This window comes from Varanus komodoensis, unplaced genomic scaffold, assembly GCF_004798865.1.
Source record: "Varanus komodoensis strain SLA01 unplaced genomic scaffold, ASM479886v1 scaffold1, whole genome shotgun sequence".
In the NCBI taxonomy this organism is placed as follows: Eukaryota; Metazoa; Chordata; class Lepidosauria; order Squamata; family Varanidae; genus Varanus; species Varanus komodoensis.
This window is the reverse complement of record NW_025335268.1, coordinates 58,757,195-58,828,827: the sequence shown is the minus strand read 5'-3', so window position 1 is coordinate 58,828,827 and position 71,633 is coordinate 58,757,195. Positions and strand designations below refer to the sequence as shown.

General features: G+C 40.4%; 3 protein-coding genes across 8 annotated transcripts; 1 reads left to right on the top strand and 2 right to left on the bottom strand.

Moving 5' to 3' along the window:
• Positions 1-14,041: 14,041 nt before the first annotated feature.
• On the top strand, positions 14,042-22,023 carry MTRES1 (mitochondrial transcription rescue factor 1). Of its 2 annotated transcripts, none has more exons than XM_044427031.1 (4): positions 14,042-14,175; positions 17,231-17,675; positions 18,556-18,628; positions 20,337-22,023. In XM_044427031.1, exons 2-4 carry the CDS (start codon positions 17,239-17,241, stop codon positions 20,511-20,513), a joined length of 687 nt encoding a protein of 228 aa, XP_044282966.1. In that variant the 5' UTR covers positions 14,042-14,175; positions 17,231-17,238; the 3' UTR covers positions 20,514-22,023. The 2 variants fall into 2 exon arrangements, with proteins under 2 accessions (XP_044282966.1, XP_044282956.1); XM_044427021.1 differs by lacking the exon at positions 14,042-14,175 and adding an exon at positions 14,461-14,556.
• Positions 22,024-23,314: 1,291 nt separating this feature from the next.
• On the bottom strand, positions 23,315-50,530 carry BEND3 (BEN domain containing 3). 3 transcript variants are annotated; one of them, XM_044426995.1, is made up of 5 exons: positions 36,746-36,909; positions 33,579-33,714; positions 31,564-31,617; positions 31,128-31,339; positions 23,315-28,753 (listed from the first exon to the last, which is right to left on the bottom strand). In XM_044426995.1, the coding sequence occupies exons 3-5, from the start codon at positions 31,604-31,606 to the stop codon at positions 26,534-26,536; spliced, it is 2,475 nt and encodes an 824-aa protein (XP_044282930.1). In that variant the 5' UTR covers positions 31,607-31,617; positions 33,579-33,714; positions 36,746-36,909; the 3' UTR covers positions 23,315-26,533. The 3 variants fall into 3 exon arrangements, with proteins under 3 accessions (XP_044282930.1, XP_044282941.1, XP_044282922.1); XM_044427006.1 differs by lacking the exons at positions 33,579-33,714; positions 36,746-36,909 and adding an exon at positions 50,065-50,530; XM_044426987.1 differs by lacking the exon at positions 33,579-33,714.
• A 3,945-nt stretch (positions 50,531-54,475) lies between these two features.
• Positions 54,476-69,154, bottom strand: PDSS2 (decaprenyl diphosphate synthase subunit 2). 3 transcript variants are annotated; one of them, XM_044426953.1, is made up of 4 exons: positions 68,470-69,140; positions 67,426-67,557; positions 65,293-65,328; positions 54,476-55,498 (listed from the first exon to the last, which is right to left on the bottom strand). In XM_044426953.1, exons 1-4 carry the CDS (start codon positions 68,545-68,547, stop codon positions 55,340-55,342), a joined length of 405 nt encoding a protein of 134 aa, XP_044282888.1. In that variant the 5' UTR covers positions 68,548-69,140; the 3' UTR covers positions 54,476-55,339. The 3 variants fall into 3 exon arrangements, with proteins under 3 accessions (XP_044282888.1, XP_044282908.1, XP_044282898.1); XM_044426973.1 differs by lacking the exon at positions 54,476-55,498 and adding an exon at positions 55,518-56,335 and having other exon boundaries at positions 68,470-69,150; XM_044426963.1 differs by lacking the exon at positions 54,476-55,498 and adding an exon at positions 64,191-64,554 and having other exon boundaries at positions 68,470-69,154.
• Between the last annotated feature and the right edge of the window lie 2,479 nt (positions 69,155-71,633).

Genomic DNA, 71,633 nt, shown 5'->3' with positions numbered 1-71,633 from the left:
AATTTGCTGGCAATACTTTTGCATGATTACTCCCCTTAGCAGGGGAATAATCCCCTTAGACTATTCCCCTTAGACCATAATAACTACCAAGATAGTTGTTGCTGATAGCACAGATATTCTGATAGTACTAACTGTTTAACATAAGGAGTGTGATTTTTTAAAAATCTTTGTTCAGGGTATTTCCAGACAAGGCTTTCATAGTACCATTACTCTGAAGAAATCTATGCTAGAACCCATTCAGTTTATAATGGAATGAAGTCCACTATTTATGCAAAACGTATTTAATGCACTTCGGGCACATGCTAATAAATACAAAACATAAGCTTGTGTCACACACAAATGCAACTGCAGGAGAAGCTGGAGGATCTGGAAAGAAGGTATGTGTAGGAAAATAGCCTTTTTGTGTTTGCTTTTCTTTTTAAAACTTTATTAGCTATGTGAAGGTGCAAATGCGCTAAGAGCAAAGGTATTTTTAGAAGGGAGAAAATGACAGTTCCATCTGCCCCTACACAAAAGTCATGGAGAAGGAAAAGGGTGCTACTGCTTGCTTCTGTCCTTCAAGCCCCCATAGAATGAATCATAGAACAGCAGAGTTGGAAGGGACCAAGACGGCCACCAAGTCCAACCCCCTGCTGTTGCAGGACACCACGTTACACCATCCCACTCAGATGGCTGTCCAGTTTGTTTCTGAATGCCTCTAGTGTGACAGAACCCGTGTCCTACATTCTGGTACCAGCAAGAAGAGATCTTGACCTTCCTCTTTGTAACAGCCTCTGAGGTTCTTATAGAAGACAATGGGACCAGCAGGCACCCATTTCCTCCACCCAAACCAAGTGGACTTTCTCACGTGTTAGCTCCCTTGAAGTCAATGTACCAGTTTGCCCCACAATTTAACTTCCCTGGGATCTTTGCCTGAAGCTGTGGCCAGGCAATGTGTGAGGGGGTGTTTCTTCCTTCCCCTCAGTCTCCCTGCATTTGCAAATCAGAGAGAGAGAAAAGCTGTGTAGAAGTGGCAAGGGAGGCAGAAAAGCAACAGAAGGATCTCCATGAATTGCTGCCAAAGCCCAGCAAGACACTTCCTCTTTCTCCCTCCTGCCAGCCTACTGAAAACACGCCTCCTGGCTGCAGAGCGGTACCACAAGTTTAGCTGACGCTGATAGGCATGTATGTATACAGCAGGTCTCCCATATCCACAGGGATAGGTTCCAACCCCCCAGTGAATGCCTGAAACTGTCAATAGTAGCAAACACAATATACAGTCAAATCCCAACTTTCATGGGTTTAACTTTTGCAGATTAGATTATTCACGAGTTTACCCTCAATAATTAAATGGGAATTATTTAGAGTGTTGCAGCTGCCTGCACTGTGGAGGGGCGCAAAGGGGCAAGCGAGCGGGAGGAGATCCGCACCGGACGTGCTGTGTCTCTTCACAGACAGCTGTGTGGAAATGCTCCACTTCCTGTCCGCCACCGTGGCTGGTGTGCAACGGCAAGGGAGGGGTGGGTAGTGGCCTTGGGACCAGGCGTGCACTAGGGTTACAACATGGCACAGGACAAGCACCCACCCCCCACACCAAGTGGGCTGTGCTGTGGTGCTTCAGGTCTTGTTTTTGGATTTCAGACAACCACAGTCACGTGAAAACATGGCAAATGAAACAGTAGATATGGTGGGGGCTACTGTATACTGGGAGAAAACTGCAACATATGGAAAAGCCATGATATAGCAGGTATGAACAAATCCAGGATATATTGTCAGAAATAGAGTGAGGCATACAGGTTGTGTTGACTATCCTGCTTTCAGTCAGGTGTTATAGTTCCAATAAAAATGCCCAGGGTAAACTGCTCCACTGTCTCTGTCATGGAATTATATTGGGTTTCTGAATGTCTTTCGACTTCTCTACATGAGGAATTTAATTGGGCACTTTACCAAGGCTTCTTCCTCTTTCTTTGTAGGGAAATTTGAGTGTTCTTCACACAAAGTTTCTTCCCTGAGGTTCTCCTCTTTGCCTTTCTATATGTTGCTATACATTCCATTACAGAACACAGGATTATGCTGTAGTGTAGAACAGAAATGCAAATTATACTAGGCCTCTGTAGCACTGCCTGTAGAAAAAAATTGCTCTAAACATTTGTGAAAATGGATGGAAAACTTGGGAGAGGCCCTGGAGCAGGGGTCCTCAAACCTTTCCACCAGGGGGCCAGTTGAAAGGTGCCGGTGCCAGGCGCAGGCCAGAAAGGTGGTGCTGGAGGGGCACGTGGGTGTGCTGAGGCGGGGGGGCAGGGCGCGCAGGCGCGGAGAGGCATGGGCGGGCAGACACATGTGGCAAGGGGAGGGGAGGCAGGGCGGGGGTGGGCATGCGCCGCGATGCAGTGGCTTGCTTGCTTGGGGATCGTTTTCTCTGAGGGAGTCCAAAATGATCTCGCAAGCAAGCGGCTGCCTCCCCGCGCGGGGGGCAAGGCGGGCACGTGTGTGGCAGGTTAAAAACCTCTGAGGCGGGCTAGATAAATGGCCATGGTGGGCTGAATCTGGTCCCCGGGCCGTAGTTTGAGGACCCATGTCCTGGGGGATGACATTGTGTAAAGGGTCCACAAACCTGTGTGAGGAATCACAATAAAAGCACAAAAATGCCTCATGTTGAGGCATTCAATCTGTAACTTGAGAGCCAATGTAACAGAGTGGTTAACATGTTGGATCCAGGAGACTTGGATTCTGGTTCCCACTTGACCACAAAGCACACCGGCTGACTTTGGACTAGTCACTGACCCTCAGTCTAACATACCTCACAGGGTCATTGTGAGGACAGGATTGAGAGGAAGTGGATTGTGCAAATTGCATTGAGATCCTTGAAGGGAGGAAGGCAGGATGCAACTATAATAAGCAACTAAACAAATGGTCTCTTACTGCAGATAATCCATTATGAAATCAAAGAATAGTTTCACAGAAACAAATGCCTACTCACTGGTAGTACTAAGAGGCTACAAGCCAGGCATGTCCTATGAATGGTAACTCAATGGTTTTATGTTGCAGTCTTCCTTTGAAGTTCCTTTGTTCAAAAACAGCACTCTTTCATCTCACTGTTGTAGAGACATCCTTCCTGGTTAGGGAACTTCAGTGGATATGCCATTTTTATGAGTGCTTCCAATTTCTCCCTTGTGGTTTCTATAATGTCATGATTTCCATCAGCTTACAGAAACTCTTCCATCAACAAGATTCATAATGCAGGGTATGTCTTTGAACCATGCAGTCTTCAAGCTACGTCCTCAGCCAGTTTTAGGACTGTTACAGCATTTTAGCACAGCCAAAGGGATGCAATTTGGCTGGAGCCCAGCATTTACTTCCCTCCTGGACTGTGTGGCTCAATATACCATCTCAAAGCTGTATTTTCCCTCAGCATGGAGGTACATCTTTGGCTTTCCAGCTCCATATGCCGTATTTAGGCTAGGGTGTTGACAACCACTATGATGTAATTACAGTGCATCACTACTATTTTTTGTCACCCTAAATAGCAAATCTTTCCTCTGAACTCTAAACTTGATCTGGCTTTGGTCTCTTCCATCTAACTAGACTTCTCCTTGTGACATTAGTGGTCCATGTTCAGAATGAGTTGCATCTTGTTTCTTTTATGTATGGTAGCATTTAAATATGTTGTTTTCTCCACAACCCGACGTGTATTCACCACACAATACTATGCATGTTTACTTGGAAGTAAGTTCCACTCTCTTCAGTGGGGCTCATTTCCTAGAGTGTTATAGATGATAACTGCTGAAAGGCAAACCTAAGCAAATCCACTAGTTCTATTTAAATCTGTAGGACTTATTTCTGATATTAGATTTCTACTTGCACCTCACTTTTCTAGGTTGTGCCTAATATAACCTGAGGGTGGTTACAATATGCTTTCAGTAGCAGTCATGAAGCTGCCTTATACCTTCAGACAAATATTCCATCTAATTCTGTATTGCATGCACCAGCGGTAGCAGAAAGTAACCTCTGCAGTCTTCAAGTCCCAGAAGCTCTTTCCAACATGGCCAATGGTCAGAAATGGTGGGGAATGAAGTCCCAAACATCTGGAGATCTGGCTTCTGCCCATGCTGGTCTATACAGAAGTGCAGCAGCTTTCCTGGGTTTCTCATAAAATGGATGAGAAACACCGGAGGGTAAGACGTAGAAGATAACATCTGAACCCCACATGGAAGTCTGTGAATGAGGCAGAGAAATGACATCATTAAAGTCTGGTTTGGAGGCACCCACAATAATACACACTCATGGCTTAAGTATGAGCTGTCATTGAATCATGGGTTGTTGTTAAAACATGGGTTATCATGTTGTCTGAACCCAGCCAGGATAACAAACCATGGTGCAAATGGGTCAACCCAACAACAAACTATGGGATCTCAACATGGTTTGTTAAAGGTTAGCAAGTTTTGGCTTGTTAGGACCAAGACTAAACAATAGCCCATGTTTCAATAGCAACCTACTGTTCAGCAACAACCCATGCTCAACCCATACTCAGCCCCTGAGTGTGGATTGTGCTTTTGCCTGAACCCAGTAACTGTCATTGCACATTATAAAACCTCCTAAATGCGTGTTCTATCTCTTTATGGTATGGTGCTGCCATCTGGTGGCCGAAATTGTTCCTGCAAATTTATTTATAAAAAAAGAGATGTGAAAAATGACTGATTTTGTTGCAAGACTGCTTGGAAAGACAAAATAAAACACACAGGCTCAATTCAAGTCAGCTCTTCTTTCATTTCTGTGCCAAATACTCTCTGTGATAGTGTCCCCCCACTTTCCTTATGGAAGCATTACCTTATATTCAGATAAGAATGGAGGAAGTACAGTTTTGCATTTTGCTGATTGCTAATGTCCTTTCCTGACAAGTTTGCATGTTTTAATCAAACAACACACCAAAGCTTTGGTGTTGGATTAGGGTTTGATTTTGGATTAACATCAATTAATGCAAATAAATATTTGTTCTGCTTTCACAAACTTGGAAGACAGACTCCTTATATCTGGGAAATCTGTTGTGTTTGGATACACCTTCACCAAAATTTTCACGGGGGGGGGGGGCATTTCAGTAATAAAAGAGCAAAAAAAAAAAAAGATGTGTGGTGATTTTGGAAAACAGTTATTGATCAAAGGAAGCTTTCATCTTCTTTAGTAAAAACAGCATGGAAAAATGTCTTACTACAGCTGCTCCAAACAGAATGCTTTTTTTAAATTGAAGAGGAAAAAGTATGTCCTCAATAAAGAAATACTTGATGAAATGCAAAGAAAAGTACTAAAATGTGCAGCTGTTTCCTCACCACTGCCTTTGGTGTTGTGTTACGGCTGCATCTCTCTCTCTCTCTCACACACACACACACACAAACACACCATCCCCCCTCCCAGTGGCATTGCATTAGCATTATTGAAACAGCAATCTGTGTTTTTATATATTCCAAAAATCTGGGCTGTGTCCCCTGCTCTCCAAATCACAAACAGTAAAAGAAAAATAGTGTCCTCAGACTGCTGGTATTCGTACATGCAAAGATCTTCACCTACATGAATAGCTGCCTGGATATCTGTTTGAGGTACAAATGTCAAGACTTTTGCACATCTGATAAGCCCTTGTGTAAATCAGCTCAGGATGTCCTAGTGCCAAACCATCACTTTTTGTAATGTGTAATTGCTGGGCAAAAAGTGGAGATTTATACGGATTGTCATGAATTGTATAGATCTGTATGAATTGACAGGTTGCTGCTGCCAGTCTATACACAATAACTCTGATCCAGAGGGAAGCAAATGTTCCCAGATGGTGCCAACTATCTGGGCAATAAAACTGCTGTGCGGGGAGAGACCCTTTCACTGCCACACTGGGCAGTCCATTTTACAGAGGGCATTTCCGCCTGGAACCTGAGGCCTGGCTGTCACAGCGTGGAATGCAGTGCTGGGATTCTAACTGGAGAAAAAAGGGAGTCCCTCACTCCAGTGGACTGGCTTGCCTACTCAGAATGGATTGACTGACAGTTCAGAAATTTAACCTGACACGTTTTGCCTTTTGTTGCCCTTTCCATTCCAGTATTAAGCACTCGGGCTTGGAGAAGGGCAAACCAAACATGCAACAAATATTTTCCGACATTCTGGAGCCCCATGTTCTACTTTATGGGTTAGGCGGACTTTTAATAATATACTGTGTACTCTTTTAATCAAATAAATTTGATTTTCTAAATATTTCTAATGTTTTCTGTTAAAACACACAAGGTTAAATACTCCAAGGTAATAACTAGTTCGCCTTTTCTTTAAAATAAATAGGCCTGTTCCATCCTGAATTGCACCTCTGACGTTCACCCAGTGCCAACTCCAGGCTTTTGAGGGCACTTGGACAAGGCAGCCTCCATGTCTACCTTCCTTTAGTGAATCCACTTGCTTGCTTGACAGGCAGAGAACCAGTGGACAAGGCAGCAGTGGGACTGTCTGCACGTCTTCCTCTTCTTCCTCACCTCCACAGGCTGCGCCTGAGCAAGTTGCAGGTGAACAAGCAGATTGCAGTGATGAAGGAGAGGAGCAACTTCAGGTGGCTTCAGTCTGTGCCCCACTGCTGGGACCTAAGCATTCATCTCCTTGGCACTGGCCCTAATTTGACCCCAAGCCCAAGTCCTGAATTTTAGATAATATACACACCCCAATCTTCTCTCCTACTGATAACCTCCCAGAGCACACAGTGTATTCTGTACTGTGAGAAATAAGTGCTGTTTTTCAGGCCATATAAAAATTATTTTAATTTCAACTCATATGTGCTAATCTGGAAGTGTGCATGTTCATTTGGAAATAACTCTCATTGTATTCAGTGAAACTTGCTTCCCAGAGATTATGCATTGCAGTACAATCTAAACAACATTTTTGGAGCATGCAAACGGTGCAGAGAACGCTAGCCTGCCTCTTCATTGAAAATGAACCATATTAGCCTAACAGAGATCTACAGAATTAGGCACTATTAATTAGGCAAAAGAACATCCTGTCCAAGTAGTAAAGCAATTAATCAGAAGCAAAACACACGAGAATACAAAAGTAAGCAAATAATTCAAACTAATTAACATTTGTGGATGGAATGTGTAGCTGTCATGGTTAATAAGGATATTAAAAATAACTTGCACTTAATTTGATTGCTATTTCCTTTTTCACTGCATTCACCACCTGCTTCATGTGAGCTAGATAAGCCCCCAGGGCAACAACCAAAGACACTGCAGATAAGGCAGACTTTCTGCAGCATTTATGGAATAGTTTAGCCTATTATTCACACAGACAAACACACAAAGATAATTTACTGAAATATTCCGAGAGTGATAGGGGAGCGGGATCGTTCTTAAAATAAGGGGGAATCAGTAAAGGCAGTCAAGCATGTGCTCATCATTTTTCAAGAATATAGGCAGAGTAATTCTCTACCCTAATTGCACTGAGGGGGGAGTAGGGAAAAGGGAACACACTGCTGCCAGATCCAATATTCATTCAGTCCAGACGGCCAGGGAAGTCTCACACTGCTTGGAAGATAGTTAGAAAGTGAAAAAAGACAGCATCTCTGGGAACACTACCCCAAACCAGAGACTATGCCAGTAATGACACCCAGATAGAGGATGAGGGCCAATAAACTGAAACTCAATCCAGACAAGACGGAGGTCCTGTTGGTTGGCGGATCGGGCTTCGGAGAGGGTGGATTTGACCTGGTCATGAATGGTGCAACACTCCCTCTTAGGGACAAGGTCCGCAGCTTAGGAGTACTCCTCGACCCAGAGCTTTCTTTGGAAGCTCAGGTGACAGCGGTGGCGAGGAGCGCCTTCCTTCAGCTTCGGCTGATTAATCAGCTGCGCCCCTACCTGGAGTATGACTGCCTGGCGACGGTGACACACGCGCTGGTGACTTCCCGCCTAGACTTCTGTAACGCGCTTTACGTGGGGCTTCCCCTGAAGATGGTCCGAACACTTCAATTGGTGCAAAATAGAGCTGCCAGGTTGCTGACGGGGACAGGGCGTTATGCTCACATGACTCCAGTCCTCCGTCAGCTTCACTGGCTTCCCATTGAAGCCCGGGCCCAATTCAAGGTGTTGGTTATGACCTATAAAGCCCTAAATGGCTTGGGTCCTGGCTACCTGAACGAGCGCTTACATCCGTATATGCCCGACCGCCGCTTGAGATCTGCGGGAGAGTCCCTTCTCCGGGAACCCTCCATGAAAGAAATTAGGAGAGTAAGTACTTGGAGGAGGGCTTTCTCTGCGGTGGCACCCAACCTATGGAATTCACTCCCCAAAGAGGTCCGCCTGGCACCGTCGTTACTGGTTTTTCGGTGCCAGGTAAAGACCTTTTTATTTAAACATCATTTTAATTGTTAAAATATATGATCTGGCCAGGGCAGCTTCTTCTTCCTTCTCTTTTATCCTCCTATATTCTTTATTTACTTATTTTATACTGTTAATTTTAATTTTATATTATTGTATCTCAGTGTATTTTTTGTATTTTTGTATTTAAGTGGTAATTTATTATGTTCTATTGTATTTGAATGTATCTTATTGTGTTGTAAGCCGCCCCGAGGCTTCGGCAAGGGGCAGCATAGAAATGTTATAATAATAATAATAATAATAATAATAATAATAATAATAATAATAAAGGTGAACGACAGACCCAACTATCCCCTAAATGTGGCCATACATGAGTTTAGGAAGGAGGCATTTCTGTGACCATGAAAGACAAGGCTATGCCAGTGCCTGATTACATTCCTGTAAAATGTGATATAAAGAGTTGTTTTTTTCCTTGGTACTCCACTTTGCCTACTTTGTGCATGGAGACCCTTTTCTGCAGAAAAAAAGCTTTTTTTACCTCACACCCCTGCAGTGCTTGATTGGTTATTACAGGACCTAATCCCACTTTTGTGGACAAGAGAGGGGGGTCCCATCTTCATGGCCCTAACATGGAAGAAACATGGAGAACCAGGCAACAGACATGGGCCTGGGCTGACACAGGAACAAACACAGAGTCACTTTTATGGGGGCATGAGCCACCATGGAAGTGAGCCCATGATACTGGGAAGCTAGACTTCACTGGTAGCACTGACTGAAGGTAAAGAGGCATGCCTCCTGCTCAGTGATGCCTGGAACATTATAGGAATGTCCCCAAAACATCCCAGGTCAATGACTGCCACTGCATGCCTCCAGGGGGGAGTGTGGCCATGCTTGCCATGGCGGACTCATCCTGTTGATGTCATTGCCTCAGATGGCCCCCTGGCAGTGGCAGGGTGAGGAATCCCTCATTAGCTTATCCGGAGGCTAACGAGGAGCTCCCATGGTGCAATGAGCCAAAGAGCCCAGACCTGCTAATCCTGAAACCCCAGGCTGGAATTAGGTCTCTGTCAAGGCAAGTGTGGGAAGGATCGATTTTCTTTTGTGTAATAATTAATTAATTATGAATTTTCTGTTGCCCAGTTCCTTCATCACCATGCATTCCAAGAAATCTGTGTCCCCCCAGGAGGGTGGGCATCAACGACACCCACTGCTGACTTGCTCTCTCCTATCAACTGGTGTTCCAGTGGGGGGGGGGGGGGGTAGGCAGGGAGGCACAGCCGCTGGGACTGGCACCATTCAGGTGAGGGATGAGGGGTAGGAAGGTACAGGGGGCAGAGTGGGTCTCTCCGCCTTTTTTCCACCTTTCCCTACATCTCTAATTGAAAATGTTGACCAGTGCCACAGCGGCAGAGGCTACCATTTGACACCCTGCTGCAGCTATGGGAGGCAAGTCCTCTCACTCAGTCCATCTGTGGCACCCACGGCATTACTTTGCTTTAGGCCCATTCCCCAGGACAAAGCGGAAGCAGTCTGGGGGAACAACAGCCAGTAAACAAGGGGCAGGTGATGGGATGCTGACACTGCTTCTAGGGTCAGGCTGCGAACAGCAAGAGTACAGCATGGACCAGGGCTGGGTTTCCATTGCGTAGGGTGGGGTAAAGTAGTGCACCGGTGGCCTCAGTTGCAACCATCCTGTGACCTTGGTCTGTCCTGCAAGTCTGCAAGTAGATTGTGGGTGGGAACAGAGATCCAGGGCCCAGTGATCAGCCAGGACCATTGCCTGATATCAGGTCCCCAGAAAAAGGCAGCTGACCACCCCATTATTCCATTTCATGGATGCAGCACTCCTCTCTCCGCCCATCCCAGGAACATCTATGCTTGCACCCTTCTCCTTTTATCTCCTGCGTCTTCCTATAGATGCATGTCCAGGCTGGCTTTCCCCATCCTTTTGGGGAAGGTGGTCTCCCTCCAGTGGACCGAACATTCTGCTTGCTAGCCGAGTTGTCGTCTTGTCCTTGGCATCTCCTTTTCCTGACTCCTGTGGGGTGTTATTATAGTCTCTAAGCTAGGATTGGAGACTACAGCTCCCAAATCCCATGAGTTTCAGTTATTGAGGCCTAAGGATGTGGACAAGGTGCTTGGATTGGTCCAGCCCACAACCTTTATGCTCGACCCTTGCCCCTATTGGCTCCTCAACCCTCTGCTGCTCAGAGCCCGCAGCAATCTATACTCATCTATATGCATCTTGCTGCAGCACATTCCAGTAACCCATTCTGTGTTATGTGAAGAAGGACCGCTTTTCACCTGTCATTTTTGAGGCCAATCTAGCTCTTTGGGAGACACCAAGTTCTAGGTTTAGGGAAAAGGAAAAGAACGTATCTCTCTCCCCCAGGTATGAGCAATTTTAGAAACTCTGTAATATTGTCTCTTGGTTGCTGATCTTCCTGAACCAAAGAACACCAACCCAAGAGGACACCCCTACCCTCATTCCACATGCAGAAACCAACCAAACTGGCAGTGGAATCTTACTTCAGACCTGGCAATGGGGCAGTGTCCTTCATTAGCCCTTCACTAGCCTGAGGGTCCAGGGCTAGTTTAGGGGGACAGGGCAGGCTATGTAATGTACACAGCTCTGTCTTCCAACTGGGAGCTCTGGAGGCTTGATAGGGGCCACTCAGGTTTTGCCTCAGTTTCTGCCACCCGAGGCTGTTTCCTTGTTCTGCCTGATGATACAGCCTGCTCAGCTCCAGACAATCTGTTCCAACCTGTTCATCCACTTCGAGCGTTCAGATCTGAAGGACAAGCTCTGAGATCTTTAAAAAAATCATATTCCAATTGTCCCATTTTTACCTGATTTTTAGTTTTTCGTTAGCTTTCATTTACTTATTTACAAATGGGTCCAAGAATGATCTGATTAGGAGAGTGCAGGGCATGTCGCACTGGGGCCTCACAGGCAAGCAGGGGAAAAAATAAAACCCAAACTCATAAACTCATTTTAAAAGCTATTTAACTATAACAACAAATGTTAAAAATCTACTAAATCTTCATGGCTGGATAATGAAGTAGGCCATAAAAATCATTTATGAGTCACAGTGGGGAAATTATTACTCCTAATTTAATTTAATGTGAACAGTTTTAATAAGCAGGATACTCAGTTTAGGCAAGCTGATCTTTGTCATTACTTCATAGTTCAGGACAAATCCAGATGACTGTTCTACAGTTTCACAGTGTCCTATTGAAATTTTTGCAAACCTGGAAGCTGACAAGGGTCCTGACAGTCTCCAACAATAATAAAATCCTGCTAGGTTTCTGCTTGGCAACAATGGCCTGACATTCACATGTAAGAACAGCCCAGGACAACTGTGAGTTCTTTCTTTGGCTTGTTAGGAGAAACACAAACCAGAATTTCTGGGACAGTTGGATACCTGTGTATTTTGCTTTGTTCATGGCAACTTGTATTTATTTTTTTAAAAACAGGTTATTGTTCAAACAGCAAAGAACACCAATACCTTAAATACTTTTTTTCTTTGGTAGACAATGTATTACCAGCATGAAATATCTATCTCCAATTGGCCAATCTATCTATCTATGCAAGGTCGTGAGAGATTTAAGCAATTATGTTAGCTGTATGCAAATTGGGTCAATGATTATTTTTTACTGAGAGACTGAGGCTGCTTGTGGCAGGTATGCTGAATTTCCAGGTGGGTGAGGCAAATGCTTTTGCTCTTGGCTATATGACACCATGGTGAAAATGAAAATGTTTCAGAATTGTTAAATGAAATGTATTTTAATTAAAGTCAGTTTCCTTAACACCCTTCTTGTTTATTTTACACAACCCTGTTAACGAACGTCTCCATTGTAGGGCATTCATTTTCAGTTGCTTTCTGTGCATTTAGTAGTTCTAGTCCTTCAGAGAATCTATTTATTTTTCATTCCCATGGCCAGGCAGAAGGTCAGAGTTCTTTCAGAGCACAGTGCTCTATTCTGTGATGTAAAAGGAATATTGAACTATGAGCGTTGCTTTGTGTAGCTGTCCTCTTTCATTTATTTCCAAGAAACACAGCTCCAAGATTGAATCAAAATGATTTTCTTAAGCTACGAAGTGACAGCACTGTGTCTCGTAAGTTGACTTTGGTGGGAAGGGGCTGTTCAGATGATATAGGGACAGATGTTTGGAAGAAACCTCTCCACCCCCAACTCGCCACACATACACTCTGCCAAGTAACATACAATGAGAAATAGAACAAGCTATTACCCGAATCTCAGCTTTTTTCAGAGCAACCTCTAAATGCAGTACACTATACCAGGGTACCCCATCTTGCTTACAAGTTTCCCATGGCCAGTTTTGTAAACAGAATGCTGGATTTGATAAACCTTTCGTGAAGCATTTCCTTACAGAAGAGTGACCCTTTCTGCTTTGTCTAGGTTCTTTCTCCCCAAAAGAACTCTGTATATCATCAGAGACACTTAATTCTGATTTGCAAATAAAATGAGGAATTTCACTGCTAGAACTTTTATTTCAGACAGTAAGTGTGCTCTAGTATTGGAATAAGATGGAGAGATCTAGGTTAAAATCCCCGGTTAGCCATGTGCTTCCTCACTAGAGGTGCTTCTTGATAAGGCCTTATCTTAATCCACTGGCAACTCACCCATGTTTTACCACCACTTCTCTGTCTTTTTTGTTCTTGCAGAAAATCTGTTGAAGAGGGTATGATGGAACAGCTGTACAATGTCTTCTAAGTGTTAGTGCCGGCAGCATTAAATGCCATTGGGTCAGTCAGTCCTCCTTTGCTTAACCCAGCCTCAAAGGGGTGTTGTGAGGATACAACAAGGAAAGTGAAACTGAGTATGTTACTTCAAGCTCTTTGAGGATGCAGGTGGGATGATAATAATAATAATATGTATCAGCCGCATCTCTTCTTTTGAGATATAGTTGCAACTTTTTATTCTTTTCTGTTGATATTTTTGTGGAGAACCCTCTTTTTTGTTGCTTTTATCTGCTATGCTTGTCTTTGTTTTACCTGTTTCAATATTGTTAACTTATTTATATATACATTTATATATATAAAAGTTGTATTTATATAACTCCCATCATCTCCAGTCAGCTTATGTAGCATGGACAGCTGTAATCAAGTACATTCAGTGGGCATCAGATTGGCTAAATCTAGTTGAGGAACTAGTATTGACAGAACAAAGGAGAGTAGGAAATACGGAGAAACATACACAGATGCATGCCACTCCGTGGGGCTGAGGACAAGTGATCGCCAAGTCTGTATGTAGGGAGCACCCACAGCATATCATGTTCTCTGTTAACCTCTGTATTTGGTGTCGATTTAGTAAATTTGGATCTAACATGCCCCAGATCTCAGGGGCAGGCAACTTGTGACCCTGCAAAGATTTTGGCCTACAACCACTATCTGCCCTGGCCAATTCAAGCCAAGGAGAGGCGTTGAAGGCCAAAAAAATCGGGAAGGCCACTCCTGGCATGAGACGAACTTCCCCAACCTGGTGCCCTCCACATGTGCTTTGGGAAGGAGGGCGGCAGGGCACCAGGCCGGGGAAGGCTGCGTTAGCTGCGTTTAACCCCGCAAGACCTACTTGGCGCCGCTGGAGCGCTGGGCTCACTTCTTCAGAAGGAAGCTCCATTCAGTTCAACAGGACGGCCGGCTAGAGGCAGCGCCTTCCTCTCCCGCAGACGGCGAGTCCTCCGAGCAGCTTCCGTCCGGCAGAGGGGGCTGCCTGCGGCGCGCCAAGCGCGGCTCCGCCGCCGCCTCCGCCGCTCCTGCTTCCACTTGACGAGGAAGACGGGGGAAGGACGGCGCGGGGCGCGTGGGAGCGCTGGGTCGGAAGCGGCGGGAGGAGACAGGTAGAGTGGCCCGCTGCGCATGGCGCGATCCCGGGGCAGCGGCGCCGCAGGAGCCGGCCCGCTGGCCGGCCGGCCGCTTGTTTCCAGGCAGGGAGCAGCCGCTTTCTGAAGGAGAGAGGCTGGAATCGGAGACAGGGCCCGGCGGTGCAGCTTGGGGTGGGTGGGGGTCGCGCAGGCGGTAGGGGCCCCACGTCCAGCAGGGCAGAGCCCACACCAGCTTTTCGAGCAGCCTGATCCTTGCCATATTTACCTGAAAGTTCTATTGGGTTGTGCCCAGTGTTAGCTCTACGTAAAGTAGACCCATTGAAATGTAAGAAACTTATGTTGAACTGACGTTAGATACAGCCCATTGACTTAAGAGAGATTTACAGACGTGCAGAGGTAATCCATGTATACTATGCTTTTTGCTACATGGATTGTGACCAATGGGTGTTTTATTAACTTATTTCCTAATTTACCTGAAGCAATGTATAGCCTGCCCTAAATTAGTACAAGAGTTTGCTTGATGTCCTGTGGATGCATCTTTAGGAATATTTCATCCTGAGCACAATTTTATACATGTTCACTCTGTAGTAGGTCACGTTGAGATCAAAGGAACTTCCAGCTACACATGCACAATATTGTAACCATAGTGAAATGTATTTTTGATTAAACATCAGTAGAATTGGGATGTATGTCTCTGCAAACTTAAGCTTGAACTCACTGAGAATGCTTCCTGATAATACTGTCTACAGTCTACAGTAATACTGTTTACAAAAGTTAAAATTAAACAAAATTAGAAATATACACAAAATAAAATTAATATAAAACAACAGAGCAACCATAATAGCAATAGCAATTGAATCAACATAGAGGTATAGCAGTAGTACAGAATAAAATACAGATTGTTTTCAGAAGCAGTTCCATGTACTGCACATTGCAGTAATCCAAACGAGAGATTACCCGAGCATGGATACTGTAGCTATGCTCTCTCTGTCATTTAGGGTCTTAGTTAGTATATCAGCTTAAGCTGATAAAAGGTGCTTCATGTCACTGAGTCTACTTGTGCTTCAAGTGACAACTCAGGGTCCAGCAGCACCCCCAAACCTCCAACCTTGTTCTTTAGACGGAATGCAACCCCATCCAGAAAAACTTGACCATCACCCAACTGGACAGGTGAACCTCCACTAACAGGACCTCCGTCTTATCTGGACTGAGTCTGTTTGTTGGCCCTCATCCAATCCATTATCATGCTGGTCACTGCCTCACCTGAGTTTGATGAAAGCGAGAGGAAGAACAGCATGATCCACATTTTGGTGGTACCTCAGCCCATACTTCTGGATAACCTCCTCCAGTATTTTCATGTAGATGTTAAATAGCATGGGTGATAAAATAGAACACTGTGGTATCCCATGGCATAACTGAATGCAATGCTGTGCCCCTACTCTTAGCACAGCCAGCCTATCCAGAAGGATACCATGGTTGATGGTATTGAAAAGCTGTTGAAAGGTCCAGGAGAATGAACGGGGTCACCCTTCTCCTGCCTTAGGTCATCTCAAAGAGTGACCAGAGCAGTTTCCATTCCAAAACCATGCCTGAAGCCTGATTGAAATGGTTCTAGAGAAGAATGCCTGGAGCTGTTCAGCTACCACCTGCTCAAGCACCTTGCTCAGGAAGGGGATGTTGGCCACTAGCTTATTAACATCTGGATGTTTAAGCTTTTTCAGGGATGGCTTAAATTAATTAAATGGTTCCATTGACATAGTCCTCTAAGGTAGGGACTTTTTCCTGATGATAAGACAGAAGCTGGTTTCCTGTAAGTTGAGCCCATTATTCCATAGATGATCAAGAAGACATAACCAGCTATCCTCAGTGTGACAACCTTTCAAGAACTTGAGGAATGCTTTCATGTCTCCCCTTAGTCTTGTCTTCTCTTCTCAAGACTTAACATGCTCAGTCTTTTCAGTCTCTCTGCATAGGACTTTTTTCCAGTCCCCTGAAAAATTTTGTGGCCCTCCTCTGAACCTTTTCCAGTTTGTCTGCATCATTGAACTGAACTGTTGTGCCCAGAACTGGACACAGTACTCATATGAGGCCTAACTACTACATAGTAGAGGAAACAAGTACTTCATGTGAATTGGAAGAGTTACTTCTGTTATTGCAGCCTAAAATAGCATTTGCTTTTTATTTTACAACCTCATCACATTATTGACTCATTTTCAGCTTCTAATCTACATCAAGTCCAAGTTCCCTGCCATCTATAATATTGTAGATATCTCCCATCTTGTAACTATGCATTGGCTTTCTTTTCTTTGGTACAAAACTGGGCATTTATTCCTATTAAATTTTATTTTGTTGATTTCAGCCCAGTGTTCCAACCTAGCAAGATTTTTGTTTCTGTCTTCCAGAGTATTAGCTATCCCACCCAATTTTGTGTCATCTGAAGATCTGATAAGCATTCCTTGCACTTTCTTATCAAAATCATTAATAAAAATATTGAAGAGCATTGAGCCTCTGCCTGAAAACTGCAATATGGCACTCATTACCTTTCCCCAGTTTGAGAAGTTGCCACTGAATAACACTTTGTCTGGTCCAGAGTGAAAGGCAGGAGAAGAAATATAAACACGCAAAAGATCACATCCTTAACTGTTTTGCTTTACAGTATTGAAATGATCTGAAATACAGAAAATAGGAGCAAACTGCTTAGACCACTGGGCATGGTAATCTGTCCATTGTAATTGCTAACATAGAAGCCTTAAGAGTGCTTAACTTCCTGGATTGAGACTTACAGTGGGTGAGTGATAGTTAAGCAATAACAGTGTGGCCCTCTGATATTAAAAAAAAGCCTTACAGTTAAGTCCTAGACATGTACTCTCTTAGAAGCTGGTCCCATGGAATTACTCCAAGGTAAGTAAATGCAGAATGTCAGCCTTAAACTCTACAATAAGTGTGTCTATGAGTTCCTACTTTTAATACTCTTCTCTAATGCACAGCATCCTAAATGATCCAGGTTTCAGTAGCCTCAGAAAATTCCTAGATTGCTGAACCCAACTGAGAGTTTCTTCTTTTGTTGCAGGGTATGCTATGACGGGCTGCAGGCTGCCTCTTGGTGCTTTTAGAAGTCTAAATGCATGGCTTGGACTCTTGGAGAAATCTCCTTATAAAATCTGCACACCTTGGAGGAGGTTTCTTAGTTTTGCAAGCCAACAGCCAGTAACAGCAATTGCCCCCAGACATCTCTGCATTTCTCCCATTAAATGTCCTGTATTTTTAATACCTTTGCCCCCAAACATGCCAAAGATTTCTATAAGACTCAAGAGCAACAAAAGCTCTCGAAAGAACATGAGAAGAGCTGTACAAGAGGACACTGAAGATGAGGAAGAGGAGGAAGAGAAAAGCGATTCAGAAGATGAGGAGGAAGAGGATTCTGCCGTACTGAAAAATTACAAAGATCTTGACAAAGTAGTACAGTCTTTCCGGTTTGATGTAATAATGAAAGCAGGTCTAGACATTGCAAGAAAGTAAGTAAAAAGACTTAAAGTGGCTTGTAAATAAAGACATTGAGAGTGCACTCCATTTTTAGTTCTCTTTAATTCTAGAACAAGTTAAGAATAGATTGTCATCTTTCTTATTTGGCCTAAATAACCCAAGGAAAATGTTATTTAGAAGTCTGTTTAGACAATACTCTAAAAACGCTTTGAGCAGCAGTTAGTTCAAAATCCTTATCAAAATAGACTGACCAGCTAAATATAACTCAGGGTTAGGAAAATAAACAGGATTATTTGTATTCACAAATATTATTTTTAAATCAAACACAAATAACATGAAGAGGCAGTGTTTGAAATTTTAACATACAGTCTAGTGACTTAGCCTCTAACCCAAAGATTACAGTCACACAGATATTTTGCATAAACAGACATTTGCATTAGTGTTAAGTATACTCTGTGGGTACAATAAAGAGTGTAACTTTCTGAGTGTAACCCAGAAAGTGTCAACTCTTTAGGGTTTAGGAGTAAGTGATACCAGCTCCATAGATATGTATGAAAATCAGTGACTGAACTGTTTTTAAAATCTTTCCTAAAAGTGGCATTCAGAGTTGTGTGCATGGACTTCCTTTTACTTTCCTCTCCTTTGCAGCCTCCTTTGCAGGTCCCTGGATTTGCCCAGCAGGTTTCTAGTCCATCTGAACCAGATTTTTGGGTGAATGCTGGACAGGTGCAGAGGGGCAAGAAATCCATTTCACAGTCTTTGTGGATGGCAGCCCTAGATACAACCAATAGTTGGTTATGTGATAATAGGTCATATGACTGGATTCCGTTGGTATCTTGATCCTAAATCGATATATTTGGATGTTTGCTGTTCAGAATGTGTGAACAATTATATCTTTCCTCTGTTTCAAAGCAAAATCGAAGATGCATTCTACAATGGTGAGCTCAGGCTGAATGGAGAGAAACTATGGAAGAAAAGCAGATCGGTAAGGCTATCTGCAAATATATTTTGTGCCTTACATTAGCAAGAGGATATCAGATGTAATGATTTTGAATGGGTAAAGGCTTAGGCACTTAATTCATTCTCTACATGTAAATAGTTATCTAATCATAGCATTGACTAAGGAGCATAGGGTTATTTTTGCCATCTGCCTCATCTTCATTGCTGCCTAGCAATGATTCTTTTAAAAATACTTTTGATACCTTTAAACATCAAAACACAAAAGGAGGATGGTTTAGAACTGGATCCCTAATTACAGTGCGTGTGCATCCTCTGTTGTCTCTCACAAAGAATCCAGGTTTGTAGTTATTTATGAAGTAGAAATTATGTTTTAAAATTAAGTCATTTTCTACACAAGCAAGTTCAAATCATGATTCACAAAACATTGGTTGAATTGAATTTATTTAAAGCTACAGTTTTGGTTCACATGTACCTAAAAAACCAGGAGTTTTTGGAAGTAAAACTAAACTCAATTGAAGTCCTAATCTTGGCTGCATAGGAAAAGAGGAAAGGAAGAGAGTGTGAGCCTGACACTGGTCAGGCTTGTTCTTGCTTGTGTGCATAGTGCTAAAGCATGGTCTTGTGTTGCTTGTGGACAACTGATGTGAGGAAGGGAAATTTAAAAAGGAAGCCATTATAGACCTAGAAGGATATAGAAAGATTTCTAGTGGTCAGGTCAAAAACGGGAGAGCTAAGTGAGTACCCATAGCACTTTCCTCATCTCCTTTTCTTTCAGTCCCTACATATCCCTTCTTTAGTCTCTGCCATCCTTGGCCCTGTCAAAAATGCACATTTTCATAACATGTTTGAACACAGCATCTAAATCATGTACTCATATGCTCAGCCTAATCGCTTAACAATTTGATTGGTTGGGTAAAACAACTTAGTTAAGCCTAAGAAATTTCAGCTGGGACCATAAAATTATGGGATAAGGTTTTATGTGCTTGAGCTTTAGGAACAACAGCTTTCTTTAACTTGCCATGGGACTTCTGGGTCACTGAAGTATTGAAATGTACATGCCTTACTTCCAACACTCGTTGGAAAAACTTACAAGGCAACATGCTTATTCCTTGATTATAGGCCTGCGTTAGAGGACTATAGCTACAGCATTCCAGTCAAAGCAAATACTATGCAGGAAGGCCTGGACCCTAAGATCATCCACATAGTTCTTTCCTTGGTGCCCCACTGAATGAGAGGAGGTGGGTGGCTACTAAGTAGAAGGACTTTTCCACGATGACGCACCAGTTATGGAATGGGTGGCACTGCAGAGCAGCTCACCAGGCCCCATTGTGGTCTTTTTGGTGCCAAGCAAAGAGCTTTGCATTTCTCCAGTCTTTTTATCCTTTCTTTATCAAAATTTGTACCTCTGTGGTTTTAGACCTTTTCAGACCATTGTTGCTACTTTGGTATTGTTCCATTTTAAATATTTGGTTTTTATATTGTATTTTACTGTGCTATTGTATTTTATAGTTTTAAACCACCCAGGGAACTTTGATTAAAGGGCAGTATAAATGTGTAATAAATAAATAAAATGAATAAAAATGTAGCCATATTGGCAGCTTTCCTCTGAGTTACAAAATGATGGGCATGAAAAGTGGGAATAAATGCACCAGCAAGCTATTTCAGTTTATTTCTGGAGAGGGGAAATAAAGCTGAAGTTTGTCTTTTTTTTTAAATTCCACATTTGTCTTCAGGTAAAAGTTGGTGACACGCTGGATTTCATCATTGGAGAGGATAAAGAAACAGAATCTGCTGTAGTTATGAGAGTTGTCTTAAGGAAAGCTTCAGAGAAGAATGACGATGATAAATACAAAGTGGTGTTGAGGCGCTGGAGAAACTTAAAAGTGCCCAAACAAGATGTCTTTAAGTGAACCGGGATTTGCACATGGTAGTTTCTTTATAAGCAATTTCATTTGTTACACAATTGATGAATTTTGCTGTAACAAAATTATTGCACTCTTTAAAAAAACAATTATTTAAATGGGTATGGGATGGCATGCCACTCTCCTTACTATAAACATCACTTTTATTTCTGTGACTGTCAGTTTGTTGCTTTTTCATACTAAGGGGAGAAACAATATTTCTATGAGAAGAACAAACAAAGGAATAAAAGGGCAGGCTAATCTTAAACTAACTCTGCTCTTTTTTGGATAGCATGGTTGAGATCCTAGAGCTGAAAAAACTCCTTGCTTTTTTATTCCTGTGTATGTGGTGATATCAGTAGCCAGTCACTTCAAAAAGCTGTCTTGTAAAGACAAAATACCTGGTAGACTGACAGTGCAGGTTTCTATTGCTAGGGATAGTGACTGAATTAACGGCAGTTTCTGGTTGTTCTCCTCTTGTAACTTGTGAGGTCCCTGTGTGAGACGTAGTTGACTCTGCTGGACACTGTGTTTGCACTTCCAAAGCAGAGTTCCTTTACTCATAGAATATGGTGGTGAAAGCAGAAGGATTTCCTGCTGTTTGAATCATTTATCTCAGGAACTCATTACAGTGTTTGGCTTAGTAGCAAGCTGTTAGAAATCTAGTCATATACATCACCCCACATGAAAGTCCTGTGTCTGCTCCTGTGGGAGCATAGAACTCTGGAATACTTAGTTTGCCCTATTCATTTCAACACAGTCGGTGGCTCTGCATAGGTATCCTTTATATGCACAGAGCAGTTGTCACCACGGAAGTAAATACAGCAATTCAGATGCACGTTGGTACAACCAAGAGTCTATGTCACGGGCTACATGTCCATGAATTTTGGTGTATATTAGTTTTGTGCTACCAAGTGCAAAATGTCTACATTTTGGTACAGGCAGCTTAAGATCTTACATTTCAGTGTTGTGAATACAGATGTTTGCTTGTGGAACACAACTCTTACTCTCTTTGACAGACTTATGTGTTGCTCCTCAAATCTGCTGTGGAGGGTTCCTCAGATCTAGAGCTGAGTTTGGGAAGGGTGCAGGAAGAATCAATCCTTTTCTGCTCCACTGATGGACGACATCCACTGGAATAGGGACATTAGTTTGCATTCACCCTTATTGTTCCCATTTATTAATTTGGACATGCAGCTTTAGTAAACATCTGTAGAAATTAGTTTACTTCCATAAACAGTGTAGGTTTAGCAACCAGTTAAGGAAGTGCTAGATCATAAGGCCAATTATGTGAAAAGATAATGGTCTTATCTCCTAAACCGGTGTGATATAGGAAAGCAAAATAAAGGCTTTTCCAAGTTAAAGGTAAGTATTGCTTTTTCACCCTGGGAATTTTTTTTCTTTAATATTATTATAACCTTTGTCAATACAATGTTGTGGATGCCTTCAAATGACATTTATCGCCATGTGAAAATTCCTGATGTTTAATACTAGCTTAATAAAGCCCAACAAAATTTAAGTGTAAATGTGTATTTGTGTCCTTAAAGATTTGGTGTTCATACAAGAAAATTCTTGATTTTTTCAAAGAATTGCTGATGCAGTGAAAAATTATTAGATTGATAAAGAATATTTACTTCTTCAAATATTCTATTAATATTTAATAACTTGTTTCACAAGGATTGGTGCTAAGGAATCCCATTGCATTTACCACTAGACCCCAGTGTGCTGCTGAGGATTCTAGGAAATGTTCTAGGGTACATCCTCAGACTGCAAGGCTAGCCCTTTTGGGCCTCACCATTCCCACATCAATTACATCCAACAAATTAAAATGCTATTTAAAAGCAGTAGAATCCTTTGTACCATTTCATTTGTCTGATAGATCATATTTGAATCATTCCCATGCCAAAAAATCTAAGCCCTTGTGATGCCATATGCTGCTTGCCCACAGTGGGACCTAATCAGCATTTCTTAAAGTGGCCTGAGAACTAGGACAGGCCAGTGAAGTCCCTGAAGAATACACATTTTTCCTGATCAAACAACAAGGGTTAGCGTCTTATCTGAAAATATAAAATAAACCTCTGTCAGGAAGGTCAGAATTCATATAGATAGGCAAATGTTTTGACACCAGATGTCTAAAAAGAAGTGTAGGTCAAGAAACCATGTACAAAAGTAACTGAATGCTTTCTGCTATGATGTTTTCTATTACTAATCATTGCAAAAAGTCAAATGTATAAATTTGCTGTGCATGATGTCCCTGCCAGCTGGCCCTAAATGGAGGTGGGCTCACTTCATATTGTTAGTGGGCACCTACAATAGTCTTTTTATATGAAATTACTTGCTGGTGTTGCCTGTCTCTCTCAGTCACACAAGGAATAAGAGGGGCTTTTTTTGTCCTCAACACCTCCATCTATGATCTGTGTACATGTGTTTGGTGCACCTCTAATAAACAGCAAGCATCCTGATGTATATATTTGCCTGAAAGAATTCCAAATGAACTGGAGTCCCTTCTTAAAAGTTATCTTAAGCAGTATACTTTCCAACCTAGACGTTATGCCCTCCATTCATAAGCATAGCCTGCACCTGCATTTGAAAAATGATTTCAAGATTTATTTTTTGCATATATATGTGGATAAGCCCTTAACCTTACTTCAGTAGCCTGACTAAAACCTGACATTCCTTAAGGTATTGGAATAGACCCCAGTGAGACTCTTCCTTGTTCACTTCGAAAACTGTTTTCTCAGTCTAGCAACCATAAGGTTCTCTGTTATGAAGATTATTTACAGTTTTCCTTTTACAGTAATGAAAGAGAATGAGATGTAACATGCCTTTAATTTGCTTCATCACTCATTAACAATGGAAACAACCAATGTTTCCTACAATAGCATGTGGTATATGTTAAGATCTGTATAAAATGTTATTAAATGAAATTTGGCAGAAGATCTACAGGAGAGGCCCCTTTGAGGACATCATCTTCAAAGATATTTGCCAGTCAGATGCTTTCTCATTTTTCAGATGTGTTGCTTCTGAAGTATTGTTATGACATATAGCAGCTCTAAGTTTACACAATTCATAGTTTACTGGTATTAAGAGAAATAGCACTCTGATGCTTCAGTACAATGTTACTAATTTCCAGTGAATCAGGCAGCCTGTATTTCCTCACCAAATCATATGGGATAAAAGTTACTCTAAACCCAATCAAGTATTTAAAATGTTATCAAAACTAGAGAGAATGAGCAATCCTATAGACATCAGAGATCATGTTCTGATGAACTCAATGGGCTAGTTCATGATTGTTACAACCACAGTGGCTTATTTGAACAATGGTGGGTTGTAGTGCTTGCTGGGGGCCAGTTTTAATATTTAAGCTGGGACGGAGCAACAGGAACTCACCCCATTGTGCAGATTTGAACTGGCAACCTTTGGATCAACCAACCCAGCAGCACAACAGTTTAAACCACCGCGCCAACTGCATCCCTAATGTTTAAGCTGCAGTGGGCAATTGCTGTGGCTTACCATGCCATCCAAATCTGGTAGGGTTGTTGGAGAGACTACCTACCTACAACCCCAAAACAGCATGTGGGTTGTTCAGTATTCAAGTATAGTCACTGGCATGTACTGCAACCCAGCACAACTTAAATAAGCCATAGTGGACTGTGCTGATCATGAGAACTGAATCAATAATGATTATTTCTGTGTACACCTGTAGGACTGCACTGTTAGTTTCATCACATCATTTTGTCAAAACCATTGATGTTAATTCAGCTTTTACAAAGAAACCCTTTCCAGTGCTCTAAAATGGACAAGACTCAAGTTACCCCTAAGGGCTGCTACTTCAGAGACACAGCAAACTACAAAAATATATATGTATACAGAGTTTGAATTACAGAACAAATATAGTTACATATTAAGACTAACTAACTTGCCATTTTCATGATATTTTGCTGTTCAAAGAAGTTGGTGTTACTAGATAGCACACAACTAAAACAATGCTCCCATAATTTGAAAGATTCATTCTGCTAAGTGTGTATTGATATAAAAGAAAATGCAAGCATTTTGATCACTATCTTTGGAAAACTGTTCTTTTGGCTCTGATTAGGATGCAGGTAGTTCATTGATGGGGCCTACACATGCGCTTTTAGGATGCTGTTGCTAACTCATAAGGGAAACTGGTTAGCAGCTGACTACCAGTAAGTAGTCTCAGTAGAGCCAGACCATTCTTGGCATTTAAAAAAGGCTATCAGTGTAATAATGGAAGCAACATAGTCTTAAAACTGGTACTAAAATATCACATTTAATTCAGCTGCTAACATATAAATTGTATTTCAATATATGATAACTTGATCTACATTAACATCACTAACATTAAGTATCAAATGAGTGTGTCAGATCAGAAATGACTAGTATTAGGTTATCATTGTTACTAGCTTCAGACAAACATCCCAGTCCAGAATACAATGCGCACATGAAGCTATTATGTGTGTAGTCCACAGAGAGGGATTGGTTTCCTTCACTGAACTGAATGCTGGAGAACTCCATGGACTTTTCAGAAATCCAACTATTTGAATGCATAATTTTGTCATCCTGAAATCAATGGGACAAGTGAATCGAATATGTTAGTCATTGCTGATTTCAACAGAATTAAATTGCAGGTAAGTTTCTCTAGAAGAAACCCAGTAAGAAAACAATGGTTTGGAGCAAGTGATTTTATTCTTCCTTGTCATGAGAACCTCATGATTACCAAAGAAAGAGGAAAATAAAGTCTTGACATGATGCAGCAAACTCCATGAAATTCAAGGCAAAAAAATTGGAGTTTGGCTGTTCTTAATGGAAACATACAATCAATGATTCTGATTACCTGAACTGAAGTTAACTGTATAAAAAGTGATTCCAAATTAACTATTAGTTAAGGTTAACTAATGAAAGAAAAGTTCATCGTCTCCATGATATTAAAATTTTCTGAGTGCTACTATACTAGGAGATATAAAATCAACATACAGTGGAAAGGGCCCTTGGTATACATAATTCCAAATAGGTACATATATTTAATATCGTAAACATTTGAAAGGCTGCAGTAATTTTACTGACAAAATGGGCTTAAATGCTCTTGTACATTCTTCAATTCAAGTATCACTTCATGTAAGACTTATGCTGCAAATAGTGAGAACAAGTAATAGCACCATGTTCTACTGATACAGAGCAGGATTCTGTTTTACAACCTCTACTCATAGCAGTAGTTTTTTCTATCAAGAGGTCACACGGAAGACAATAAAATAACTTATATGAATAAAAACTGAAGCATCACTTCTACAATCTTAACATAAACACACTTATTAAATAATGCCATGATCATAATCTTAACATTTATACACTTCAACTACAAAATGGAAAACTGTCAAAGAAAAATTCTAATTTTCCATTGATTTTGTAATAGTTTCATTCTTCTGATATTCAAACTAATACAAGGAATAGCTATGATTAGCAAAGAAGCTATCTTGATTTTCTACTCTTTTCAAAGAGTGTGGCACTTCAAAAACTACATGTTTGAAAGATTAAAAAAACTGGTTAATTTCCAAATGATTGATTAAAGGTACCTAATGAAAATTGCCTTAAAGAGCAGAAAACTACTTACTGTTAAAATCAATTACAAATTTAAAAGCTATGTAATTTGTTTCCACTGATGAATATTATATTTAAATGAGATATTACTGGATCATCTCTAATAATTTATAGTTCCTTGCTGTGTACCTAGGTAGGGAGTAAGGGCACCATCTATCAAGAACCTTGCCTATATAAAGGCATACCATTATAAAACATGTTCTCTCACATTAGGCATTCATTGCAATAGGATTGATTTGTAAGATACATTCCTACAGGACTGTACCTCCCATATGCCCAGAATAATTTTACTGGTCAACTGTCCTAGTGCTGAGTGAATATACTGAGTAGTCTCAGTCTAAAACAGAGTGACCTTTCAATCTGCTTCAAAATAATTTAAGTAGTCAACATCTTTGGAAACTCATGAGATCCCATCACTTTTTTGCTTTCTTGGCTTTTTTCAATATGTCACACTTTTTTCTATTAGGACGTCTGCATCTTTCATCAATACTTGGTATACATTCATAATGCCACACTTCGTCCATTTTCTCAACAGGATAAACAGCTTCAACATAATGACGGATTAGTCGCAGTCTGACAGGATCAAGCTGCTTTTTGTTACAAGCCCCTGAATGGTTGTATTGCAGTCTGAGGTTATCTGAAGTAAAGAGCTCTGGAAAAAGTCTAACTAGAAGCCTGGCAGCAAAGTTACCAACTGAAAGGCTCTGCTGTACTATTTCTCTTACTTCTTTATCAGACAGCAGATACAGAGAAGGCACAGGAAAGTCTGGAGGAGGAACAATAAGCTCCTCAAGTGGTATCTTGCAAAAATCTTTGTTGCTTCTTTCTGGAGGCAATGGCGGTCCTTCAAATTCTTCTTTAAATCTTTCTGAGTTTATTGCATAGGTCAGAAATTCTCTCCTTTCAGGCCCTGGCATATGGACTTTTCGTTGCAGTTGGTATGTGCGTCTCTGCTCTGTATCTCTGCGACGACATCTTTCATCAAGCTTCCCAACGAATTCTAATGTCCACACTCTATCATTCTTGGCTCTTGGGTATAACATTTGTACATAGTGTCGAATTAATTTAATTCTAATGGGATCAAGCTGTTTCTTGCCCAGAGAGCCACTACAATTATATTGCTTCCTTAAATTTTCATGAGTAAACAATTCAGGGAATAAGTGAACTAGCAACCGAGACGCAAAATTGCCTATAGACAAGCTGCTTTCATATATATTTTTAAGCTGTTCTTTGCTTAACAGGTAGTCTGAAATAGGGACTTCAAAATCAGGGGGAGGAATATCAAGCTTATCAAAGTCTATTGGGACAAGCCAAATCTTCTTTGACCTTCTCCCTGGCCTTTCATATTCAAAGTTATCTTCCACTTTTACAATAGACACATCATCGGGTAAACTTGAAGAATCATAGCAATCCTCTCTCATCTGTTCATTCTCACTGTCATCTAGATACATATTTTCGAGTTCATCATTTATTCGCTGAACACAATGCTGTAACCAGGCCTTTCTCTCCTGCATAGCAGGAAAATATATCTCTGTGTACCTGCGGATTACCTGAAGTCTCTGAGGATCAAGCTCTTGTTTCCCACATTCTCCATAACAACTGTATCTATCAGCTAACTTTCTGTGATCAAACAGTTCTGGAAACAACCTGTGTAGCAAAAAGACACAAAATTCTCCAGGAGAGGAAGCTTCATCTAAAAATTCATTTATATCCTGAGCATCAAATACCCATTCAGAGGCAACAGAACTGCTCCTCTCCATGGGTTGAGCTTCTTCATCTTCCTTATCATCAATAACCTGATCAGTCTCATAAAAACTGGAGGGCTGTATATCTGGTTGACTGTTTTCCATGTCCCTCTGAGCCCAAAAGCTGTTGAAAAAGTCATTGACCTGAGGCAAACACTCTGTCTGCCAAACAGCAGAATTCTTCACAGAAGGATAACAGACTTCCACATAATTTCGGATGAGTTGCAGATGTAATGACTCAAGTTTCTTTTTGTTAAGATAACCACATGTACTACAGGTCCTGCTTAACTCATCCTCATTGAAGAGCTCTGGGAAAAGTTGTACAAGTAATCGGCAAGCCAAATCTCCACCTGATGTACTCTGGTCCATGATCTGTTTGAGTTCTGATGCAGTGAGTTGGTATTCAGGAGGTGGTCTGAATTCTGCTACTGTATCTGTTGGGCTGACATGCTTTTTAATTCTACTGACTTCTAGTGATAGCAGGTCTACTTTGCTGTGAAGCTGAGTCATATTTGAATTTAAGGTATTCAGTGTGTAAAACATTTTTTGTATCAAGGAATATATATTTGGATCAGACTCGGAACCTGCAGCTGTAATAGCATTTGTATCTCTTTTGCGTTGCTCATTCAAAGTCCGAAGACTGGAGGGACTGCTAGGATTAATCTTTTCAAACAAATCATAGGATGAGAACTGCTCAGTTCCAGGCACTGTCTTTTTCTCTGTAATTTTGTGTGAAATGCCATACAAAGGTTTTTTATATGATGGCATGACTGTGTTAGTCAAAGCTTCTTCTTCACAAGCCCATGTTACACTCTTGCTCTTGTTTGGCTGTTCTGCATCTTCTTGAGTAGGTGATGCATCTCTGTGCTTCAGGTTTGTAATAAGTCCCTTTCAATGAACAAACATGCTATTAGTATTTTTAAACAAATCATCTGTCCTTATGGAATAGATTTTTTTTAAAAAAATCCCTAATTTTAAGCAGATTAATTGGATAAAATATTGGCAAAGGGCTGGATTTGCCCTTTGGGCACAATTTATGGCCTCCTGACATTATTTAGGAGTCCATAAACTTCTTTGGAGTCTCCATACCATTTCACTATGCAATGCACTACTTCTGATTCAATGCTTTCTAATATTATAAATCAAGGCAAGTGTACAAAAATTCCACACGGAAGTATCTTTGAAAGCAAACTGAGGCTATTATATCTGACCATGTATATAGATTTGGAATAAGTTACAAAAGAAAAGATACGGGATCTATCTAGTTAATACAAACAATTTGCATTATGTGGTTTCTTCTTTAATTCACTCTATGACAGCTGGCTATGCTGCAAACTTATTTTGCTTTGAAGCAACAACATCAACATAAATTACAGAATACAGAATTCAAAAACATGCAAGAATTCACACTTTAAAAATCTAATCATATTGATTTTGTTTTCAGTTTGCTATTGGAAAAATTCATGAACTAAAGGTATTGAATATATATTTTAAAACTATAAAGACAAAAAGTAAAGATTAAGTACTCCCATCTTAACATGATAAAAAAGGAACCTCCAAGTTATGATTCCACTAAGAACAGTGCAAACGCTCCCAATTTTCTCATGAAAATTAGAATAACTCTATTCTAATTCCCAAAGCCTCACTATATAAGAAGGATCAATCTCTGTGGGAGAGTGATTAAAAATGATGGGAACCTTTTCTATTTCTATTTTGTATTATTACTGTTATTATATATATTTGTATCCCACCTTTTTTCTTCTTGCAAAGAGCACAATGCACCTTACATGATCATCCTTCTCTCCATATTATCCTCACAATAGTCCTGTGAATTAGGTTAGGCTGAAAGGCAGTGACTAGCCCAAAGTCACGCAATGAGTTTCATGGCTGAGTGGGTAATAGAACCTGCATATCCTAGTCCCAGTTTAATGTTCTAGCCTCTATATCGCACTTGCAGTGGCAAAGTGTATACCTGAATAAATACTTGAATACATTTTGGGTAACAAGGGCAGCTATTTATGAACTACTTTTTAAAAAATTGCTTTGAGCTACCTTGTGTAGGCACTTTCAAAAGAGGTGGCATATACTCTTTAATATAAGTAATCTTTTAAAAACCTAGCTTCAGATATTTAGGCATAAACCATTCAAGTGTCACTTCAGATATAGCTACATCTACGTATAAACTATAGTCTTTTAAAATTCATGGAAACAGCAACTGACTCATGAATCGAGCCCTTGTTGAACACATCATAGATTTGTTTTTATATTTGTCATGTTTATGTTTTATTGATAATTTATTGATTTGTAAGGCACCTTGCAAAATTTTGACTTAAGAAAGTAACGCAAGATAAAAACTAACTTAAGCTTAGATCTTAAAAGTGTATGAATGGGATCCCACTGACATGGGGGGGGGCGAAGTAACAGAGAGGCAGTTTTTGCTGATTCCTGCCTTCCCATGCTGACCCCCGCACCTTTCAGATGGTCCTCCAACACACCAGGAGACATAAGCGGCTGTAAAAGGAAGAAGAAATTTGAGAAAACTGCTCCCTCCATTCTACTGGTGAGAGCATCTTGCAAGTGGAACTCCTCAAGATGCTCTTATTGGTGGGAGCAAACTTGGGATGCAAGTCTTAACAAGTAAGTAAAATTCATATGCACTCTTCATATATAATGCAATGTCTGTGAATTTTCCATCTGCTTATCAGTACTAAAGTACAAAATGTCACCTAAAAATCAGTCCTGGAAGTGTTGTTTGGAGCATAAATTTTTACAGTGCCAGAAGGAAATTTCATGGAGCACACTGGCACTTTCTAAGTATGAATAGAAACGGAATTGTAGATAATTTTAGATGAAATCCAGAAGAATAACCATATTAATCAGTACAGCAAAAATGTACAAAGCTCTATTACAGATGTAAGTCATACATTTTCACATGCAAAGTCCAGTTCACCATGTTCTCAGCTTACTGTACATACCTGATGAATTTTGCTTAATAAAAATAGCATTGTGCTGCAACCTAATTAATTAGTAAGGTATCTCTACGGGGTATTTTATATCTTTAGTTTTTTAGATAAATGTGTATATAATTGCTTTATGTGTATTATTGTGTGTATAATTGCTAGTAAAGCAATATGCCCAGTGACTATTAAACATTTCAGAGTAAGAATTAACTAGCTTTGACGAAATACATTAACAGCTGGCCAACCTGAAAGGGTTAGTTACGAATCTAAGATGCTGTTAAAATCTAATGGAAAGGAATCACCTCTTGTGTAAATCCTCTTTTTTTCACACTTGGTAGGATTTCTTGGTGGCTTCCTGACCCATCACAGCCAAATGAGGCCCGTTTTCGTTTGTTGGTATCTTGCAGACAAGTCACTAAACCATCCAATGAATTTTTTTCAGGTCTTGAAATTACAGAGCAATCTAAGACTTCATCTTCTTTGTCCATTTCTACTTTCATAATACTTTTGATAACTGAAACAGAAAAAATGATAAAAATGAGACACTGACAGGAACCTAATTACGCTATTGATTCTAGACAAATGTTCTGGTGTACGATCCTTCTCCTATACCATATTTCATATTACATACCACTCATGAAGGTATCACAATGTTTATATTAACATGTTTATTTGATATAGGTTATATTTATAAGTACTTTCATCTGCCCAGAAAATATAATAAAGGTAGAACACTACCTTCAGCATTGTCTTCATCATCAAATAATTCAGCAGAATTCATATTCTCTTCCTCTACATTAACAAACATACAAAACAGAGAAATAAGCAAGCAAGCAAACAAAAAACCTCACACAGTTTTGAAGAGATAAGTCATATGCATAATGTAAAGCCAACTACTCCAGTATCTCTGCTGCCAATCTATGGAATGAAAAGAGGACTTAGCACTGGCTTTCTTATGTGTGCAGGAAACCATTGTTAAGATTTCATGAAAGCTTCTGAAAAGATGGGTTGTTATGGATTAAGAAGATGGATCCTTCACAAATGTTGTAAAATGTTCACATAATACAAAATTATAATGCACTGATATTTGTGATATACATGAGCTTGGATCCAACAAAGTCATTCATTGAATAGAAGTTCTTCCATTTGAGCATCCACAACAGAAATGAGTGGGAGACAATGTTTTATGCTTCTCCAATCCCACTGCAGTTTTCTTCTTTTACCTGCCATGTTTTTATAGAGAATTCCCAATTGTTTGGAGCAATTTTAGGGGAGTACAGGGGCAAGGAGAATAGAGAACTGAGAGACACCTTTTCCATAAATGGAACACCAGCCACAAAACTTTGAATCCAACCTACAGCGTTTGTTCCAACCTCCTAATTATTGGCTTTAAGCAAGAAGACAAAATATTCGTTGACTTGAACAAACAAGCATCAAGTAGGCATGCAATCCCAGTTACTATTTTTTTCTCCAAATATGTAAGCTCAAAATAATTTTCTATATAAACTGAAATTCCAGTATTTCATAGTGCAATCCTATGCATGCTTATTTGGAACCAAATCCTACTGTGCTCAGGGGTCTTATCCCAGCCAGGTAAGTATACACAGGATTAAAGCCTAAAGACTTTTGGTCCAAAAAATAGTTGTCTCAGATTATGTTTCTAAAACTTATTGGACCAATGATGACAGCATATTGAAAATTATCTTTTGGTAGTATGCAATTAAGCTTTAGATCAATTGAATGCAAGTATTTTAAATAATTCTATAGACAAAGTATACTTAGGCAATTTACTGCTTTTTTTAAATATAAGAGCAGGTTCTCAAAGCAGGGTCACAGACTTGTCTTTGGAGAAGAATTGTGTGCAGAATACTGGATTCTAAAATAGCTGCTATCTCTCTGAACACACAAGAAGTAGTACCAGAAACAAATAAAGAATCCAACAGTTTCAGGAGTCAATTTAATCCAGCGGTTTAGGGTGTAAAACCCATTAAAACAAATGGGAATTAGTTCTGAGTAGACATATAAATGATTGGTCTGTTAAATTCCAGGTCAGTTTCAGAATTAGTTCATTGGGGTACTGTCAGAAAAAGAATTAGTGCAAATCTATTCCAATTACTTAGATGCCCAAGGAGCCACTAGCCTACTGACCCCCACTTTGTAGCCTCCTTTTGGAGCTACTCATCTAAATTCTATTATGTATGAATCCTTAGGTAGCTCCTGATTTCTGTTTCTTCTTGAAGGCAGATTTTGAGATAGGCAGTTTGCTTAAATTTTTAGTTCAGTACTCTAATAGTACTGAGCACCAACAGATTGGATTTTCCCTGTACATTATAAACTACTAAATCAGAGGCTTCTGGATTGTTTTGATGAAGTTCATAATGTCACTGCTTCCTAAAACCCCAAAATTAGCCTTTTTGCAAATTAATTTCCACAAGGAAATATGTATTTCTAGACATATTATGCACAGATATACAGGCAACTATGTATCTAAAATAAGTAGAAACTATTATGTCATAGATTAGTCATTGCTTATCAGTCTTTAGATATATGGGAACAGTAACTGTCATTCTTTATCCATATCTGCTTCATTAGAAAACCTTCAGAAAAAGCTTTCTTCCATAATACTTGTATTTGAAATGAGAAATCCTGATGTACTGTTCACATATCTTTGGATACCTGTCCAGTTGACCACATACAATAACTAGTGTTCCATGTTATCAAGCATTTTGCCAATGCTGTTACAGAACACTTACTTTTCTGTCAGGAAAGAATGCACATGTAACAGTTTCTTAAGCACCATCAGAGTAGATTCAAGAGATAGTAAGGCCGGGGTCAGTCAATTTCACAGGGTGGTAGTTGTTTTTCTTTTTGTCCTTGGACTTGAGAGAGCTGCAAGAAATGTAGTTTCGCACTGTACCCTTTTTAGATCACAATGCCTTTTGGCCTTATAATGAGTTAAAACTTGATTTTTACTCGTGTCTACTCAGAGGCATATTCTTGTTTAGCATTATGTCTGAAACTGGCCCTGTCGCTTGCTTCTCCACTTACAAGCCAGAGAAATAACCCATAGGGTTGTTTTTCTGGTTTATGGGGAACAAAACAGAAGCCTGGGTTCAGAAGCAACAGCATACAACCCAGGGATGTAATGTCCTTGTGTTGTTTTCACTTCCCACAAGAAAAATCAAGCAGTACTATGCCCAGTAACTATAATAATACAAAACATACTACTGTTGCTTAGCCTCAAAAGGTAAAACCTTAACTCCCCATATTTCAATGAGATGGCTTGCAAGCAAGGAAATAAGCAGAGGTGCAACGGAAGAGGAAAGTGGTTTGCCTTTATGCTCTCTGGGCACTGCAGCAGCTAGAACTGGGTACAGAATATGCAATCCTTACAGTTCTGCCACCTGCAGGAAAAGCGTAGATGAGCCTGTCACCAGCAACAGGCTCTCAATTTGAATTACCGTATTTTTCGCTCTATAAGACGCACTTTTTCCCCCCTCAAAAGTAAGGGGAAATGTCTGTGCGTCTTATAGAGCGAATGTGTGTGTGCCCGATGCCCGGGACGCTGCCGGCCACCTGCACTTCGTGGCACCACCTGGCCGGTACACAATCGGCGTGCCCTGCTCCGCCCCCCCGGCGCAGGTGAGAGCTGTGCCGCTCAGGGGGAGAGGTGCAGAGGAGCCGCTGCCGTGGGCTTTAACCCGCCAGCCGCAGAGAGAGAGACGGACTGCTCACCCCCACTGCCCGGAAACTGCTCAGCCCCACCGCCTGGGAAGACCTGCCGCCATCACGCTGCCCGGAAGACCACCGCCGGCACACTGCCGGCCCCACGTGGCACCACCTGGCCGGCATGCGCTCGGCTCCGCCTCCCTCCTCCGGCACAGGTGAGAGGGTGAGAGCTGTTAATCACAGGTCGGTGTGTGTTTTCAAATGGCAACCCGTCTTTTAATGAAGCCCATGGGGAAGTGATGGGGAATGTGCCTGTGATTCTCAGGCAGCTTTCCATGGATCAGTTATCTGTTAGTTGATCAGACACATTTTTTTTAGGATCAGTGGGTATTTGAACAGCATTACCTTCGTGCATGAAGTTTATTCTTCAAAGGCTACTTAGTCTGCTGTGTGTTTGATTTACCATACAATATCTCATTTTTTGTCAGAAGTTTTTTTTTATTATTTACTAGTAGGGCAGCGTGGACATTACAGGCTTTTTTAGATTGTTATTGAATTGTCTGCAGCAGCTCTTGTATAACTGGTGTAGATTGTGGATTCCTTCAATAATTCCACTACTAAGAAAGTGATGTCAGTGATTGTGAGCAACAGAGTTTCATAAAGTCTGACTCTAGTGATGATGAGATCTATGGGTTCAACGAAAACTAGAAGAGTACTCGAACTTTAAAGTCTCTCTTTTGTTAATGACAGTGATGATGGTTCTTAATGCCACTGTTGACTGCTGTTCACTTTACAAGGTTGAAATATGGTATTACTGTATTCGGTTATAGTTTATTAAATAGTTTAGTAAACCATTTGATTCAGAATATTTTTTTTCTTGTTTTCCTCCTCTAAAAACTAGGTGCGTCCTATGGTCAGGTGCATCTTATAGAGTGAAAAATACAGTATCTTCCCTGCCATGCTATTCAGAGAAAGAGAGTGGAAGGGCAGCAGCATCACTGCTGATTTATTTAACGATTTTTCTGTATCCAAGTAGAAGGATGATGGTAATTTGATGCAGTAGTCTAATCTATACAAGCAAGGGCTCTAAGGGGGAGCAGTTAAGTGTAGCTAGCTCCCTTTCATCTCCAGAAAGGAAGGAGTGCTTCAGGACCACTTGTTATTAACCTGTTGCCAGAAGTAACCTCCTAGATCCAGAATAACTCCAGTGGCACTTTCCCCCAAATGCAGGATGCACTGGAGTTTCAGAAGGCTCTCATCTTTCTTATCGTTATGAATGGATTAAAATCTTGCGTGGAGAAGAACGAGACGCCTGGAGATGAAGAATTAGGGATCTCTCCTGCAAGTATGTCTGATACCTCGCGGCAGGAGCAGGAGAGAGTCGTCGTGAACTGCTGTCACGCAGGGACAATGGCAGGAAGTTGGCCAATGAGGAAAGGGCAGCACGGAGCGCGCGGGAACTTGGGATCCCTTCTCCCTTGAATAGCGCGAGGCAGCAGAAAGCGCTGGTCGCCAGGTCACGTGGCCACTACTTCCCAAAATCCAATGGCTGACGAGGGAGAGGGAGGAGGCGTCATGCTTCATTCCTCTCGCAACTTGACTAGCAATGAAAGAAGCTGAAGCGCTTAAACACGAATTCCGCTATGAGGGGAGGGGATGATGCTCGCTCAAGCCCCAACACTAGTCGCAAAAGCGTCTTCTGTCGGCCATCGGGGAGCAGTATCTAGGCAACATGAGCAGGCGGGAGGTGTGCCTGAGAGCTGCTGGGGAGGAGGGAGGGAAGGCGGCGGCAGCTCGGCTCTCTCCCACCCGCTACAGCGCGCTTTGAGCCAGCCCTCTTTAGGTAGCGCGCCCCGACGGCAGCTTCCGGAACGCTCCCCACCATCATCCCGCCGCATTCCTCCTCCTGAGCTGCTCTAAGTGGCGGCAGGAAACAGGGGCGCGGAAGAAAAGGAGGCGGCATTCTGCGCCTCCCCGCCCCCCCCCTCAATCGCCGGAGATGGAGGCGCCCGGGCTGCCTGGTGGCGAGCCTTGGGGCACAGCCATCGTTGCTTCCCACAGCCGCCAAACGGCGAAAGCGGCACCGGGCGGGGGCTCGGGGGAGAGGCTGTTTCTGTTTCCTCCCCGAGACAGAGCGGCCAAAAGTAATTCGGGGTAGCAAGTGAACCATCGCTGCAACGAGGCGACACGCGCGCACCCCGTGGGGCCGACCCTCTCCGCGGAAGAAAGTTCGGAGGGGGGAGGGGCTTACCTGGGTCCTTCTTAGGCACTGTGGAAAAAGGAGGGTGGGGGGTACCCGGCCCCTTGATCTCGGGTGGGTGGTGTTTTTTAAAAGAGCGACCGTGGCAGGCTCCCGTGTCTTCCCCTCCCCCTCAGCTCTTTGTGAGTGTGTGTGTGCGTGTGTGTGCGCGCGCGAGCGAGAGAGAGGGGTCCGCTGCGCTCTCGCGTGACGTGACGGGACCATGTGTCATTTCCGCACAAGGACACTGAGCCCGGAGGATCCACTGCGGCCACCCGGGACAGAGAATATACAAGGGCGGGAGAAGGGGGAGGGGAGGGAAGCGGGCTGATTAAATCGAGGCACTGCGGCGCGCGAGAGAATACGGCGGCCCTTGTCGGTCCACAGGCATACACACCCCCTCCCCCGCCCGCGCGCCCGCCCGCGCGCGCTCGGGCGTCCCGCCCCTTCCCCGTGGCTGTGCCTGGTGGAAGGAGCCGTTAGGGACGGTCTGTCAGTCTCGGGCTCCTTCCTCCTCCGGCTCTCGCCCGGGCCCCTCCCAGTTTCCACACCAACGGTCACGCCACAAAAACAACGGGTAGTAACACCCACGTTCATAACTTGTGAGAGGCGTCCACGCTATAGAAAGTCATATTTTGGGTGGGGGAATACAAGGAGAGAAAATGAGGGCGATCGATGCCCGTTAGGTTTTAAGTACTTCTTTTAATACGGGTCTAGGTTGCGGCTAAGCAGACCTGGGACCAAGATAGGAACAATCTACCCTGAACGGAGCAACAAACATTTGGCCGCGTCGCCCTGCCCCACTACTCCTGTTCTCTGCCTGCCACCCCCAAGCCAGAGGTGGGCAGTTTGTGACCCTGCAGATCTTTTGGTTTGCAACTCCCATCAGCTATAGCCAGTATAGCCTTTGGTAAGGGATCATGGGATTGTAGGCTGAAACATCCGGAGGACCCCAAAATGCCCACACGAAGAGTTTGCCAACCCTGGGTGCTGTTTGAGCAAATATTGCCTCTTGGGTTTCTAGCTTACTGTAATTGCTTTTTATGCTTGTTTTTAAGGAATAGTGCATGGGACAGCAGTAGGATGGATGCAAAAACTTTTATGAACTTATCCTTGATTGCTCATTGAACCTCCATGGCCAGAGATTTCATGACTGCATAAGTCCCTGTCAAAAACAAAACAAAATCCTTATTTGCCCTGTCAAAAACCCTGTTTTAAAAGGAGGTCTCAATTTTGACTGCTGCTCCCACAAACGGACTTGCTTGCACTTTTCTGGTTTTCTGAATCTTGATATCTTGGAAAGTGTGGGAAAGGTAAAAGGTGTTTAGAAAAAATCAGATCTCACTGTGAGAGGGGTGCTCTACTTGCCACCCTTCTTTATTTCACTTTTCAGTGTAAAATAGGAGGCAAAGTAACAAATTGACCTATTTATACCTTTATTTTGTTAATGTCTGAGAATGATGCCTCCTGTACTTTAACAGCCAATGCTATCCTGGCATTAATAAAGCAAGGGATAATTGGAGTTGCAACTCGGAACTATTAACAACATAACCTTTAAAAATTAATAAATTTGTGTAAATCTTGAGTCCAAAAACACAACCCCCAGAACAAAAAGGCGGTGAAGTAATGACAGCAGCTCCAAAGAAGGGTGGTGGGGGGAGAAGCCATACCAGTCATAAAAATGGGCTACAATCTCCACAGATGGAAGACAACATGGATTCTTCCAGAGTCTCCTGGGTATCTGTAAGAGGACTGAGGGAGAAGTAATAAGGATAACCCTTGCTGAATCTGATGGTATTTCGGGCATATTATAGGTTGTGACATGAACATCCCACCTTGTGTACCTTATCTGCAGGGTTGGTTGTCATGTAACCTGAATGCAACCAATGAAAATTAATTTTCAGGTAAATCTGCACAGGATTGCGCTGAATGCCTAAATATGTAGAATTACATTGAGTTATGCACAACATCAATACCCTTGCTTCATTTTTATCCTCTCACCCTGTTGTCTTCCAACCAAAATTTTAGATAATGAGCAGTTTCAGAAGGGAAAGAGGAGTAACAGTATTAATTTATTACTGTTATGTTACTGTTATTTATTTATATTTCCATTTATATGCTGCCAAATACTTGAAGTTCCTACATTTGTTATGTGCCAAATGTAATAATAACATAATGGCACTCCACCTTGAGTGCCATTTTTGATAGAAAAGGAAGATCTGCATGGATCCTGGACAGCCCGCTGGTATACACCAGAGCTGAGGATGATGAAGCAGGAGGGAAGATGGCTAGAGTGCAGGTTGAGAAAAACTTGTGATGAATCTGACCTAACACAGCTTAGAGCTCATTTTCGAGCTTACTATGTGGCGGTGAGAGCAGCAAAGAGTTTATTCGTTTTCACCAGCATTGTGACGTCTCAGTGTCATCCAGTGAAGCTATTTCGAGTGGTTCATGGCCTTTTACAAACTGAGCCAGGGCTAGATAGATAAGGTGGAACTCTTGGTGGCCCACTGTGAGGAATTTGCAAAGCACATTGAGAGGAAAATTGCTTGGATTCATGATGAGTTGGACTGCACTTAGTACAACTCTGTGGACAGAGGTATCCAGACCAAACTCTGGTCCAAGTTTATTGGATGAGTTTCAGTTACTGAGGCCTGAGGATGTGGATAAGGTGCTTGGATTGGTTTGGCCTATTACTTGTATGTTTCACCCTTGCCCATCTTGGCTGGTCACACAAAGCAGGGGATATGTCTCTGGGTTCAAGAGGCTGTGAATGTCTCATTGAGAGAGGGAGTGGTCCCAGCCTCATTAAAAGAGGCTGTAATCAGACCACGTCTAAAAAAGGCTAACTTGGACCCAGAGTAACTATAAACCAGTCACTAACATCCCCTTTTTGGGCAAGCTGCTGGGCAACTCCAGGCGCACTCTTGCATGAAATGGAGCATCTTGATCCATTTCCATTTTGCTTTAGGCCTGGGTTTGGAACAGAGACTGCCTTGGTCACCCTGTTGGATGACCTTTGCCAGGAGAAAGATAGGGGAGTGTGATTCTGTTGGTTCTCCTGGGCCTCTCAGCGGCCTTTGATACCATCTACCATGATATCATTCTGGACAGGTTGGCTGGGTTGGGAATTAGAGGCACTGTTTTGCAGTGGTTTCCGCTCCTACTTGGTTGGCCAGGTACAGAAGATTGTCTGGAGGATTATTGTTCTATTGCATGGCATTTTCGCTGTGGAGTTCTGCAGAGCTCTATCAGCTCTCCCATGTATTTAACATCTGCATGAAACTGCTAGGAAAGCTCATGTGATGCTGTGGGCTAAGATGTCATCAGTACCAGTATGCTGATGACACTCAGCTCTACATCTCTTTATCATGGGTTGCAAGTGTGGCAGTGGATTTTCTGAATCATGACCTGGACCTCATAATGGATTGGATGAGGACCAATAAACTGAAGCTTAAACCAGACAAGACTGGATTAATCCAGAGATACTGTTGGTGGAGGGATCCTTAGTCCAAATGGGTGACAACATACCTGTCCTAGATGGGGTTGCACTTCCCCTGAAGTTTGGGTTCGCAGCTTGGGGGTTCTTCTGGGATTCAGCGGCCAGGAGCAGGCTGATTTACCAGTTGCAACAGGCAGAACCTTGTTAGTTGTTCATGCTCTGGTAACGTCTTGTCTGGATTATTGCAATGCTCTCTATGTTGTGTTGGGCTACTTCTGAAGATGGTCTGGAAATTTCAGTCGGTCCAGAATAGAGCAGCAAGGCTGCTGATGAAAACTGGCAGCTATGACCATATAAAGCCAGTCCTCTACACCTCCATTGGTTACCAGTTGAGGTCCAGGCCCAATTCAAGGTGCTAACATTAATGTTTAAAGCCTTTAATGGCTCAAGATCAAGATATCCAAAGGAGTGCTTCTTTCCATATGTGCCTACCTAGGCCCTTAGGTCAACTTCCGAGATTCTTAAGGAGACCCCTTTGAAGGAGATAAAGAATGAGGTAACAAGAAGAAGGGCCTTCTTGAAGTGACTCCCCAACTTTGGAATCAGCTCCCCAAAGAGTTTTGCCTGTTGTCATCTTTTCACTCTTTTCAGTGCCTAGCAAAGACCATTTTATTTATTCAATATTTTAATTGTTACAGATAATTTTGTGGATTTTATGTTACAGTGTTTATTTTTTAGTGGTATGGTACTTTTAATGATGTTTTAGTGGTTATATAGAGGTCCTTGTGAGGTTTTACTGTTAACTGTTTTTATGATGTGCTGTGGTTTTATAATTGTTAATATAATATTATTTGCTTGTTACTTTACAATGTATCTTGTAACCCACCCTGAGAGCCATTTTTGGCTGAGGGGGCACGACAGAAATTCAATAAATAAATAAAAGTCAAATTAATAAGTAAAAACTAATAGTAATAGAAACCACTCATTGTTATTCCTGGTGTTGCTGCTAATTGTGGTTGGAACTTTATTATCATTTATTTCATTTCCATAGTGCCCCATAACTGAAACTCTTTACACTAGTACAGTGCCTTTTGAATTTAGACCCAGTATACATCTGAGGAATTCCTAGGAAATGCACTTCTCTTGGTGAGCTTTTCTTTCTTTGGGACATCTGTATTCTATATATAGAGATACATGCACATACTGAAACAGCCTATCAGGGTGGTTATTTATCAAAGAGATTTCCTCCTGGTAAAATTCACACTGAAATAACATTACTAGTAGAATGTGGCTTATTATTAGGGCATTGCCAGAAGAATATTATTTTCTTCAATATATCATGCTGCTACATCATGTTATAACATGATGTTAAAATGTTTTCATGCATTTTATTACAGTACTCTGTACAATATGTATTTTTATGTGGAAAAAGACATGATGAGATTAATACATTCTGATTACTGAAGGAAGGTTTCTCTCATTGGGAAGATTGCCGAATCTGAGGCCAGTCTAAAACATTTGGATTAGCCTGTAGCATGTTGGATGCATTAACCAATTTACATTTGTTTACATTGCTTGTATTGCTTTTACAAATTAGAATAATCTTTCTGAGGCAAAAACTAGTTATGCTATGAAACATTTCTTTTCCTATTCCTCTCCCCAATCTGCATTTCTAAAATGAACCAATATGATCCAGTAGTTAAAGCATCAAATTTCATGTTTATTTCTTTTGTTTATTAAATCATTCATTACATTTCTATACCACTCAATAGCCCAAATTCTCTGGGAGGTTTACCATCTGATAAAATCATACTATAAAATCTTTAATTTCACAAATGTAAATGTTAAACAAGTTTAACCTTTACTATATGGCCGTAAGCAAACATCATGACCTTTTTCACATGTCAGCCTCTATATTTATTTGGGAGTTTGTAGCAATTACCCACAAAGAGTCCACTTCCATCGCTTTTATTATAAATACTTGTTCCCTCAGTCTTACAGGTATAATTCTCACCTATAGATACCAGCCACATTTAATAGGTGTACCTTTTTTCAGGTCAGATAGAAACATACTGTTCTTGCATGCCTTGCAAGACTTAAAGATGAGGACCCTGGCAGATAAAAAAGATAACCACCCAAATTCAGCCCAGCAAACATGGTTGAATATACAGGGCAGTATCTAGTGGGGCACTGGGCCCTACAGATTCTGTTCTGCAAGTGAACTTGCCAACAACAGAGATTCAGCACTTTGTGCAACAGAGATGGGAGCAAATTGAAACACTCCTTTCTGGACTGGGGCATTGCTTGCACATGAGAGTTCCACAGAGTTTTTCTGATCAAGAAATGAACCTTTGTGCCTGGTTTGGGTCTTCCTCTAAGAACTGTTGAAACTCTGTTATGTAAGTTGTGTATATATGTATGTACTTGCACAGTGGAATTAGTGGAGGGGGCATTAGGCAATGAGTGGATTGGGGTGCAATGCCCCATAGAGTTCTTTGGTTACGCCTCATCTGGAGTACTGTGTCCAGTTCTGGGCACCACAGTTTAAGAAAGATGCAGACAAGCTGGAAAGGGTTCAGAGGAGGGCAACAAGGATTGTTCAGGGACTAGAAATAGAGTCCTATGAGGAGAGAGTGAAAGAACTGGGCATGTTTAGCCTTGAGAGGAGAAAACTGAGGGGAGATTTATAGCAATCTTCAATTACTTGAAAGGTTGTCACAAAGACAAGGATCTTCCCAGAGTACAGGCTTGGAGTAATGGGCTCAAGTTACAGCAAGCCAGGTTCCAGCTGAACATCAGGAATAACTTCCTGACTGTTGGAGCAGTATGACAATGGAATCAATTACCTAGAGAGGTTGTGGCCTATCCCACACTAAAGGCACTCAAGATGCAAGTGGACAGCCATCTGAGAGGAATGGTTTAACTTTGAGTCCTGCACTGAGAGGAGGCTGGACCTGATAGTCCTCTGCCCCCTTCCAGCTGTACTGTGATTCTGTGATTGAACAATGAGTGCAGGTACTGAAATCCAGATTTTTAAGATCTAAGCATGGATATTGCAGATCCTTCTACTTGGATGTAAGAGTTGAATCGGTCAGTTTTGCTTTCTCCTACAATGATTTTTTTTTAAATCATAAATTCTTTCCATCCTCTTTTGAAAAAAAATGTGGGATTTGGTAAGTTCTTGTCAAGAAATTAAACAAGATTCCCATCCATACTTAGCTGGAGGCTGAGGTATGTGAATGAACAGTGGTAGTGAAAGAGGTAGAATGGTTTTCTCTTCACGTGATATGCAGATAAATCTGATGGGTGTTAAAGAGCATCTAGATTCTAGATGATATAGAAAAGTCATGTTGGATCAGACCAAAGGTCCATCTAGTTCAGCATTCTGTACATACAGTGGCAATTAGTTGCTCTCAGGATTGCTGAAGCAAGACTTTCACCTGCTCAAGCTCCTCATCAACTGATGTATGCAGGCATGCCATCTCTGGTGAAGGAGGTAGCACATAGCCAGTAATATTAGTAGCCATAGATAATCTCTGCTTTTTTGAACCTTTCCAATTCCTTTTAAAAACCTTCTAGATCTGCAGCCATCATTAATTCCTGTGGCACTGCATTCCATAATTCAAGTATTTGTTGCACTGAGTGAAGAAGTATTTTCTCTCATCTGTCAAAAGCTTTCCCCCCAGTCAGCTTCAGGAGATAACCCCAGGATTAGGTGCTGAGGGAGAGAGAGAAAGAAAGGGCTTCCTCTCCATTTTCTTCACTCCATGCATAATTTTAAGCACTTCTATCATGTCTCTTCTCACCTATTCCTAAGCTGAACAATTCAATAACAATTCAATAATTCGGGTGAGGTGACTGGAACAGACCACAATACTCTGAAGTGTGGTTGCACCAAGGATTTGTGCAGGGGGGATAATATCTTGGCAGTTCTACTTTCTATTCCATTCCTAATTATGCTTAGCATGAAGTTTGCCTTTTTTACATGCTTGACATTCTCAAAAAACTCCAATAGGTTAGTGACACAAGACTTTGCTTGCCGAAGCCATGCTGACTTTTCTTCATCAGAGACTGGCCTGATGTTTACTGATTCTGTCTTTAATTATGCTTTCAAACAATTTACCCAGAATGAAAATTAAGCTAACTGGCCTGTAATTTCCCAGATTCCCCTAGATCCCCTTAAAAACTTGGTGTTACATTGGCCATTTCCCAGTCCTCTAGTACAAGAGCTGTTTTTAGGGACATAATAAATATTTTGGTAAGAAGGACAGCATTTTCATGTTTTAGTCACTTAAGGACTCTGGGATGGATATTGTTTGAACCACGTGATTTGCTGACATTCAGATTATCAATAAGGTTGAGAACTTCCTTGGTCACTACTATCTTTTGGTTCCCTTTCTCAGCTTCTGTTTAACCACTTCCCTTAGTCTTGGGAAATTTCCTTGTTTGAAGTCAAACACATGTGTGTTCAACCTCTTAGGCAGTCTTCCACCTAACTGTATATTAAATCTGATGCCAGCATGGTTACTATTACCTAATGACTCAAGAACATTTACATCCTGTATTATGTCCTGATCAACTCCATCTATAACTAAATCTGGGATTGCCTCCCCTCTGGTTGGTTCTACAAGCAACTGCTCCAGGGCACAGTTGTTTAGGACACTGAGAAATTTAACTTGTCTGTCAGAACTGAAGCATATATTTATCCAATGTGCCAGTAGTTAAAGTCTGCCTTTATTGGAGGCTTCCCTGATTTCATTTCCCATCCCAAGATCAGTTTGAGCATTCCAGTCTGGAGGATGATAGCATACTCCCATGACTAAGTTGGTTTTGGGACCAGGAATTTTAGTGCCTCTATGGAGGAATCTTCACCATTTTGATTTTCTAGCCTGCTGATCATAGGATTGTTAGGGTTCCCAGCTCTGAGTTTGGAAACAGCACTCTGACCTTGGAACTGGGGATCTGTGCTTGGAACCTCCTTTCTTCTATAACAGAAAGAATCATATTGAGTTGGTGAAAGGGATGAGAGAGGGTTTCAGGGGATAGGTAGGGATGAAGACTGCCACTGACAAGGTATAACATGACCTGGAGGTACCTTCTTTCTTCTGAAACAACATAGTCAGCTTAGTTGATTAGTTGTTTTGCAGAGCAGAAGAAATGTATAATTTTGCCTCTTGCTCTGCATAGGAGAGTTCTGAATATCCCCATAGGACTGTGCCCCACAGCTGTCAAAATTTACAGTTATCCAGAGACCTATAAACAAGTTCTGTATGCTGGATCGATGACTCTCAGTCTATATTACCCATCTGTGCAAAAGGAAATAATAGAAGTATTTGGTACAGGAATGATCAAAATCAATATTGATCTGTTGTATATAATGAGAAATTATTTCATACCAGACAGGATTGTGTGCTACTTTGTGTTATGTACTCTTCTCCATTCATGTTTGCTTCCTACTTGTATTCTTCCTCAGTAATTGGTGTAACAGCTGCAGCTGCTGCTGCTGCTGCTGCTGCTGCTGCTGCTGCTGCTGCTAGTCTTTCATCTCCACCCTTTGCTCATTTACATATTTTGGCATCCCTTGTTTGCTAGAATCCACAAATTCTTCAGATTCCATATTTCCCTTTCACGAAAATCCATTTTCTCTTTATCTTTTTGACAGCATGTAAAGTAGATTACTCTAGTATAGACATCATTATTTGATAACTTTAGTGCAAAATCTGGTCCAAGTGTCATCTGGCTAATACTCTGTATAAATTTGGAAAAATGAGTACTATTATGAATGCATTTAAACATAACATTATACACTAGGGTGAGGTATTATGAGATTTAGATTTGGATTTAAAAACAGCTCAGTCTACTGAAAATGATTCTTCTAGAACACACTGAATTTCAGCAGCTGCTATAATTTCTCTAACCTCTGATGGGCAAACTGCATTGCTGGGATTCTTTCCTTCTCTGCACACTATTAAATGTACAGGAATACTACCTGCCTTTGCATTTGGTCCCCTATATTCATTACTCATGTAATGGGTTAAAGCATTTATACTTAATTCTGCAGAATTTTGGTCTACCTAAAACACTTTACATTTACACATACATTGGGGGGTGGGTAGGGGAGTAAAGGAAACTTGTGCAAGCCAAACTCTGCTTCACAAATGAGAAAACATTTGCCAGTCTGAGTTCCACCTTATTTTATAGGCTATAGTTTTGGCCTCAGGCACAGCTGCTATTAGGGGACCCAAGCCCAGAAGGGGCCCTGCAGGGCCTCAGCTATCCATCCAGGAGTGTGATTATATTGTCCCCTAACAGCTCTGGAACAGGAATAATAAGCAAACAAGTTGCCAGTAGACTACATTGTAAGTTTAGGCTGGCTTTCCACAAACTTTCAAAAATGCAAAGCAAAAGCATTTGGATGTGCGCTCCACAAATCATTTATTCAGGAGTGTTTTCTGCTTCCTATTTAATACCTTTGGCTAAAAAGTTACTCTTTGATACTTAAGGAAACCTATTTCATTTGGTTGCTATGTGCTTTCATACTCTATATAGTTGTTATTGAAGAGGAAAAAGTGAAGACTGAAAATGTGGGGAAGGGTCACTACTTTAAGACCATTACAAAAGTAATAGTAATCACCAAGGGAAGCGGAGAAATTGCAGCATATCTGTTTTGATGGATTCCTGCCAAATTGGAACCCTTGTTGATCTCTTGTAGGATGATGTAGAAAGATAGATGTTGCTGCCCCCTTAGGCTTCAGTTGGCCAGTTTTATTATGTTACACTTCCTAGCTCATGAGCTTACATTGAAAATATACTTAATTTTTCTAAAACTGATTTCGTTTTGCTAATGCAAGGAATGCCACATTTTCCTTCATTTCTCTCTTATGTTCTGTTTAGAAAGATTCAACTAACTGCTGGTTATGTATTTATTGCCAAGGAGAGTTTCACCATTTTATTTTCTTTCTCAATATTCTGTAGAATTTGAAATCTTTTGTGCAAGGCACAGTATAACCAAACTGCTCTGAAAAATCTTCCTCTATTACCTTCTGAAGGCTGCAGTCCTGAGCATATGTACTAACAATTGAACTTCTGAGTAGATTTGTATAGATTTGCAAAGTTAGTAATAACTCAACTGAGTTCACATTTGATGGGTCTCTAGAGAAATATTCCCTATGTGATGTCTTCCAGCTGTGCTGGGTCTATAACTCCCATAAATCCTCGCTAGAATTATTAGAATTATGGGAGTTGCAGTCTAACATACCTGGAGGGCACCAGGCTGGGGAAGACTGTTCTACAGTGTACTTTTGGTGCAGGGATCAGTAATGGGTCTATGATGTCTTGGCATGTCACAGGCAACCTCCAAGAGTTAAGTTCTTCTCTCCCGGTTCAATTCAATGATGCTACAGCAGGAATAACAGTACTGACCCGTCTGCCTCCAGATATTATTCTGTGATGTTGATGTTCATAGAGTTGGAAGAGGGGCCAGTAGAGTTGGAAGGCACCAGAGGGCCATCAGGGTCCCAGCCCCTGCTCAGTGCAGGACTCTGAATTAACCATCCCTCTCAGCTGGCTGTGCAAGGGCTTCCTGAACACCTCTAGTGTGGGAGAGCTCACAATCTCCCTCGGTCATTGGTTCCAGTGTCATACCTCTCCAACAGCCAGGGAGTTATTCCTGCTATCTAGCTGGAATCTGGCTTTCTGCAACTTGAGCCCAATATTCTGTGTCCTGCACTCTAGGGTGATCTAGAAGAGATCCTGGCCTTCCTCTTTGTGACAGCCTGTCAAGTACTTGTCAAGTGTTACCATATCTTCCCTCAGTCTTCTCTTCTCAAAGCTAAACACATCCATTTCTTTCAATCTCTCCTCAGAGCATTTTGTTTCCAGTCCCCAGATCATGCTTGTTGCCCTCCTTTGAGCCCTTTCCAGCTTATATGCATCTTTCTTAAACTGTGGTGCTCAGAAGTGGCCTAACCAGTGCTGAGTAAAGGGGAACTAGTACTTCACATGAGTTGGAAGTGATACTTCTATTAATGCAGTCTAAAATAGCATTTGACTTTTTTGCAGCTGTATCACATTGTTGATGTGTTGTCATATTTTTGTTCCAGCCAAGCTCCTTTTTCAAGCTCTTTGGTAGTCAGTTATATAACAGATGTCTTTCTGCCTAGTGTGGAAATGCTGAAATGGTTTCTTTCGTTTGCCTTGTAGATTTCAAATGCGCAGAAGCGCTTCTTGAATAAGATGATTCAGAAAGTATTCTGCTACGTTGTTCAAGCAAAACTGTTTCACACTTGTGATATTATATCTATAGCCACAGAAATATATAGTAAAATGAATTATTCATAGAATGTTTGTGGAATCAAATTCCATGACCTGACTAAAGTGGTCCAACATCCTTTGGTAGCAAAAAATTATTTGATAATTTGAGACCATGTCAAAATTTCAACAAAGCTATTGAATTCAGGATAAAATAGCCAATAAATTTAATATTTATACCTCCATATTTGTAATGTACTTTTATTTAAATATGGGATTGATAGCCATATTATTGTACTGTTTGTTTGCTTGTTTGATTTTTGCTAATCTATAGGATGGACATTGGTTAGTAGTATCAGAAAGATCAGATGGTGCTTTTTCCTGTAGCATCAGATCAACCAACTCTGTGATTTATCAAACCCAGAGTGTCCTTTGGATCTCCCAGTCCCAAAGCTACATTAGTCAGTTCTTCAACTGAGGTGCTCTGACTTCCTCCTGCACCTTAATTTGTAAGGAAATTCTAAACCCTACTAGTGATATTAGTAGCCAAATATTGCAATCTAGTGTGATCCTGTTCAGTCATGTCTTCTTCTAGGACACTCCATTCCATTGTCTCTATCCTGGTGCCATTTTGACTTCATAAGGATCCTCAGTTGGGTAATAAATTCAACTAGATTACACATTAAGCATTATGATTCTGCCACTCATGCAGTCATGCCTGATGAGTAATCCAAACTGGGCCTCTGGTTTTACATTGTTGTAATATATCTGCTGATCTACCATTGCAGGCAGATATGCTGGGCCTCAGTTTTAGGACTGGGGTGGCAATCTAACAATTTAAAGCTTAAACTACCCCAAAAGAAGTGATGAATACAGCCTATGTATTTCTGTCATCTATGACTAAACTGCTTTATTAGCTAAAATGTGAATGGAAGGGTGGACTTGCCAAGACAAAACTCCATTCTGGTAACATTCTTTGGGGCATTCGTTTTGTTATGCTGCTGTTGAGCATAATGATGCAAACAAGTAAGCAATTGTACAAAATTATTGCCACTGATTTGCATATGAAATGCACACCTTTTACTGCTGCATGCTGGCATTGTTTAACTAGGATATAAATAGTGGAGTGGAGAGTGCGTGCCTGTGTGTATGTCTATAACGGAAAATAGTCTCTGATGAGCACATGCAAAGAAGGAAGCGCTATTCAGACAATACTGAAATTGGAAGAGCTTTCAAACTAGCTGGAGGAGGTAATGGTTCATTTCTCAATCATCCTTCTGGAAAAAGAGAGCTATGTAAAATGCCTACATTTCTCTGTCTCTCTCAAAAGCAAATGAACCCTTTCAATGAGGCTGGAGAGGAGTGATGATCCTTTGGTTTGCTGCTTCTGAATTGCTGGGATGGGTCCCACTACTGTACCACAGCAGCTCTACCGCTACATGAATACATGGCAATGAATTAAAAGCACAATTCTGTGCAAGTTTGGGCAGGAAAAGGCATACAAGTCCCAGTTCTCGACCTGAAGTAAGTACAGGGAAGGATAACATGGAAGTGTTAAGTATTTCAACACTGTGAGTGTTCACAAGAAATAAACAAGGGAAGTCCCAGTTACTTTACATATCTATGAGGGTATGCTTACAGGTTCAGAATGTTCTGGTTCTGCCATTTTTCTATTTCACATTCCTGTTTAGGTAAATAATGGTTAGATCATCAAGTTTATTCCATAATGTAAAACATGTTTTTAAATGTCACCACATTTTTAATAACTGTTAGGGAATTGCTGATCACTAGAATTTTAAAAAACCCTCAAAACCTCTAAATTGTACAAACCAAAGCATTTTTGAAAGGTTAAAAAGTCTTCACGGAAAGTTCAATTCATGTGCACAGGTTTTACATTAAAACAATGCACTAAAGCATCACACTTTTTGATTTTAAAGAAATGGTTCAAATTTTAAAAAGTGGGGAAAAAAGAATGACCTCTCTCTTCCAAGCATAGTCATAAAAAAGAAAAGGAAAAAATGGCATTGATACACTATTGATACACTCTAAAAAAGCAGTCAAAATTTTATGAAGCGTAAGACTCTCTTACACATGGGGGAGCCAAAGTACTCTTCTGTCTAAGGCAGAAGGTAACAATGATTTTAAATTGTGTGTGTGCGTGCACGCGTATGTGCACAAACACTCACATAGCAAGATGGACATGGAAAATTTGAAAGGGAAAGGTACTATAATGCCTGCAAATCACAAGCAACAGTTTGAAACAAAAAACAAATCCTGAAGGTAGGGAATCAAATCCTATGTGATCACATCATTTCTTCATTTTCACTTAGATTTACTGGCATTCTATGCTTCATTAACTTATTTTAATCTTGAAGAGAAAGCTATGTACTATGTTCAAACACACCTGTAGAATAGTGTGTGGATTGTTACACTGCTAGAAGAGAGATTTCTTAACTATTCACTAGGATAAAGGGACACTAACAGAGTTAGAGAAGAATAAGTTATCCTAGTAAGGAACTCTAAGACTTTTTATATTAATGGTATCATATGTATAAGGACTGTTCACCTTCACTGACTCCTCAGAGTATAAAAATGGTCAAATAGAAAAAATAACACAGGTAGTCCAGGACACTTTCATTACTAAATATATCTGCAAATACATGAATTCTACAATACCCTACATAGAACAATATAGGTAAAGGTGTACCTGTCTGAAGGAAGCAAGCTAATTGGAAGTGAGGATCAGAGTTGAAAACATTGCTAGGTGTAAATGGGTCAATGACTAGTTTGGAGTTTTCTGGCCATTATTTTTCATCCATCAACACACATTCAGGTTGGAGGTAGTAGCCAAGAATGTACACAGTATTTACTAGCAATAAATAACTCTGCATTTTTATTAAGCTCAAAGGCATTACACAGTGAATCAGATCTCATGATTTCCCTGCACACCATGACAGTTTATTCTCAGTGCAACAGACTGAAAAATACTAGCCATGAGATTCAGTGGTTTGTCTAGTCACTCAGCAGTCTTACCAGAAGCAACTGAACTACTCAATCACGTTTCCTAAAAGAGCTCAGTATGGATTTTGCTGAAAGAGGTTAGTGTGAGTTCTGAGGGAAAATACAGATATCACTATCTACAGCTCTGTCAATGTAGAACAAAAGCATTTGCTAAAAAATTCCATGAAAAGTTATTACAGAACTGGAAGAAAACTTTTCACTAAGCACACGTAGCTTGCAATCTTCCAATCATTTCAATGGGACTTTGCACGGAGCAAGTTACTATTTATTATATTTATATCCTGCCTTTTTTCCTTTCAAGGAACTCAAGGTGGCTTATCATCACAACATTCCTGTGAGGTAGGTTGGGCTGAGTGTGTGTAACTGGCCCAAAGTCACCCAGTTAGCTGCATTGATGAGGACTAGAACCCAGATCTCCTGAATCAGACTCCTGTACTCTTAACCACTATACCGCACTAACTTTCCTTTAAAATCCTCTAAAGTCTTGTTTTCTAAGTTAATGCTCTTTAAAGAAATGCTGAACAAGGCTAAGAAGAGAAAATTGATTTCAAACTAAGAAATGCTCATATACTTTATATATATATTCCCCTTGTTGAGGTCTGTTTAGTTTTCAGTTATTTCATTCACACTTTTTGTCTCAGAAGACAAAACAGCTTGACTAGAACCAAGTTTGCAGAATCCCCATAAATGACAATTTTAACACCTAATGGCTTAAATTGCAATCTAAACAATTTTTTAAAGAAGAGCTTGGTACAGGCAGTTATGTTGATGGTTGTATTTTATACTGCTGCTATGCCTAATTCAGTTGTGACAGGGACCCACCACTAGGTAAGAGGAACCAGAGCTTCCTAAGAGAGGCCCAAGTATGAGTGGAAGCATTTTCTCTTGTGATACCATTCAAAAAAATATTTGAGTTATATAAGGCTGAAGATGAAGGTATGTGGCAGTATTCTACTACTGCTGCATGGGTAGCATAAATACTGCCCCAAATCTTCATCTTCATCCTCATTCATCTCAAACAGCAGATATTTTTGTTGAATGCATTAAACTTCCTGATACTGCAAACACACGTTGGACCATTTGGGCTGTAGTCTGTAGTCAGAAAGGTCTGCCAGAGCTCCATTCAAATGAGTAGTTCTTGCAACTGCATTAATGATAATTTAATAGACGTGCTTAATATGTGAACAGCTGTTTGCATGTATCCAGGTTTCATGGTGTATGGTAGACACACAGACACTCTTTCACTCAGTGGGAAATGGCAATTTTCTCTCTGGCTATTACATACATTGTTCTTGAGCATCTTGTGGTTATAGATTTTACCAGTGTCAAGGGCAAATATTGGATAGTACTTGTGACATCACCAATGGTGAGCCACATAATTCCATCATGAATTTGGCAAGCATGCAAAACTTCCATCAGATTCAATTGCACTGGCATAGATGGAATTCTCTGTGCTCAAATTCCCTAAATATTCAGGCTTCAGAAATGCATTTGCTGAAGATTTAAAAGTATGATACAAGTTATTATTAAGATGTCAAAATGATGTCCCTGTGAACGGGATCCCAGGTGATAGTTTTCACTATTGCATGAAAAATAATACCAGGAACAGTGGTGTTCCATATTCTCTGGAGTTATGAGATACCCTGTCTTTCTAGAAGGGCTGTTAGAATGAACAGTGCAATCCTATCCATTTCACTGGGAAGTAACTCCCTGGAGTTCAGTGGTGCCTACGCTCAGGTAGATGTTTACAGAGTGGCAGACCTAATGTATCACACAACTTTAGGTCTTTGAGTATTAGGGCAGGACATGTATAATGTACAGACAGCATGGATTCTGAGGAATATTGGCAGCTGATAGATATCTCAGTGCTGTGAGTCAACAAGTTCTACAGAGATCAAGCAGTAGGTGCAAGACCTGTTAGATTAAGTAATTAAGGAAACAAAGACAGATGCTCAGTAAAACAATACAGAGATGTTTCAAGGATCTCCATGATAACTTTTTTGGTTCTCTCTGGGGATTGACTGCAGTCTCCTTCACCAACCCCTGGCAACCCAGCTAGAATTCGAATGTACTTTCCTTTTCTCCCCACCCCCTACCTTATACCATCTTTTGTAGATATTATGGCCATTAGTAATGAGCAAAGGGAAGGTGGGACGTGGAGACTAATTTTAATAGCCATTTTATAAATTTGAGATTATGGTGTTGCATGTACTCTTAAAAAAATGATGAAACTATTAACAGCAACAAAAATAAGTTTGAAATTGAGAATAGTTTCCTCTATAATACTTGATGTGCTCTTTCTCAAGACTGAATGTTCTTGGCAAATGGGTATAATGGTTTGATAATTTAACCAGTTTTTATCTACACTTTCATCCAGTTACTAAACAATTTAACTGCACTAATGTTTTGGTATACAAGAAATATATTAAATGCTTAGCTCCATCCAGGAATATCAAGATCTTTTAAATCATACTCATATGACTCTTGAAAGTTTAACTAAGTATATAACTTTCAAAAAGTCCTTTGCAGGTAACATACTGGTCCATTGTATAGGTTTGTGACAGTTCACTTCCGTGTGTGTGTGTGCGTGAGTGTGTGTGTGTGTGAAGAAGTTAACTGAAATAACTCCACTTAGTGTTTGAGAGAGCAGTGTAATGAAATCTGTTTGCTGTGCTAGCTGTCTCCAGATTGGGCTGTAATTACACCACAGAAGGAAGAAAGGTAGCTGAGTTTCAATCTGGATCATTTATGTAAACTCAGCCTTCTTGTCAACGATGTTCTCAGATTGCAAGCATGCAAACCACAAAAATCATCTCCTATGAACAAAATAGAGACAGTGTCAGATTCCAGGCTTCTGATATACCTTGTATTCTCTCTGTAATTGGACTTTAACATTTGACACAGTAAGGTTAAAAAACTTCTCATGTAATATACATCTATTCAGGGAATGAAATGCTGTACTGACTGGGGAAGGGTGGTGCAGAAGAACTATTCCTTAGTCCTCTATGGCACAGTAATGAGACACAGCCTTATGAAGAGGCATTTATTTGGTATGAACAGAGTCCGAATGTTCAGTAAATCTAGGAAAAATGTAGTACTTATCTCTCTGCTGAGAGAAATAAAATGGTATACAAAAGTCAAATATTTCACTCTCCTGGAAGTTTAACCAAAGCATCTGCTTGAACCAAACTGAAAACTTACACATTCAAAATTGTTCTTTTATCAGAACCACATTAATATCATAACGCTCTTATCATACCTGATGCGGCCCCTCAGCAACTCTTTCAAACACTCAACACATGAGGCACAGGGCAATTTCATATTTAAATACACAGAGAAATAATGTGAGGAGACATCGCTGCATGCAGTCAGATTCCCTCCTTCCCCCTGCTAATTCATCGAGCTGCCCTTCATGTTGATAAATAAGTACGTTAATTCTGGTTTTCAACAGCCCTCTCTCTGGCAGGTTCAGAAAGCATTCCTCCTGACACCTGCAGCTTCACGCCCCCCTCTGTCTTCTGTAGTGCAGGAAAACCACAGGCCACCACACTGGCGCCATCCCTGGCTATGTCCAATCAATAAGGACTTATTTCCTGTCCATTTGCTGAGGTCACAGAAGCGAGTCTCATTAATTATTTCTACCAGTGCAGCCTCAAGTGTGCTTCTGGCATGACAAGTGAAAACTGTTTGACCTTTTTTTCCCTAATTTTGTTTGTAGCAGTTCCGAAGGATAGATGTTCGTTTGGGAATGTGGTGAGTGGAACAGAAACACTTTTTTTTCCAAGTCACCAACACATTTAGATTCGTAGCAATGGCAGATTTTGGCTCTCTCGAGTATGATCTGTTCTGCTCATTTCTGCAAATGAACAGTAGTTTCTTTTTCCAGTTGTACATCATGAAAATCTTGTCACAGCATAAACAATGTTTTCTAAAGCAGATCTGGCCTCTGAGGGAGGGAAGCACGCCAGAGCCTCCAGTGCTCTGTTTCCATGGAAACGGCACAGGTCAATAGCTGAAGTCACACCTTTGCCAGCCTTGATTGCATCTTGCAACTGTGAGAAAACACATGCACAATATCATCAGTTTTGACAGAAATAACTGAGAAAACATTATGGATTCAGTATTTCATGAAGTGAGCTTCAAAGGAGTTTAACCAAATGACTCAAAAGCAAAACACCAGTATCTAGCAATAAGCAACACAGCCCCAATCAACTTAAATTAGTCTATAACTTATTGATAACTCAAGCTACTCAGCCATTCAAAGATGCATGCAATGGATGTAGGGGCCTTTCCAACAATAACATATGTAATGCTTGCCAAATAGGGATAAACCCAAGAAATAATCTTGTGCATAATTAATTTATGAACACGCATTTTGAACTGAATTTCACCCCAAGCAAGTACATTAGCTTGTATATGCTATAGCAACATATATTGCTCTGATTACACATGGCCCATTTTAATTTCTGGAATACACTTTCAAAATGAATTTTCGATGATGGCCAGTCCACAACCCCTTTACTCTAGAGAGCCATTCTCTCTGCCCTCTGACCTTAATAAAATTAACCAGGAAGTGGGAAGGCTGCAGATTCCAGCCCATGGGGGTGATCCACCAAACCCCATAACTGTACAATCTTTGTTTATTCCAAGGGGAATTGCATGGGTCTCTTGCCTAGTCTAATTTTGATCAAGAAGCACTGTGTAACAACATTTGCAGAAGATTCTAAGCCGTAAAGAAATGTTAACAGAAAGAGGGACAATAAGTGAACAACAGCCTATTTCTGGATTTGGTATGAACGTAAGGGGTAGCAAGCTGTTACCTGCAGCTTCCATTTGCCCCAGCCAGCATGAACAATGGTCAGGGTTAGGTGAGTTGTTCTTCAAAACATCTGGAGGAAACCAATTTTCCTACCCATTAGATACTTCCAACTTTCCACATTGCATTGAAAAAGTTAATCTGCTTAATTCTCTTGTTGAAGTTTTGCCTGCATTTATATCCTATGTGAACCTTCTATATCTTCAGTACGGAAAGGGAATGATCATCTTGAAAAGATGCTGCATTGGTTAAGGTGTAATGGCAAGGATTTTATATCCCACTTTTCCTCCAAAGAATTCAAATTTAAAGCAATATACATGGTTCTTCTTTTCTATTTGACCCTCACATCACCCAGTTGGAGTAGGTTAGGCTATGGGGCAGTGACTGGTGCAAGGCCACCCAGTCAAATTCATGGCTCAGTGATGATTTTGATCTTGGTCTCCTCTCCTCAACCCTAAACATACTAATGACTAAAGTCTAACCACTACAACACACTGGAGTATTCCTGTGCATTGGTGGGTATCAGAACTTCATGTAATATATCTTTCTGCCTTGGTATATGGCAAGGGTAATGCAGAGAACATGGGCAAGAGTATAGTGCAAGGCACAGAATGGGTGCCAGAGGAGAATGCCTCATACCTCTGCTAGTCAGGCAATGTTCTTATTTATTTTCTGAAGTCTGTGCATAAAGGTATGCTTCTAAATTTGCTTACACATCTGTTACCCTGAAGTAACAACTAGAACAAGATACATTTCTGGTCCCTGGTATATCAGGAACTCTTCCCATGACAAATGAACCAAATTGGAAATGAGATCAGTAAATAATATACCAAGTTGGCATAAGGACATTGTTAGAAAAGTTGTACATATATAGCTATTTAAGTATATGTTTAACCTTAAAAGGCTGTAAACAACAGTCTCCTACAGTATCTAAGTATTATACTTCTGCAAAAAATTGGCAGTAAATGATCTGAAAATAATTTGAGACCCTTAATGCATTTGGGACAACCACCTCTTTTCTGTAGACAGTTGCATTTATGTATAATGTATGATTGTTCTTATTTAACCACGTAACTTAAATGGATTAATTATGTATACTTGAAGATGAACTCAGTTCTTAGATAACATAGTGCTTAAGTGTGGATGGTCCAATTCTTAAAATGTTTAATCTCCTACATTACTTGGAAAATAATTCTTTTGATATTCAATTACAGTGCAACATTAATTAAGCTTTTCTTCCCAAGTGTGCATAGCCAACCACATCTGGTAAGAAACTGGCACTCAATGCCACAAAAATATTTGCTGAACTGTGTATTTCTGATATTAGCAGGTACTCAAACACTGCCATTAGCTGGTAAAGTTTTGCTGAATATATGAAGGTCTATATCTCTAATGGTGCTAAAAAGGAATGTGTTAGAGATAACACTTTTGAGAAGATGGTATCAGTAGTCAAAAATTAGAAATGATGACACTCAGAAGGAAAGTTAGGGCTAGCTATGGTTCCTGTAACTTAAAGTTCCTTAGAAACTTGAGGGATTCTCTCTAAATGCCTTTGGAGTGAAATATGATCTACTTTTATCTATTTATTTATATCTTGCCTTATTTTTAAATAACCAAATATTGCTGACAGAAGTCAGGAGAATACAATAAATACACACAAAAATCAACTAAACCAAAACAACAGCATAAAAAGGAACATCGTTGACAGCTGCTTAACAACTATGCCCACCTAAAGAGGAATAACGTATACACTTCCTAAGCCCTTGCAGAAGATCACAAGGCAAATTTCTCTAGAAAGGTGATAAAGGTGACACACAATGGGCCAGGTCACATGCAATAATAAGCTAGGTTTCATTCTGGCTTGCTAGAGACAACGAGCCACAGATGCTAGTTAGGAGGGAATGCTAAACCATGGGCAGTGGTTTCCTGATTTGTTTAGGTGCTCCCACTGAAAGAAGCCAAGTGGGACAAACGGGGCAGTAGGTATCAACATGACTGTTCATCCTCAACAAGCCAGAGTTCTGAAGAATTCTGGATTATCATGACTAGCAAGCTGGCACAGTGATATAAATTTGAAGTTTTGCCAGCCTAACTTTGTGAGGTTTTTCTTTCAGGTTCTAATCTCCATTTTAAAGAGTTTCTGCAGGAATGTATGGTTGAGAAGTATTTTGTGAATTCTCTTGTCTGTTCCCCCAGGTATTAGCGGAGGATAAAATTAATGTTTCATCCTTTTCTGAGTGGCCTCCCCACCCTTCTTCTTTTTCAACATCTATAGGATTTCTGAACTAGTCTGTAGTTCACTTTCCAGGTATGGACACAAGTCTAAAACCTTCCATCTGCTCAACAATAAGGTTCCCATTCTTGAAAGGAAAACCAGCAACTGAAAAGGTTTTTTTTTTTTTTCAGTTGAACTTGTTGGTCATGTAATATATTTCTCCTTTGTTTCTGTGTTTCCTCTTGGAGAACATCTGCTGGGCCAGCCTTCTATGGTCTACATACTTTCTTGGGAAATATTTCTAGTAGCGTAGTATTACACAATGGAGTATGTATTTTGCCTTTCCTATCAGAGGCAAATGTAGCCCACACTTTAGACAGATACTTTTTTTAAAATAATTTTTATTTTTTTAAATTTAAAATACCAAAAACCCCTTAGCATTTAATAGAAATATGTAAATGAAACATACAATTAGAATAATTCTTACGATACAGTGCCCGCCACCACCAAGAACAATGATAAATGTTACAATTAGAAAAAAGAAACAAACACCCCATTCAAAAATTTCAGGACATTACCCCTTCTAAAACTGTAATGATTGAAGGCTTAAAACCTTAAAAGACATACTCAATAAATGTATCCCAAATATAATTAAATTTCTTTACTTTAGATCAGAGGTCTTCAAACTTTTCCACCAGGGGGCCAGTTGAAAGCTGCCGGTGCTGGGCGCGGGCCGGAAAGGTGGTGCCGGCGGTGTGCGCGGGCTGGTGCATGGGCGGGGGCTGCGCATGTGGACAAGTGTGCTGAGTGGGGCGGCGGGGCATGCGGCGAGGCAAGGTGAGGTGAGGTACGGGTGGATGTGCATGCCCGGCAAGGGGAGGTGAGGCGGGGGTGGGCACGTGCCGTGAGGTGGGCGCATGAGGCAGCAGCTTGCTCGCTTGGAGATCATTTTCTCCGAGTGAGCAAACCACTGCCTCCCCACGCGCAGGGCAAGGTGGGCAGCAGCGGGTGCACGTGTGGATGCGGGCACATGTGGTGGGTCCAAATGGGCATGGCAGGCCGGATAAATGGGCATGGTGGGCCAGATCCAGTCGCCGGGCCTTAGTTTGAGGACCCATGCTTTTGATAGATTCTAAGTCATGTTGTTCTCCTGTGCATGACCCAGATGCTTTTAACTCCTTAAAAATTGGGGGGTTTTTTTACCTCTTATATGTGCCTGGATTCAGCCACTTCAAGCCTATCTCTATTATGTGTTCAGTCACATTTATGCTACTGGTATTTTGGGAGACCTTCAAGTAAGAGCATTTAGGGCATTCACATTGGCCAGAAAGAGTTGAGTTACTACTAGAGACTGCTTAAAACGCTTTGTGAAGTTTTTAAAAAGAAACTGACTGGGATGCAAGATAGGAAATGGGGGAGGAAGAATTCTTGTTCTACCACAGAGGAAAAAATCCAGAGCAACTACTGAACAAGGCCCGCTCTGATTCTCCTTACTTTCCCTCATAAAATAGACTTTCAGAAGACTCCTCTAGAATCTTCCCTAATTATGAAGCAGACATGAAAGCGGGACAGTCCAAGTTAGCTTTCTGTTCCTGTGCAATCCACTTCTACAACTTTCTATTATTTGTACCACTATTATTTGTTTCTCTCTACTTGCACATCTGAAACCCCTAGCAGGCACAGTCTGTCAAGTATACTCGCTGACTGGATTTAGACAATATAATAACCCACACTCAACCCCAAAGTGTTGATTGAATCATGGGTTATTGCATAGTCTGGACCCAGCTGCACTAATAAATCATGCTCTGCAACCCATAGTTCACAACACAACAACAAATCACAGATTGATAATGTGGCTGGTATCTTGACAACTCACATTTCAACTACACTTTCAGTAACAACCTATACTCCACCTATGCTCAACTCAGTGCTTGCATGTGGGTTACTGGGTTGTCGGAACCAGCCACTACCCTCCAGTTGTCCATGGCCTCTGCCTCTCCCCCAGGCATGATCAAGCTCATCCCTGGAACAAAGCAGAGCCACATGTCATACTCTAAAGGCACCCTCAGTCTCTCATATATAATGAGAGCCAGTGTGGTGTCGTGGTGAAGAGCGTGGGACTGGGGCTCAGACGATCTGGGTTCTAGTCCCCGCTCAGCCATGGAGCCAACTGGGTGACTTTGGGCCAGTCACAGACTCTCAGCCCAACCTACCTCACAGAGTTCTTGCAGGGATAAGATTGAGAGCATGGGGAGAAGAATGCTGTAAGCCACTTTGAGTTCTTTGTGAGCAAAAAGCAGTATATAAATCTAGTAAATAACAAACATCAGAAAGAATCTTGCTCTCACCTGATTCTCAGCTTTCTGTACGTGAAACTGGATTCCCTGCTCTTTTAAGGTCATGCTATATCTAACCTCATAACTTACCAAGTAGGAGGAGGAGGAGGAAAAGAAGAAAACTTAAATTGATTTGTGGTCAGAGAATGAACTAATGCATTAAGTGTTTGCCATGTTATGCACTGGCTTTTCTAAATTTGTTTTCTCTTGTGGGGAGCCTTCTACCTCACTAAGTGCTCATATTCAGGCTACCAAAATGTTACAAAATGAAATAGGGCTAATACACTTTATAACTAACAGACTTACTTTCCCCCCACTATTGTTGGAACAGAATACTATTAGTTTCTATAGATTTAATCAGTGTGTGTTGCAGCATGTTAACCTCTTCCTTCTTTTCCTTTTTAAATAGCTGCTAGACAGTAGTTTTATTTTAAGGGCTTTTTTATGCAAATGTTTGCCTAAACTAAAATGCAGCTCTTCCTGGCAAAGTGGAGATCTGGAAAGATACCATAAGCTGTCAAGTATTTAGCAGCTTAATGTTAGTGTTATATACAAAGATTCTAACTTTAAACACAAAGTTACACACGGGGTTGGATCCAGACTTTGTCATCCATGAATCTGCAAACGTTGCCTCTCACCCACAAAAGAGTTTCAATTTGGTGAAGGATCTAGCTGGGAGGCTTCGGCGAATGGGGCGGCATAAAAATGTTTTAATAAATAAATAAATAAATAAATAACGCAACTTTTGCATACTTTCTCCTGCCCCTGTACAACCTTGCATACTGGTCCACAAGATCTCCCAAACCTGCTGAGTTTTGGAAGGTGCAAGCGGCTGCAGGGAGAAGGCAAACATTCTTTCACCCCAATTTCTGCTAGCAGGAACAATGTCGTGATATAGCTTGGGGCACATGACATAAAGCTGACAAGTTTAAATGCCAAGGAGGAAAGTAGTAGTAAGCCAATTTTGAAAATGGATGGTAGTCTAACAAAAAATTACAGTAATTAATACATGATTTTTTTTGAAAAACACTGCTATAGTTTTCCAGAAAAAATGACTGGTCAGCTATTTCAACACATTTATTTGTAGGGCAGACCAACTGTTTTCAATGTTATTTTCAATTTAGTGTGTTAAGTTCACAGCTTGTCATCCAAATCCTATAAATCCATAAAACTACATCTTGTATCTAGCCTCTGATATTATCCAAGAATATGGTCATCTGAATACTCTGCTGTGTTTCAGGTATAATTCCATAGGATGTTTTCAAATAATACATGGTATAAAAAGGGGTATGCTGATATACATAATGCTGTCATGGTAAAACAATTATGCTGGAACCGAGATAAGCCATCAGCAGGCCCTGGATGTAAAGTTCAATACCATATGGAACAAACAGTTCTACATTCTGATTCCATTTACTTAAATTATTGGAACAGGGAATATGTTTTCAAAGTTCCAAAGGTTTATTGACAACTAGTATTAAAAAAAATTAATATCAATGTATCTTCTCTCAGTAGTGAATAATTTTACTTGCTCCTTGCACAACTGGTTCATTCATTTGAATTTTGTAAGAAAATCATTTTTAGCCTTAGGGTATGCTTAATGACAGCATGACAGAAGAAATTAGTAGCAGTCAGGCACATGAGACTAGGATGTAGTACCTTCTGATAAAAAGTAATATTTTACCTTTTCAAAGCAAGTCAATATAGATTTAAACTCAACAGTAAGATAGTGCTTATCACAAAATCCCCAGGCCTACCTGGCATTTTTTGTTAATAGGGCATTTTGGAGGGAAGCCGTTTGCTTGCAGAAAGTATTGGGGTGTGAGGAATATATAAACTATAGTACTAGTAACTATAGTCAATTAGATACTATCATTTGGGTGCTGAAATGGGTGCTGATATTTATGGCATGGCCTGGGTGATAGCTAGTCTTAGCTATGTCAGAGAGATTCACAATAAATTCAAATTAATTCAGATTAATATGAATCCAATCTGCAGATTCCACAACAGAACAATTTTTCCTAAGTCACATAGATTCCATGGGCTTGTAGACTGATTTATGCTTCCCAGAATATTAAAGAAATCTACTGTAGAAAAATGAAAAACCTGAAAGAAAATATGCATTTCCTCTTACAAGATGAAGTGTGAAAATAGCCTTTTTGGGAAGAACTGCAAATTTGGGGGAATTTACAGATTTTCAGAAGTGCACATTTGTGCAGATGTGCATGCATGCAAGTTTGCTAACCAAGAAAAACTCCAGTTCTGTTAACCGATGGAATGGAATAGAATGGTCAGGCAAATTCCATGATGGAATGGAAGGTGCCTGACTTAAAAATGGAAAGAACAGATTTAACACAATCTGTACCTCCTTAGTTAATACCTGTACAACATTTCACACAATCATGCAATTACACTATCTCCTGTGGTAGGGATAGGTAGAAGTTATCATGGGAATAGCTGGTAGATGCCTGGTATGACTTGTGGTGTCAGCAAGATTTTCCCAAAACAGCAAGATCTCTCAAATGCTTAACAAAAGAAAAAAAGAAAAAAAAGAAAACAAAAAAGCTCTTCTTCCACACTAAATCAGGCCGCTAAAATGAAGAAAGCAAGGAGTGGTTTTTGCCTGATGAACTGTAAACACAATTCTGGTACAGAAAACAAAAAGACACCCTGTTCTTTAATTCTACGTATATAATTTCCCCCCTCTTCTCTCCCTAGTTTTTGACTTTGGTTGGTGAATCTTGGGGTTTCAGAGAAAACAAAGCAGATCCTACAAACTTGAATTCCATCCTGTGCAGTAGAATTTTTCCAGTGCATGATGCTTTTTGAGTCCCATCCCATCAACAACTGCTATATTTGTTTACATTGTACCATGACAAGAATCCCTGCCATTTCTTACAGATGACCATATTTAGCTTTGCTCTTTCCCCTCCCCCTGATCAGGAGAAAGTATGTTGAAAAAAGTTATTTATTTTAGTTTTTATATTTCCAGTGATAAACATTATCTGTGCAGATTGGGAATACTTAAAAGATCAAAATTCAATACAATTAAAATATAAAATACAATAGTTAAAAAAATAAAATGCAACGAATGGCACAGGAATATAGATACATCAGAACAGCCATAAAAACTAGAACTTTGAAAAGCCCAGTTTTCCATGTAGTATATAAGCTGCTGAGCTGGGCATATTGTTCCTGAAAGAGGCAATTTCAAGCACTGATCCTAATTCTTATACATCTAACCCCAATGCCCCATTTTCACTGCTTCTTTAGTCAAGGAATACTAGAGAGGGACAGGTCATCAAACATAATCATGATAGATCAATAATTTGTCTGCATGTGGTCGCCACTCTCTAGAATATAAGACTGGAGTATTAACAGACTGATTAACTGCTTGTGAATAAATGGCTTCTAATAGTAGCATCTAAAATGAGCTTTTTGAAATAATGAAGACTGACTGCAGAGAAAGGAGATTATAGAATACAAAGAACTTGTGGACAAGGAGGACCCCCAGCAGTATATACACTTTGCATTTTGGTGAAATAGAAGCAAACAGAAATTTAATTTAAAATACCTCTACTGGGACTGGTGATGACTTTTGCATGGGTCAACTCATAATTTGAAAACCAATGTTTAATTAAATTGCAGGTTCTATTGTATCTTCAAATAATTTCTTACTGTGGTAGCCTATGTAGAGGTACACTTCCTAGTTTTAATACTTTCCTTCCAGTTTCTGTTGCACTAGAAAGACAGCAGGGGAAATGCCATCAAAACCGCATCAAAGACCATTCAGCCATTTCTACTGTACTTCTCCAAATCTACTTTTGTAACAAAAGAGTTTCAACAGTGAGAAGTACTGAGGCCTGCTAAAGAAACGTTAATTATCATTGTGATATTAAATTTATATCCTGTCCGTTTTCTTCTCATGAAGAACCTGAGATGGCTTACACAGCCCTCCTCATGTTATCCTTAGAATAACCCTGTCAGATGGGTTAGGCTAAGTGTGTGACTCGCCAAAGTCAGCCAGTGAGCTTCCTGGTAGCACATGCAAAGAAGAAGACTGAACAAACTGTATATAAATCTTCCCGTGTGGCCACCTGACTGACATACCACATTCTACATGTGATGGAAATGCACACAATGCTGGATCCATGATGCCTCGAATCACACCCAGCTGAGAACTCTTCCCCTGACCAGCATTGTATTTTAAACGCTGTATAAATGTACCAGCATGTATTGCATTTTTATTGTTGTGAACACTTTGCAAGTAAATTTTTAGTTGAAATAAGGAAAAAACATAATTGAAAAAGTAATTGAAATGCTGAGCTCCATTCCCATGAATCATCATGCATATGGAATTACATTCTCTATACCCTTGCACATACTATACTGATTAGAAGAAACTTAATAGTTGCTTTAAAAAGTGCAGGAATTATGAGAGTTCTAAAAATAAGACTTCAGTTTTAAATATTTACTCACCTTAGCATAGTCTAGTAAGTTTCCTTTAACTTGAGCCTTAAAAAGCACAAAAGGAAAAGTTTAGTAATTGTTCGACATGCTAGCTGTTGTAATGCTAAAATTTCTAGTTACATAGGAATATGAAAGATTGTACATTTCAAACTGAACAGCAGAAAACAAATGTATTTCATCTAGAACTGGGCTGATAGTCCCACATGGCCTATTAGGATCATAATAAAACCTGTTTTAATTCTCTTCTAGAAAATAAATACCATTAATTCACAGGGCACAAGTTTATCAACTGTTATACTAGTAGAACTGTTCTATGAAAAAGCTATCTTAGAAGGATATAGAGAGATCAAACATGTCCCTTAACCCTATTCAAGTGTTAATTCCTCTTATGAAATTTGACTCACATGAGGGAGAGCCAGAATGAAGGCACTAGCTCCAGCCCTAGAGACATAAGAGGAGCTGTGCTGAATCAGGCAAAGGCTTATCTATTCCAGCTCTGTGTTTGTACAATGCCCAACCAAACTGATGCATGTAGGAAGTTCACAATGGATAATGAGTACAAAAACACTTTCCTACTTGGGCATATGAAAATATAGTGCCTCGAATACTGGAGATGATATATAGCCATAGCCACAGATGGCCTTATTCTCTCTCTGACTGCCCTTGTTGTCCTCTACAAGTCTGGTCTATTCACTGTGTGTGTTTAACACATAAGGAAAAAAAATCCCACACAACAGAAAGACCAGAAACAGTATGCCATGGTAGCAATTACAGCTCCAAAGATCCTATTGACCAACACAGTGTTCAGTTGTAGAGCACATGGTCAAACCTTTGGAAGCCAAAAAGGCTGAAACTTAAAAAGACCTGTTTATGGTTAAAGCAGGGGCAGAGAGCCTAGCACCCTCCAGATGTTTTGAAATGTAATTCCCAGGAACCCCAGCCAACGTTTGGAAGTTAAGGAAGTTGTAGTCTGGTTTATCTGAAAGGTGCTACTCTCTGTCTACTCCTCATTTAAAGCTTCCATTCAATACAGATCACATTGGTTATAATAAATATGGGCTTGTATCAGGATAGCATTTTTGGATGAGATGTGATAACATTAGGAAGAATATCAACATTGGTAGGCCTAAAATTAGCCCAAGCAGCTGTGTTTTGAGTTGTAATCATATATGCATGAACAGTTCCTACCCTCTGCCTTCTTCTGCTCTGTGCTTAGAAATAATTAGTTGTTGAAAAACTAAATCTATTATTTTATTTGTTTTAGTGGAAGAGAATGCTTGCATATTTCAAATAAAATTTAATTGCCTATTTTAATAAAATACCATGAAGCTTACTACTACTGAATTTGGCAAGAGGTATTAATTTAAAAGGGACCGGACCGGACCATGACATATTGTAATCTTTATGTCTTGGTACCAACACTGGAGCTAAGTTAAAAATACACAGAAACAAGATAATATTTTCCTTTTATAAATGTTAAATCATTATCCATCTGCTGTGTGAAAATTATTTAAAATATTTATTTTAGGGCAGAAGCCTTCCCAAGGTGGCATATCATAATAAAACACATAAAAAACTGATATTGCATTAAAAGCAATAAAAACACAACTAAAATTCAACAAAAAACACTGATAAAGACAACAATACAAAACAGCAATAGAACAGCAAGTACAGCAAACTAGGGGAAGACCAAAGTAAAATGTTTTCAGGACCTTAAAACACCTGCAATGATAGGGCCCAGTTGGACCTTGAATGGTAACTTATTCCAGAAGTGTGAGGCTACTTCAAATGAGGGAGGTGTTGCTTGCTGATCATGCTGGGGAGGCAGCAGTCCCTCAAGTAATCTGGCCCCAAACTGTACACACCAGTAACATTCATTTGTAACACCGGGTGGTTGTCTTTGGATATCACACAAAACTGAACAGGAATGAACAGTGGCAGTCCTTCTGCTTCTGCATGCCCAAATCCTCCTCCAGTAAAGTCTGAGGAGTTTGCTTAACTGTGGGTTGTTAGTTTATCCAAGTTACAAAATGGTGCTTGATGCTAACTATTTTTATTTTGAAACAAGCTTAGTTGAAGCCATGGTTATAAGTTTCACCTGCCTTTCTAATGCAGCCCATCTGTTAACAGGAGTTTACCTACCTCTTCAATTTGCCTAATCCAAGCCTCTCTTCCAATAAATTTCTGATGCAAGACTACAGGAGCGGAATTTAAACTGAAGGCCACAGAGTCTTTAGACCTATCATTAACAAATGGCTGAATGTCAACATTTAGCTGAAAGACAGAGGATCAAAGCATGTTGTTAAATTAACATAGAAGTAATTCTTTATAGTTCATTACATTACTCTATAATTGATATCACATGCACAAACTTTAACAAATAAAAATTGCATACTTGGCTATAACAAAGAGGCTTCAAGCCTTCAATACACTACTCAAGACTTAGCAGGTCATTCCTGATTATGATATTTGGTTCAAATCCCATTAATATTAACAGAGTCTCCTTCTCCATATTGTAGGTTTTCAAATAAGCATATTCAAATATATATTAGAAGGAAAGTGGAATGATTGGTAATCTGCATGAAGAAGCTAAAAGTCAAAGAAGCAACTGGTGATACCATTCCGGTGGAGGTTCAGTCTGCTAACTGCCCTGGAGACCCAGCCAACAAGAATCTAATCTAAACTTCTGCACAGTTCCATCCTGCGTTCTGTTCCTTGGTCACACTAGACTGTGACAGAATCCTACAAAATGGACAAAAATCATCTAATACTGCTGTAACTCAAACACCAGTAATATCTAATAAAACTAAAACTGAGATATATTCAACAATACAATTTAGTACCGATGCCAGTGTAACTCATGGGTATTTTATTGTTTCATACATAACTAATCACTGATTCTTAGAGCATTTGCACACTGTAGGCATGAGGTCTACATGTTGGTTGTATATTAAATTCTTGAGCTTCTTTTGTGAACAGAAAAGACAATGTATAATGTGGGGTATGCTATGCTGAATTCTCACTAAATTTACAGTAGGAAAAGCTGTAAGCTTTAATATGAGACATAAGCATGCACACTATCAATATATGTAGAGAAATGCATAGATGTAAAATAATGTAGACAAGAAAACTTTTCACATATTAAATGTGTTCTATGAATAGCTTCTGGGGAAGGAGGAAGTATACCTTATGACTCAGGGACATGTGCTTTCCATACTTAAAGGCCATATTCTGCATCCCTGCATCATGGTTTGCCAGTTCCATTGCAGCCTGGCAGCTCCTTGCCAGCAAGGCACTATGGGATAGGAAAATTTGTTCTTTCCAAGTTGATATTCCAATGTCCTCAGTGAGACCATTTTCCTGGAAAAAGGAGGAAGGATAAGAAGTCAAGGTAAGACTAGAAACACCGGTGCAGTCAGCTGTTCATGGGCAGGTGAAGGGTAAATTTCACAGACATCATCCATCTCAAGCTGGTGGAAACAAAGAGACCAAAAGGTGTGAACAAATTTTAGCTTCCTGTACAGTATAGGAGCCCATTCCTTAATTTTCTTCATTAAGTCACAAACTCCCTTTTAACTCACAAACAATGTATTGATTCAAATATACAAATCTTAGGATCTAAGGCATCCAGAAACAAACCTTCATATCTTAAAAAAGTATGTTTAACTGGTACTTCCTGGCTCAGGCAAATTGACATTCAGTACTGATTTCACTGCTATAAGCCTTTTGTTAATCTATGTTCTTCTGTATTATAACCAATTACCCTCAAATGATGAGTTGAACATGCCATGTGTTAAGTGCCTATTACGGTTAACAAGATTATCCTGAATCCTCCGAACACCTGTGTTTAGCCAGCAAACCAACATCCAAACTATCACCCTAGTCTTTTCTACCAAGTGACTTGTCTTCCTTGTCTCTTAGGCTCCTTGAAGAGAATAAAGAAGCTAGGACAAATGTAACAAGGACAAATGGCTGCAAGATTACTAAAACCTAAGATACATTTTTGCCACTGCCTTTGGGTAGTTAAAAGGTAGTTTAAAATTCCCTCTCCCATGAAAAAGTGACTGTAGAAAAACACCCATGCCATCTAAACAATTCTGTCCCTGTGAGCTACTTCAATTAAATTGCTCAAAAACAAGTAAGAACTAAATCTGCACAACACTATAATTTTCTAGCAAGGTATTATCTGTCATGAAATTGGTAACGAATGAAACAGAATCCCTCCATTCAGCTCTAATCTTTCTCCCTTGTGGCTGTGCCAAGGAGTGCTGTGTTGCACAGGAGAAGATAATATGAGACCATTGGGAAAAGTAGTATAATTCTGCAAAACCAACTTGCTGAACATTGTATCAGAATTCATTCCTTTCAAACACACCATTTACTTGCATAAAGGATGGCAGCAGAAGCCACATATTTACTGATACACCTGAGATTACCAAATGAAGAGTAAAACTTCAGCTATGTCTCATTTGACAGAATGACTGTTAAAAGTCCTGTTTTGCACATTTTCTGGATTTCGAGCATGATATGAAACAAGAAGCTCTCAGACAAAAATTCCTCTAATCTGGAAATGAAAATTCAATTTAAAATGAACTCTTTAGATGAAATGTTCAAAAACTGGTGACTGAGGACCACATTTCCTAAGGTTAAAAAAAATACTAATACTAAAAGCTTGATGGGCAATTGACATGATAGTCAGCTCAACAATTTGATTTAATATTATTTGACTGGAATGCCACTAAGTATTATTAATGCAGAGCTAAAAAACACAGTTGCAATGTATGGCTGTGAAAGTTGGACCATAAGGAAGGCTGAGCGCCGAAGAATTGAGGCCTTTGAATTGTGGTGCTGGAGGAGACTCCTGTGAGTCCCCTGGACCACAAGGTGATCAAACTGGTCAGTCCTAGAGGAGATCAACCCTGACTGCTCTTTAGAAGGTCAGATACTGAAGATGAAACTCAAATACTTTGGCCACCTAATGAGAAGGAAGGAGTCCCTGGAGAAGAGCCTAATGCTGGGAACAATAGATGGCAAAAGAAGAAGGGGATGGCAGAGGATGAGGTGGCTGGATGGAGTCACTGAAGCAGTTGGTGTGAGCTTGAGTGGACTCTGGGGGAAGGTGGAGGACAGGAAGGCCAGGAGGAGTGTTGTCCATGGGGTCGCAATGGGTTGGACACGACTTTGCAACTAACAACAACAACAAAGAACCACAAGATTAGCACAAGTCTACAAACAAATCTGACATGGATAGGTTGAAGGAAACTCATTAGTTTTCATGTGAGGTACATATTCTGTTTCAATTTTGACATTTTCATCTATATTATGATTTATTAGGGATACTTGAACATGCATATCAGGCTTGACTGGAATGTTTTGTTTTCTTACCATCTCCTCAAAGAAAAAGTCCTAGAGTTCAATAGGATTGAGTGGCAGAAAATGTGCTTAAGGTCACAGCCTTCTTGACAGAAGCATAGCTTCCAAAGAAGCCATTTCATTTAAACACACTGTAACAATAGGTGAAAATCTACCTCTGTACAATTCATTTCAACAGGGGCTTTGTATAAGCAACAGATGCCTCCAGTGGAATGTGCATTTTAATACAATGCAACAATTATTGTCAGGATCAGAGCCTAGAAGTGTCTGCAGAACCAGGAACACCTTTGCAGGAACTTGTAAGAACAGCTGAGAAGCAATTATGTAGTGCAGCTGGAGACGAGCATAAACGGTTTTGATTTTCTCCATAGCCTAGCATAAGATTGCTTGATCTTTCAGACCCAAATCTAGATAGGAAGGATGGTGTGCCTGGAACCAGCAAAGATATCCCCTGCTGTTGTGTCCCTATATTGTTGCTGTTGTTACATTTCTTTACTGCCTGTAGCCAAATTTCTCTGGATGGTTCAAAACATTTAAGTCATCCATTCAGATTTCAACCAGTTCCAATCCTGCTTAGCTTCCAAGATTAGGCAGGATCAGGCACGTCAGGCTATATGAAAGCTCATATTGCATTATAGAGACTCTCAGTCTGATTGTACAGCAGTTCCTGACCTATGCCTCTTTGTTGTTTGTAAGCTAGCACAGTTTGTGATATCATACAACATCTTTACTGAAGAATACAATTTCAGAATATATCTCAAATGAAATCAAAAAAGTAATCTATTTCAAATGTTAAAAGATAATCCATACGCATACACTATCCTTTTAATCTGGTGAACTCACTAGTTATACTCACTGTCCACTTCAGGAAAGTGTAATAGGAATATTAATATTAAAATATATATTCTCCTCCAGGAAAGATAGAAACCATGTAAAACCAGTGTGAGAGCCAGTGTGGTGTAATGGTTAAGAGCATG

Coding starts and splice junctions, on each gene's coding strand:
- PDSS2 (XM_044426953.1), bottom strand. CDS start 68,547: ATGGAACTGGCAAACCATGATGCAGGGATGCAGAATATGGCCTTTAAG. Junction 67,558..68,469: donor ACATGTCCCTGAGTCATAAG/GTATACTTCCTC, acceptor TCTGTCTTTCAG/CTAAATGTTGACATTCAGCC. Junction 65,329..67,425: donor GGATTAGGCAAATTGAAGAG/GTAGGTAAACTC, acceptor GTGCTTTTTAAG/GCTCAAGTTAAAGGAAACTT.
- BEND3 (XM_044427006.1), bottom strand. CDS start 31,606: ATGAATTCTGCTGAATTATTTGATGATGAAGACAATGCTGAAG. Junction 31,340..31,563: donor TGATGAAGACAATGCTGAAG/GTAGTGTTCTAC, acceptor TTTCTGTTTCAG/TTATCAAAAGTATTATGAAA. Junction 28,754..31,127: donor AAAGAGGATTTACACAAGAG/GTGATTCCTTTC, acceptor GTTCATTGAAAG/GGACTTATTACAAACCTGAA.
- MTRES1 (XM_044427031.1), top strand. CDS start 17,239: ATGACGGGCTGCAGGCTGCCTCTTGGTGCTTTTAGAAGTCTAAATGCA. Junction 17,676..18,555: donor GGTCTAGACATTGCAAGAAA/GTAAGTAAAAAG, acceptor TCTGTTTCAAAG/CAAAATCGAAGATGCATTCT. Junction 18,629..20,336: donor TATGGAAGAAAAGCAGATCG/GTAAGGCTATCT, acceptor ATTTGTCTTCAG/GTAAAAGTTGGTGACACGCT.